Below are 72,089 nucleotides of genomic sequence, written 5' to 3'. Positions count from 1 at the left end.
TGGAATCCAAGCAGTTAGCAAGAAGCTGAAGCTTAGGGGAGCGACGTCCAACAGGCTCTTTACAAATTTAGGGAGCATTTATATGTAGCTTTTAATTGAAAAGATCTAACTCAATAGTTGTGGAAGTGGGCTTGGGAGCTCTAGGTTATGGGTTCAAGACCTACACCAGCGAGTAGCATGGTCTAACAATCTCTTCATGGGAGGCTAACTATTTAAATGTTGCTACTTTTGTAAGATGTGAGTTGGGAACCCCCTAACTTTATCTGCATGCGGTCTGGAAACATGGGTCATATCCCAACAGTAGGGTCCTGTGGAAAGTGTGCAAAGTGGTAGCTACTCTGCATTCTGTTGAACTTCATGATGGATATTGGTCTTTTATAAATAGCTGGGCTGTGCACTTTGAACACACAGGCACAGTTAACTGTTTGACATGCTGGGTCCATTCTGAGGTTTCCATTGCAATTCACAAGCTAGTTCCTGTCTGGTGGTTTGCATTTATTCCTCATATATTCTATGAAAGTGTTCATTGGTTGAGAAATGGCAGTTACATTTCTAACTTCATCCAAAACCTGGCAGAGCCATCTACCTTGGTGGGTGGGAATGTGCTACCTGGTATGACCTTATGTATGATATAAATACCTCTGTGTGCCACGTTATCTTACAAATTAACCACATTTATTCAATGTCACTCTTGTGTGGGGCCCTTTATTGCATAACAGGTTAAGTATGCTCACTCTTCCCATTGAGCGGTAGCCAAAGCTATACTTGATTCATCTCTAAGCAACACATTTCTGTCATTACATTTGCTTTATTCATGCTTCGCAAGAGTAAGGAGATTGCCATTTCAGAGAGAATGTGTGGTGAGTTTCACCTTAGGAGAGCCATTTGCTGTGAACGGCACAAGAAAGAAACTCAATAGGTATTATAGCATGGCTTGGGTACTAGTGTGCAGATTTCTTTTGAGGTGTTAGTCTTCTAAGTTCCACCTTCATTCAACCACCTATATAGGTGTTGCATTTGCATGTCTCTGTTAAGCAGTTAGATTTGGGGTTGTTTCTACTTGTGATTGTTTCTCGGTTTTGGCCAGCCTCTGCCCTCAATCACAAATTCCTAGAGATCACAAAGCACGGAGATTGCGAATCACGTAGCCATGGCAGCATTAATAGAGAAACATTTCCAAAAGCATCTGTTCACAAACGGTGTGCTTTTCCTTGCTGGAATTATAAATGCATCTTAAGTTCGATGTAAAGGGTATGGAAAAGTAGGTTCTATGATTCCAGCCTTTGGGTTAGTCTTTTGTTTTTTGCACACAAGGCCAACGTTGGTGTGTTGCATTTTGCATCCTCAGTTACCAATGGCCATGACGTGGAAGGGGATTGGAGGTTATAGGAGATTAAGGCATGGTTACAAGTTTGATTGTTGTGGTAAAAACATACAATATTCCTGAATACTGCATGTTTTACCACTCTGCTAAAGTGTGATCTTCATTCCCAATGCTCTTCAATGGTGCCTACTTTTGCACGAAGGACGTTTCGTCCACACAAAAGCAACACCTCATGTGATATTACCTGATGCAGCAACTCCACGTACAGTAACATGGCAGCTCCCCATAGAGTCTAATGAGACTGCACATTGTGGAATAAATGAAAGGTGTGCATGACTCAGAATCATAAGCACCATTCAACTTACTGAATGATGTCATGTTAATTCAGTTTCGTGGTATTAATAGAGGTATTACCCCAACATGTGTAATCACCCTATGAGTATGGAATATGGCACTGCTCCTAGTCCTCCTGACTTGTCGCAGTCCACATGGTCCTACCCAACCATCCTTACGTGCTCTTCATCAGCCCTCCTTTCTGGAGAGCGTACAAGATGTGTTTGGGGCTTGGAGGGATTTTATACCTCTTGGAGGAAAGGTTGCATGATAACATTGCTGTTTGGCAGGAATGGTAAACTGAACTATTGACTATCTCAGGAGGCATGACTCCTCACTTAGTAAGGGTTGTGCTGAGCACTGAAGACATGGAGTAAGGATGATTACCATATGCAATCACTCAGCAACTATTTTGGTTGGATGCCCTGCTATACTGTTAAAGAAGGGGAATTGTAATAAGAAGCTTAATTGGTAAAGCATACAAGTCAATGCCACACTGTGGATGTGTACCAGAACTGCACTGTGACATGCTAGGAAAGCCTAGAGGGGTGATACTAGTTTTATATTTATGGGGAAGAGTATTGGATTTTAGTCTGTTGTGGCAATAGAATGTAGTAATTATTGTTGGCACTATTTCTATTTTTCAGGCATTGCTGCAAACTAGATTAAGTCTGCCTCACAGTGATAGAATGTTGCAGAGGTTTCGGTTCTATGCAACTGAAAAGGGTAGTTGGTGAAAGGATTGTGTAGCAGATGGCAGCTTCAGGTTAATGTATGCGAAAGGGCTTTATCCTGATGAAATCCAAACGGAGAGGCATCCCTTTTAACTTACAACTGTGACATTATGTGCCAATACTTGCTTCCTGTATTGTTCTGAATGTATTTGGGATACAACATAAATAGTAACAAGGTTGGGAGCGAAACTCACACAAGCAAACACAATTGGCATGTTTTCCTTAAATCTGAACTTGAACCATAACAAAGATGTATTTTTAGCAAACAAAGGACAGGATTTTAAGAAGTGGCCATAGATTGGTTGCCTATATGTAGGGTTTGCGGCATAATCTATTGCAGGAAAAGATGATGTCATAGAGGACACACTGTCTTGTATTCCATTAGCAATGACAGAAGTGAAGGGACAAATCAGAAATATGTGTAAGCAGTCTCCTTTTGTAACAGGAGAGATTAATGGAGAGAGGCGGTTGAGCAAGTCATTGATTACAAGATTACAAGATGCTGGGTAGTCAAATGAGGTAATAGTACTTCAGCAAATGAAATATTTTGTAACCGATCATTGTCAGATGAATGCAGCATTGTCATGATAAGGGCCTGGAAGATTTGTCCCACTACCACTAGAAAGAATTGTTGGATTTAGCTCAATAACAACATCTAGGTATCACCAAAATGAATGGATTCTCCATAAAAATAATTTATGGTCCGGAATGGACATCAAGAATGTTGTGAAACCTTAGGAGGGATGTCGGCATATTAACAACTTCCTTAAGATTCTGATGAACTGTCATGTGTCCAGAAATGTCCAAATGGTCCATGGGAGCAGGTCTCAGCTAGCAACTGTCAGACTGGGCAAAGAAAAGATTTCCCCAGGATCTCCTGACCTCAACCTGGCCCCAGGAATCCCTGACTCAGCCACCCCTAGGTCTCCCGTACCTCCCCTGCCCAGAGGACAGCCTCTTCTCCTAGAACCCCTGACCATCCCTGCACCCAGGACCTCCAAACATCTGTTTCCCACCCAAGCCCTGTGATCCCTCTGCCATCAGGACTCCATCACATCTGTTACCCTCAGGACTCCCTGACTCCCTTTCCCTTAGGATTCATTGACATCTATTGCACCAGGACCCCCTGACCCCACAGCCCCCAGCCTTCCCTGACCTCCTCTACCTGCAAGTCTCCTACACTCCACATGCCCGGGGATACCCTGACGTCACCTGCCCCAAAGCACCCCTTATCCCTTGTCCCCAGGATGCCATGACCTGCCCTGTCCAGAGGAACAGAAACCCTATCTCCATGGCACCCTGACCTCCCCTGCCGAGAACCCTATGACATATGTTGCCCCAGGACACCCTGACCTACCTTCCCACTGGACCCGTAACATCTGTTGCCCTCATAAACCCATGACAGCCCCTACCCCAGGACCCACTGGCATCTAGTGCCCCAACACCACCTGACCCACTGTTTGCAGTACCCTCTGACTTCCCCTGACCCCGGTAACCCTGTCATCTGATCCTCCCCAAACTCACTGACCTCCCCATCCCCCAGCACTCCTACCCCAGGACCCCTAACACTCATGCACCAGGACCCCCTAACATCTGTTGCCCACAGTGCCCACTGACTCCCCTCCATTATGTCATGCATGACCTCTAACTTTTTCACCTTAAATGGCGGAAAGACGGAAGTTCTTTTTTTCCTGCTACTACTCTTCCGCCTCCTCTCCTCCTCCTTTAATTATCTTTCCCCCCTCAATCCTGATGATATCCCCTACTGCCTGTAATATTGGTCTCTATCTTGACACTAACCTCTCCTTTAGGCATCATATCTCACTTACCTCTCGCGTTTGTCGCTATCACCTCTTCAACATTCGTAAAATTCATCCCTTTCTCATTTTTCATGCCAGTAAGCTTTTAGTCTCTTCCGTAATTTTCTCTCGACTTTTCTACTGCTCTGTTCTACTCTTTGGTCTCCCTTGCTCTCGCTTAGCTCCACTCAAATCAATTTAGCATTCCTCCATCCGCTCACTCTGCCTATTATCCTATTGTGATTCCATCTCCTCTTCTCTTGACTCTCTTGGATGACTCTCCTTTCATTCTCAGCTGAAATTCTATTTTCTCTGTTTAGTATTCAAATCTTTACATGGCCTTGCCCCTGATTATCTTGCTTCCCTTATTTCATTTAACTTTACTTCTTGTCCTCACCGTTCTGCTGGACTTTTCTTACTTACTGTTCCACGTCCCCCTTGTGCACGATCTCGTTTTCGATCCTTTCAATTACTGGCCCCTCTCCACTGAAATGTTCTTCCACTTTCTCTCCGAACTATAACCTCTCACTCTCTGGTTCGCTCCTCCCTTAAAATTCACCTACTCCAGTCACCTGCTTGATTGCTATCTGCCGATACTGAATGCAATTGTTTTTGCTGATTTGAATGTACTGTTCACTGCTTCTTTGTGAAGCGCTTTGGTAAAAAGTGCTATATAAATCTCAATAAAATACAAATAAACATTATCCCAGGGCCACCTGATCCTTTTTGCCTCCAGGAACCCCTCACTCCACTGCCCCAGGGTCCCCTGACCTCCCCTACCCCCAGGATCCCCGACTTTCCCTGCCACCAGGACCACCTGGCCACTCCCACCCCAGTATCCCCTGACATATATTGCCCCTATCAGCCCCTGACCTCCCCTCACCCCAGGACTAACAGGAATCTTTTGCCACCAGTAAACCCTGATCTCCCTGTCCTCAGGGCCCACAGACCTCTCCACCAACCTCCCCAGACCACCCACTGGTCTTGGAAGGATAGCTCAGTGGCAACATGCTCACCTTGGAAGAAAGACGACACAGAGCAACACAGGTTCGATCCCCGGGTCTGTGCTTAGAAACCTCTGGGTATTAAGCACATTATAAATAACTTATCATATCATATCATATCCCCAGGATCCCTAACACTCATACCCCAGGACCCCATAACATCTATGCCCCCAGGGCCCACTGAACCCCCTCTATTATCTCAGGGCCCCCTGATCTTCATTGTCTCCAGGACCCCATGACCCCCAGGGCTCCGTGACCTCCTCTGCCCCCAGGACCCCTGACTTTCCCTGCCACCAGGATCACATGGCCATCCCTGCCCCGGTATCCCCTGATATCAGTTGTCCCTAGCAGCCCCTGACCACTTCTGCCCCAGTATCCCTTGATTAATGTTGCCACCAAGAACCCTCTGCCCCCCTACAGAGCCCCTGATGCCCCTTGCCACTAGGAAACCCTAATATCTGTTATTCACTCCATACAACACCACCTGCTCCCACACCATCACCCATACACTACCACCTATAATCTCTCTTGCTTGCACCAGAGTCGACACAATACAAAAGTTGTTATCCCACACACTTTAGTCCATCATCCATTTCCCTGCTCATGGGTCCACCACCACATGTTCGATCAGTGGGCCACCTTCCCAGCCCAACACCACCAGGACCACATGAGGACTATACCCCATCAACACTGCACCAAGATCACTAACCGCCTCGTGAGTCCTGCAAATCTGAAGATAGCACAATGCCAGTGCAACAAGGTGTGAAATGCCAGCAAGCAAAATGGCAATGCCATAGCAACCAAACTTACAATGTGGCCCAGATCTAGAAACGTGGGCAGGGCCTCAAGGGGCATGTCAGGAAGCTGATAGCAAAACACTGCAGCGAGAGCCTGCCGACAGGAGGAGGATCTTCACCACCACCTGTGGACCTGTAGCCACGGGAGGCACAAGCGGTGGCTGTCACAGACATAAGCATCCTTGAAAAACATGTAAAACTAAGGACAGGGCCTCCGGTCAGTCAAAAGTCAACTAAAACTAACATCCTTTGCTCAAAAAACACCATTGCTATTTATATATCGCTTATAAACCCTAAACAATCAAAGTCAATGTAATGAGTCCTGGCTCTTAAGTACTTTTTCAATGAGAGTGGCACCCAAACCCCTGCTTCACTCAAATCACTGCATTAACAATAAAAATAAACAAAAAAAATGTGTTGTTATGCTAATGGAACTTGTATAGCGTACGTTTACCCTAAGGCATCATGGCACTCAACAGCAGAACGGCCAGAGAACCAGGAGGGGGCATTCAGAACAAAAATATTTTTAAGGTAGGGTGAATGAGAAGATGCTCAGAAGTGGCATGATGGGAACAGGGAAGGGAGTTCCAAGCCCTCGCAGCCACCCATATGGGAGAGTCTGACACGGGAAACCTGGATCAAAACAGCAGATTGTGAGCGGAGTGGCCAAAGAGGAACATAAGGGAGAAATTGGTCTGCAAATATTCAGTGCCTTCTTTGTAGAAGGCTTGGTGTACAATGCAGAGCAACTTTAAAGGGACATACTTCTCTACAGAGAAGCAGAGGGGACATATGGACCCCAAACGGGGGGCGAAGGACAGACCTGGCTGCAGCATTCTGAAGGAGCTGGAGGTGATGCATAAAATAGGCAGGCTGACCAAGATAGAGTGCATTACAGTAATCAATGTTACTGAGAAGAAGAGCAGCCACGATGGGTGCCTGAAATTGGACTGGAATGAAAGGGAGGACTTTCCGTAGGATTTTAAGTTTAAAGTGGCAGATTCTACAGACTGTAGCAACCTGATTGCACATGGACAAGGAGGAGGACATTTATACACCCAGATTTTTGACTGAAGAGGTAGGCACTTACTATCAAAACCAAGACCATAGACCAGAACATAGATTGCAAGATGCTATTGAATGTTCAACTTTAACAAGATCACACATTTGTGAACTACTTACCAAAATTGTGAAGAACCACAGAAATGAATTCAGTCAGAAACTTCATTAATACAAGAACGAGGAACAAGTTTTTGTACTAAACCAATGTACTAGTGCCTTGAAACAGCCCAAGAAAGGGTGAAACAAACACACGTGCCTCCGAGCAGAGTTATGTTGGCACAAACTACTATAAACTGAGACACATTTGTTGTAAATCACGGATGGAAATACCCTGAAAAGGTTGTATTAAAACCAACGATCCTGTTATCTCTAACTAGTGTCCATCTGTAAATTATTGATGAAAAATGATATGCAATAAAATGTGCATACTTTTAATGCGCATGGGCTAACTTAGAAACACAAACAACTATTTTTAAATTGCTGACCGGTCTGTGAATACCGGTCCCTGTGCTGCCTTGCAGCCACTGACCTCCATTTAGTCTGGACTAGTTAGAAAGCCAATTAGCCAATAGAATTAGCCAATAGAAATTAACGAAAAGGGTTAGAGCGCACCAACTCATACTATTCACCACTCCAAAGAAAACATTATAAAATATACACATTCTTTTAGGCCTAAATAAACATGATTTTTAAAAAACGTAGCCTTTTTTTTCTTTCTCAGAGCTATCAAAACAGTGTTTCTCTTTAAAGCAAATCCATTTTTACGCTTTGTGTTACTAAAGAGATCTTGATTGTTTAAAATGTGTTAGCATCCCAAAAGAATGTCATCTCTGTTGGGCAGAGTTATAAATTATGTGTACTAGAGCTAAAATGCTTGAAATAGCAAAACCACTGTGACTCTCTTAAAACGCAGGCCACAGCTTAACCTAGGAAAACCTATTTCTTTTAAAACTAAAAATGAAATCGTTGTCTCTGTGCTCGACGCAAAGTGAAAATGAGACATCACAAAATATACATCTTCACATATCAAAACTGCAGCTCTGTTTCTATGGCAATTGTGACAAAAACTGCATTGATTTATTAAAAAGTGAAATAAGGATCCCTTGGCATATGCAAAAAAAGTGGTTTCCTTGAATTTCAACAAATAATGACACAAGAGAGATACCACATGCAATGAGTTAGTCTTCATGGACACACAATGAAATATATAACATAACAAGTATTCCAAAAACTGTTTTTCATTAAAAGAAAATTTCTCTATTCTCCATTTATATGCGGTAAAAATATCCGGTAAACTGAAATCCTGATTCATTCACCATATACACTTAACACCAAAGAAAATATCTTTACTATCACAGCTCAAAACCCAACAAAAATGTGTACTTTACGGCTGTCTTCTACCATTCTCTTATACTAGAGGTAACACATCTCAACTTTTGGAGTGTGACAACTCACTCTTCATCTTGGCTTTTGTCTCAGGTATCTCTAAAAATTACCAATTGAGTGTATTGTGTGCATTGTGCTCTCTTGAAACTCGAAACTGAGGCCCCCTTCTTTCTCTTCACCCAAATTATGTTACTTGTAAATGATATACAATGCAATCTTCCCTTCCCTTATCTCTGTTCCTTGCAAAACGTGTTTGTTACGTTACCCTAATAATTATGAATTTGGCTTCCTTACTGCTCTCCAGGGCACAGGGAGATGCTCTGAAACATGGCGTCAACTGCAGTGTATCATTACCCATCTGTCTCCTGCAAATTCCCTGTGCCTTTCAGTGTGGCATATCAGGGAAACATGGGCTCTTGCCGTCATTGAAGTTTTTAAGACAGTCCCTTCGATCGGTGACCAAATGTAAAGAAATTCATTCTCAGCCGTAATTCTCTGCATGTCTGGAAAAAATAATACACATTTGTGCAAGGAAGAGACATTTGGGCAGCCGGCTGCGAGTACATTTGTTTAATCACTGCTTCTTACAGCTGAAAAAGGAAATGTCTCAATGCTGTATTGCATACATCACAGTTGTGTACATGGCAACAGATTACACAATAATTGCATGCTAATATGAACCTTATATTTCAATAGGCTTTCATTGGCCATTTTATTTAAAGGTCAAACATAACTTGATTTTTATTGAACATACACACTTCCTGAAACACATGACTATGCTAATCAGTATGACTTGTTTTTCTCCATATTTTCTGAATCATTGGACGTATGTTTCAACCTCAAAACTGGACAGAACAGGTTCGAGAAATGACGCAAGTCTTCAGACCTCTTAGCACACTCTGTTCAAGACATAAATAAGCTGTCTGGTTTTTCATTGGCCAATTTTCCTGCCATATCTTTTTCTGACTGTTCCAGTCTCGTTTTATGAGTCACGCCATTGGAAATCACATATTCTGCTATGAAATGTTGCCAACTTGTCTGGACCTTTCTTCAGCTGCTCTAAGTCAACCTTGGCCTGGGCTCAACTATTTGTCAGTGATTTTCCCAACTCTGTGTTTCTGTGATTCTAAACACTTGTAAACTATCAGACTTAAGGCCCCTATTGATCTTCAGGCAAACTGCGGGGTCCATTTTAAGATAATGTACCTCTGCTGCAGGCCCATTTCTTTTGTCAGGCAACAATTGTATCTGCTTGTATTTGAGCACTATCAGTTTTCTGATATCTAATATCTATTAAGTGTGAGTAACATCCTTCATAACAAATCGACAGTGTGGCCTAATGTCTGTGTTATTCTGTAATAAATCCATTTGAACCTTGTCTCTTATGCAGCTATATAATGGCATAGGTGAAATGACATCACTTCTGCCATCCTTGGTTCACACCATGTTTATCCTCACTGTTTCTGTTAGGGTATGGATAATAGAGTTGTCTGAGTGCGCAATTTTTCTCATATTTGCACTATTGGACCAGGGGGCGGGACACTGCCCCTAAATGGCATAGTTACATGCTTGTCACCAGAGTGAGGGGGAGGATCTACTCCTCTACAACCCCATCCTGCATGCTACACTTAATCCAAAATATGTGGGAGCCGTGCAGCAATTCCATTGCAATACTTAACGGCATAATTCTCAATGTTGTCCTATGCAGCAGGGCAGAGATAACTGATACATGCAGCTGTGCATCAGACTATAACACGCATGTCAAGAGCAAATGCCTGTGACACCCACTCAACACCATTTTTCCAAATAAATGAACTGTTTGCTTTATGACATAGAGCCAGGAGGAGGTGGCCCATAATGTGGTGCACCCATGCTTGTGTTCACATACGGAAGAAAAGAAAAGAAAATAGATGAGTGACCACATCCCTCCTATGCACCCTTGATGTATCAGCTATGAAATAGAGGTTCCCCTCCATCTGATGTGAGTAGCAGCACCCCACCCTCTTTTCTCCTCATCATTCCTCAACCATGGGTGTATGGATTTGCAAGGAATGCCCATGTCATGGACACCTGCCAGACACATTGGGATGCTGCAGACATCAAATCCATACTTCCATTCATGTTGCACATGGCATGTGCATACTTGCTTCAACAAGTAACAACGACAGGGTATCATGGAGATATACGAGACTGTGCAGAGAAATGAATAACACCATAGAAGTGACCTGTATGCATGGAATTTCCGTCTTAGAATGACACAATGTGGCACGTCCACTAAATCACACAACAGTAACCTAAATGGCAACATCGAGTGGTTTATTGCAGCATGACAACAGTGGTGTGTAGGCTTCCATACAGTAGATCATAGGTTAAATATAGATAGTCATGTGACATCTTTCCAGGGCTAATCAGTCGATCCATGTGCAGAGTAATAATCTGTGGATCCATGTGCTGGAGAATTGTCATCAACAGGAATGATGAACACATTCACAGGTTACTGTACTTATAGTAGAATACTATGCAAAGCCCAGGTTCTAAACATGGATGTCATACCTACATATTCTGTGTGTCACCACACAGTGCCCAATATCACAAGTCAAATGTTGAACAGACACATCGTACTGTGCTGTCACATATGGCCAACACACATTCCTCCGGCAAAGAACCATCAGGTCAACTACATGCAGCACTCCTCACAATTTAGTTTGCATATTGGCTGTTTTTTGTATGTTTCTTATATTGGCAAATGTACCAGCAACATTGACATTGTCTTCCTATTCACGGAGAATCAACATGATACAGTAGAACAGGAGCGTGTGGATGACGACGACAGTGATGCTGATGACACGATGGAGTGGGCAAGTCAACTTGGCCAACATGATACCGAGGAGAGTAAGGCGCCACCGGGCACCTTGTCACCACCAGTGTGTACAATTGACGCCCAACCCCCACACTGGCCATGGTGACCAGGACACTGGCACGTCTGTCTGCACCATGGACACCATCACTATGGTCCCATGTGGAATTCCAATAGTGAGGCCTGGGGAAACCCTAGTGGTGGTGGTGGACATCACCACAACTCTTGTTGTTCCATCTCTCCCAAGGCAGGGTAGGGAATGTGCTGCACCTCTTCCAGGGACCATTGATCATCTTCCAAAGTCAGATCTTGCATCCAACATTTCCAGCCCACCTCTTGTACCCATTGTACCTGCGTCTGTGGCTGCCAGTCTCTTGGAAGACATTATTATTGACAAGGCATGAGTATAGGCCAATGGTAGGGCAATGCTGGAGACCTGCCTGGGACCTGCTTGTCACTTGAGCCAATTTAGGGGGGAATCCAACAGTCCCTGGAGGATGTACACCACGAATAAGTGGCATCCAACTAGGGGCATGGGCTCCAAGGCAAGAGGCCATATAGGATGCTTGATTTGCTCAAGAGCAGGCCTCTGGATCTGTAGCCGCTGCTGACGAAACCTGCACAGGGATCTGCTCAGACAATGGATGATTCTTTCCCTTTCATGGAGCGGGCAGTGGGCTGGCATCAGAAGCCTACTCTGGGGACAGGGAGGATGCTTGACTTGCCCAAGAGCAGGCCTCCACAGAGGCTGTGGCAACTGTAGAGACCTACACTGGGACCACGGAAGATGCCTGTGTGGCCCGAGAGCAGGCATGAGCTTCCACAGTGGCTGCTGAGGAGGCCTACCCTGGGACCACTGAAGATGCCCTATTGGCCCGGGACCAGGCCTCCATGCACAGGCAGGCTGCTTGCAATGCTGCTAGTGGTTCCTCAAAAGCTGTGGCAGCTACAGAACAAAGAAGGTCAGCCTGCAGCATAGCCAGTAACCGGTTGCCATCACTGACATGCTAAGCTGCCAGGAGCAGTCCATTATCCTCATTCACAAATGTGGGGATTGAGATTGGGATTCCATGACTTTCTCACCCATTCCCCACCCATTCCTACCTCTGCCCCTTCTCTGCCCTGCATAGTGGACACCTCTGAGGCCTACCTTAGCCTGGTGCATTCACTATCAGTTGATTCTCCCCCTATCACCACCAACCATGCAGGGCCTGATGGTGAAGGAGCCATGGCGGGGTATGTGATCCTTTCACCCATGCCTCCTCGCTTCTTTTACTTTCCCTTTCAAAATGTGTATTATTCCTGATGGCAATATTTTTTTATCCTGCTGGATTCTTCATGTGCACACCTAATTGCTAGGCTTCACCTGAAAGATTTGTTTTCACAGCATTTGGACTTATTTTGTAGTTGCGTAGGACTTTCAGTTCCCCCCTCTGTTTCTGCAACACACAGGATGATTCTCTTTCCCACCCCGCATTTAAAGTTAAATCAGTGATGTTGCAGACATGTATTTTGTGGCATGTCCTTGAGAGCTGCTCTGTTTGGAGGGGTGGGCTTGTGGGAGAATTGTATGTGTGGCCATTTGCAGGTATACACCCATCATTAACAGAAGGAGTTGGTCACAATCTTGTCATAATCTTGTCACAATTTTGTCATACAGCACAAGCACTTCAATGCTGTCCTGCTGCTGACCATGGAGCTGACCATGTGTAATTGGATGGTGCCTCTACTGGACAGAGTGTGCAACATGCAGCACATGTCAATTATTTGCCATGCCTTTACTGGGCAGTACATGAATGCTCTGCCAGATCGGAACAGAGTGTGGAAATGATTCTTCAGTGCATCAAAGCTCTTTCTACGATGCTCTGGGTGTGTGGTGGACATCATTATAGTGGTGCTCTGTGGTGGACATCATTATAGTGGTGCTCTGGCTAATTGGCTAAATTATGCGCTTATGCCATCAGCTAATTGCAAATGGGGTAGCAGGCATCATCAGTGGAAGACAATGGATGGGTTACACCGATGGGTTACAGTCTTGTGCCTTCTAGGGTATGCTGGGTGGTACAGGATTGGTCGGTGCCCATGAATTAGTAACAGACATGCAGGAATCTGGAAACAGTGGATTTTTTCCATGTGTAGGCCCATGGTGCATGCATGGTGTTCTTAATGTAAAATTGGGGTTTCATGTATTGCATGCCTAGTCACAGAAGCCATTGTCAGAGACAGTGGCAAGGGCAGGAATGGCATGCTGTGTTTCCGAACAAGTGGTGTCCTTGAGATGCAAGCCAGAAGTTGTGTATGATTTGGGTGTACAGCATTCCATGTCTGGTGAATGTGCCAGATAAAGTTTCTCACATGGATTCTGTAGTAGGGTGTGCCAAGGTGGTGGGGGAAACAGTGCAGTTAGTTGGTGGCACATAGGGCTTTCATGTACTCCTTGAGTGGGGAGTGGGCAAGTGTCACCAGGTAAAGTTAGTGGGCACCACATGGGCGTAAGTGTCAGAGGAGGAATGCTGTATGCTGTGATACTTGTACCGTTTATAGTGATGGACAGGCACTTGTTTGTGGGCGTGCTAGGAATAAAATGTATCATATCATATCATATAATCCACAGTGATCCCTCATAAATACCCTATGTGGACCTTCTTGTCAGGTCGGCATTGACAACATGCCTGCAGGTTGTGTTGTGTTCCTGACACACACAGTGGAAAGTGTGTTTCTATGCACTGGTGCGGTGGTGTGTTTTAATTTACATAGCCAGAAGTCATGTCTAACATTGCTGTATGTCCTCCATGATGTGTGGAAGGTTGCTCTGGGCCAGGATCATGGAGTCAGGAGAGGACCCTCAGAATCTGGCACACACATGTCTGAAGCATATGTCTGTATCGCTGACCATTTGCACATTGATTGTATGCTACATGTATCTGTTGATATACTATTCTGTTTCTGCCTTGGGGGGGGTACACATACTTGTGTGCAGTCCAGGGCCTTGACCACATTGGTGAACCCTGAAATGACACTGAATTTGGCCTTGATCTGGATGGGGACTGTAGAGTCTGTGGGGAAGGCAATGTGGTAGCACATGTGTCTCATGATGACAGATACTACTTTTGAGAGGATGTGTGAGAAGCAGTATTGAGTGATGCCATGTGCCATAAACAAACTTTGCTGGAACGTACCTGTGTTACAGATATTGAGCACTGTTAGGAGCTTAAATAGGGGGAATGGAGGTCACTGTGTCCCTGTCAGGATCTATGTAGCGCTCACATCCGTCCAGGAGACAATAGATGGAGCTGCATGCCTTGGTGGTAGGCAGTGAGGTCCTGTGGTCTGTGAGGTAGTGGTGGGGAATCATGGGCTGGGACATACTCTGTGGTTAGTGACATCTCCTGTGGGTAGTACCTTCAGGCTCTTCTACCGCTCCCCTTGTCCTGGTGCTTCTGTTAGGCTGAGTTGCAGGCTGATGAGCTGCCTGGACTGGGATCTATTGTGCAGGTTGATGTACTGTATTTGCTCAGGTGCAGGATGCTGGGCAGCCTAGGCTGGGGGCTGCGGTGAGGGATAATGGAGTGCCTGGGATTAAAGCTGGGAATCAGGCTGCCGCTGTACTACCTGGCCAAGGAAATAATTCTCCTTAGGTACCTAATTTGTAGTGGTAAGGGTTCTTCTGGATCCCTGATGCTTTCAAAAGTGAGCCTACTGCTTTCTGTTCTTTTTTGCAGTAAACACCCCATAATTGGTGCCTCTCTGCATGTGTGGCTTTTTGTGAGGGTCGCATGCCTTGCTGGGATGAATGGTGACAGCTGTGTGCATGTGCGGTTTTATTCAGGTATTTTGCAGCTGCTCTGAGCAGGTGCATTTTGGATTAAATGTTGGTGTAAAAACCCGTGCAATGTTGCAGTATCATCTCCACCTTCATTCATTTAAAGCATACATTTCATGCATCAAACAATGGCCTAATGTATGTTCTGTCAAATATGCATTTTTTTATGCTTTTCACGTACATTGGTATGCATTTGTTTACTGGTGTAAAGTGTGAGGAAAACGCGCCTGGGACCAGAATATAGTGGTGTGTAAATTCAAGGTTTAAACCATTTATTCCTTGAATTTACACTGGGGTTTTATTCTCTAGGGACTTCGAAAATGAGCTTATTTGTGTCTAGCAGGCATTTTCCTTCGAAATCCATTATCAAACAACACCTGCAAAACGTGTTTGCAGGCTGTGTTTTATTTCTCTCAAAGCAAGGAATCTCTCAAAGCAAGGAATACAACTGAAAAGGAAAGACATTTGTGCCTCCCTTTAATCTTCAGCGTTTACTGTTCACTCTGAGAGCGTTAGAACATGCAAACACTGGACCCCACATCATGTAAGTGAATACATAGGCAGTTATGTGCGTTACATTAATGATTTTATACTATTAGTCCCCCTCTGATCAGTTTGTTCCCCTCACACCATTCTTACCTCATTGTCTGTGCTCAATTCCTATTCTCAACTTTGGACATGAACACATGAAATGGTTGAGTACATGGTAAATTCTGCTTCAACTGTCTGTAACATGCATCACCATGCACATTACTAAGGCTTTAATGATACGAAACATTCAAAACACACACATTAACATTCTAGATTTTTCAAGTTGTCAACACTGAATGCCTATTTGTGCTGTTTGGGTCACCAGCATATCTCTTACAGTCAGGTTGAATTATGGTCAGTAAATTGTCCATCCATTTGTCCAGATATTTGCTGTGCATCACCAAACCATGCTGCTGAGCCAAGATGAAGGTTAGTTTAAGCAGACACAGGTCCCTCTGCAAAGGGTTTTGTGCTAAGTGGTACGTCTATGTGCTGGCAAGGCTGTTCTCATTAAGCCCTGATGTGCTGAATCTTTTGCTCTACCGCAAGCTACCCTTCTGCCTCCCAGAGGCAGAATATGTCTTAACTTCTTTGCAATTTGTAATGATATATATGGAGACCACACTCAACCTAGGAAGTTCCTTCACCCACAGTTAAAAGGGACCACAATACACCATTCATTTGGATTCAAATACACCCCAATTATGACTCATATGGAGCCCCATGGATCCCTTCCTCTGTGACAACAATGAGCCGAGAACCAGGCTGCTGTACAGACAGAATGTATATTTATTTAAAGTATGGGTACAATGAGGTTCTATTTGTGTTATACACACCACCTTCTTTGTGGCACAAAACAAAGCTTCACACACGATGAGGTTATTTTCCGTAATAAACATCCACATATGACTTAAGAAGATTTAGATTGCAAACAAGCACAGGTTTGATTTTGAAGCAAATTACACATTATACATTGCCATGCTGAAGACATGAGGTTTACCTTTTGCAAAGCACTTTTCTCACCAAGACCAAAAACCCAGGCCTTAGTGATATGCAGCACCCGTCTGTGTAAAGGCCAGGTCTAGAGAGTGGGGAGAGTTTGGGAATTTACTTTAAAGCCAAGTGCAACACTTTGTCTAAATACTATTTTTAAGGAGGGGTGACAATTGGGAAGATGATTGGGTGGCAAAAACAACTTTTTGTTTAAGTACAAAGTTTGGGAATGGAACAAACACCTTTTTGGTTTGGAAGGCAAGGTTTGGGAATTAAACAACTATTCATTTTGTTTTGGTGGCACGGACACCTCAATTATTTTAGGTGGCTATAACATTATTCCCTGTAGGAGAAAGGGTGAAGGTTTCACATTCTTCCAAGCTCCCCACTGTGTCAATCTATTTGGGAGTTAATTAAATTAATATACAGTCAAATATGCTAAGGGTCTACACAATGTTCCCCAGACCCACTAAAGGAATGGAACTCACTAATGACAGGGAATAGGTTCATTAACTACATCCCTACGTGGATATTTTGTTGGTCAATGAACTTACTATTGTACATCTCTGGGCTTGGCACTCATGGAGACCGGACAGGGCTTTGCTTTGGGGAAAACCAGGATTCTGGCCAGCACTTCAGTCAATGCGATCCCACAACAATCATCCCTCTATGGGCTCCAGGTAGGTATCACAGACTGTTTTCTGGTTTCCCCAGCAATGGGAATCTCTAGCCCTCATATTTCAACCAAAAGATCTTTCAGCAGATCTCCTAGGATGATTTTTAGGCAGCTGTCCCCCTTCCATGGTGCAAGGCGTTTTTTACTTACTAAGCCCCTCCCAGGCAAAATGAACATTAGGAGGTGCCAATTTATGATCTCGGAACTGGGATTGGACATTTACATGTATCCCCACCCTCCAAGACCAGCCCCTCTCTAAAGATTAGTTCAGGAGCCTAGAACAGAAATATTGCAACTCCCCTTTGAAATTCACATTTTTATCTATGTCCAGTTTTACCCGAAAAGTCCCAATTTTGTAATGTACCTATAAATGCCATGATATACATATATTAATATTTCCCTCCTCATGACCGATCGGGAGAGGTCACTCCCATTTCAGTAAGTGATTGCACAGGCGCGCTGCGGTTTTCTGCCCTTTATATGAAAACTAATATAGTTAGGAAGGTCAAACTTCATAACAGAGCTCTAATTTAATACGTTTTAGCTCCCCAAATTTCAGATTTCTACAATTTTCAGGGCAGCTAGAAACACCTTTTCACTTATAACTTGAGTCCCAAAAATGTATTGAGGTTGAAAGCCAGAGATGGATATGTTCGAGGGAGAAACAACTGAAGATTATTTTTCCAAAATAACCTTCGGTCTTCTCTCCCCTAAAAATGTCTGACTTGGCCCCTGGCTCGACCACACCCCACCCACACCCCCACATCCATACTTACCTTGCTGCCGACTCGCTGTTTCCTTCTAACGCCTATTCTCTTTCACTTCCGTGATCGGGAACTGGCGCTGCATGTTCCTTTCCTTTTTTTAAACTTTTTTTTCCGGGCTGGCTGCGGGGGACACAATATAGTGAGCAGGGGCACAGGGGACACTCCTGCAGCCCCCATCACCAAATGAGGGATTTGGTCAAACCTTTCGGATGTTCATTAATTTTGAATGCTGAAATTTGGCCAAATCTCCCATTCAGATTTGTAAACTCTGACTTTTTTGGCCTATTCCCCAAAAATCACATGTGGGTGAAATTTCTTGAAACATAATTGCCTTAAAATTACTTTTAAAATGACACCAATCCGTAACTTCTATGATCTCAAAGATATTGAATAAAAAGACATGTTTAATGAAAGTCAATGACCATACATTTATACATACAAACAACAGTTTGTATTCTATATGTTTGGTTCTTGGTCTCATTTCCCTGAAATCATGTGGTCCAGGCCTGTGCCTTAGGCTGTCGATTCGGACATGCAATAAAATGAGCAATCACTCTGGTGGGGCCCAAAAGCGGTACTAAGGGAGACAGCAAAGATTATATCTTTCTTTACAGCATGCCATCCCCCAGTGAAGTCAGGATATTTGTTCACAACATTTCTTCAATTTAGGGTATTTTTCTAAGTTCAGTTTCACTTTATTGCAGCCTCTGTTTATACAGTCCACAAATACATTCCTGTCATGCTCCGGCTACATCCTTCTGCTTGGGCTTGAAAAGTTCAAAGCAATTGTTTAACAACTGGGAAGCCCTTAGCAGAGCAAAGAGTGCAGGAAGTTTGTTTTGAATCTCAGTGTTGCAGTCAGCCCCACTGCCCATTAGACATGTCATTTTGGCTTCCCCAGATTCTTTCTTTTACTTTGCAAACAGCAATTTATATTACCGTTGCAACTTTAAGTGAACGGTTGCTGTTCATTTTGGTCACTCACAAATATATTAGTATTTATATGTTGTCTGTTTTATTGCGCTGAAAATTGTGTTGTAGTCACCTGAAAGGAAAGATATTCACATCACTTTTAGTTTTGTCTGCAAGGCCCACTTATTTAAATTCAGGGTACAAAGCATTTTGATGTTTGACAGTCTTAATTAAATTGCTGCATTTACCTCTCAGCCAACACGGTGCTTTTGATTTTTCAAATCTTGCGTATGTCATCTGCAGAAGTACATATCTTTGCATGTGCTAGGCATCTTTAGCAGGATTTCAGTTTTATGGTAGCCTTTTACACTGCTAGTGTATCCTTCCTTCAGGTGCATGCATTTCGCATAGAAGGCCTAACTTGGCCTTTCCTTTTCTCTGCTGTGGCTATCCTTACATTCCATACATCCCGTGGGCTCTTTTCCCTGATTACTCATGGGAAAGTGTAGTGGAGAGTTGGGCTTTCCTTAGAAGACCTTTTCCTTTGTTGGAGCATGTCCAGCTCATTTTCTTTCCTTAGGGATTGGGCGATCCGGCACCCACTTCCATCTTTATAGTTGTGGGTGTGGAATGTAACCCCCTTCCTTTTCCTTCCTGTTGTCCCTGGGGTGCTCCCCGGAGTCCCCTCCTGCCCCCTAGGTTGGAAGTGTAGGAATTTCGTTATCTAGAAATAGAAAAAAAGAGAGGTTGAGTCATTTTACCCAAAAAGTTTCCCCGTAAAATAGGACATAACATTCAAGCTACAAGATTTGAGAAACACATAGAACAACATTTCAGGACAAAACATGTATGGACAGCAGTTTCAATGATGGTTGTTAAACTCCATAATTTCCTTTTTCATGTGCATTAAATAAATAGCTTCCTGTTATATATCTTTTGGTCTCCATCACGGTTTTCCTCCTCACCCCTCATTCCTCAGATGGCTCCTCAGTTTGATTTTCATTGGATTCCTCAATCAGCCCTAAAGCTTTTATAGGATGACAGCTTTTCAACTGATTGATGTGGACCCATATTTCATCCATCTCTTTTCCGTTTGTGATGCAGATCTTGTAGGCAACAGGTGATATTGTATCTACAATTTCAAAGCCACCACACCAAGACAGAAGGAATTTAGGCTCCATGGTTTGATTCCTCTGAAAATTGTGTACCTAAACCTTGTCACCTTCCTCAAACTCTTTCTTTGTGGTCTTGAGATCATGATATGTTTTCATTCCTTTAGCCAACTTTTCTAAACTATTCTGAGAATAAGCAAAAGCATGCTGAGGTGCTTCCTTACATTTGCAATGTACTCATGAGTGCTGGACGCATTGATAAGTGTCTGCTCCTGAGTTCTGTAGAGAAGATTCTGAGCTAACACCATTTATCATCTGTTCATAAGCGTGAATGGAGACATTTTGGTTTCAGAAGATGGTCTAGACCTAATGGCAATCAGGACAAGTGGTAATCAAATGTCTCAACTGGGTCCAGAGTCTGCCACAAACTTCTTTAAGATGCTCACAATTGTCTTATTGAATCTCGCTACCCTCCACCCCTTGTTAGATGCAGGGTGCTAGGAAATATGGAGTGTTCTTTTTCCCCCTAGAATCTCCCACATCTACACCATAACTTCACTGGTAAAATGACTTCCTCAATCCAAATCATTCCTTTGCGGGAGGCCATAACAAAAGAAGATGTGATTTATCATTAGTGTTGCAGCTGTCTCTGCCTTACAATTCGGGGCTGGAAGACATTGTACCCAATTTGTGAACAAGCATGCCACAGTCAACATCTCCCATGTTTCCTCTAAAGAAGCAAATCACTGGCCTGATGAAATCGACTTGCTAATCTGACCAAGGCAGTGTCATTCCCCTTTGGGGCCATTAAGCAACCTTGCGCAAGATTTCCAATGTCATATCAAACCCCCTATGACTGGCCGTGGCCACGTCCTGGGCGTGGTTCAACATCAGGCTTCAGAATGTGGTAGATACCACCCACTGGTCACATCCAAATAGGACTCTCCATACCAACAATCCATCTTAGATCCGGAACAGTGCTGTAGACCTCATCAACAACCAGAGATCCTCATTACTGGCATAATCCAATTCTGTTACAGGGAAACTCAAAGGATCTTCAATGTGTCAATAGAACTTCCTGATAATTGGGTCGTCTTTCTGTGCAGTGATCAAATCTGTATCTCAGGTATCTTTACTCCATTGGGCAGTCGAGTGTTCACTGGTGTCACGTGTTTGTGACCTGGTGACAGCAGCAACTTTGATTTCACCCAGCAGGGATTCCGTTTCCATGAAATCCCCCTGCAGAGCTCTGGTTTTAGCCCTTGTTAGCTAGGTTATTCCCTGTCTTATCTGGCCCCTCTATTTTTGAATGACCTCTTATTTTCTTCCATCTCATTAGAGGTCACCAGATTATCAATTGATTTGATCAATTTGCTATGCTTTAAAGGTTTGTTGTGGGCACAAAGCATGCCTTGGTTCTGCCAGTTAATTAGTTGTACCACAAACCCATTCCTGACATTATCAAAGTCAGTGATTATGACCAGTTCTTGGAGTTGGTGGTGTAATGCAGTGCAGATGGCTTAATAAACAGCCATCAACTTGGCTACCTGACTACCTCAGGGTACTAGTTTGTAATACCTCTGGGTTATCGTTCACCCAGGCATTCCCAATGCCAGCCATTAGTTCTTTTTCCCCTGTTGTTATCAACATGGCAGGAGCACCCATCCACATAAACTGTGGGTATCCACTGGCATCTATCTTCTTAATACACCTTGTAGGGGGATATTAAGTATGCCTCCATGTTGTTGTTGACTTTTGTCTTCGAGACAGTTTACATGAGCTATCGATTGCGCTAGGGGATTCTTCTTGTTTTGGCTATATCTGACCTCCACAGGAAAGCCTTGCATAGGCAGAATCCAGGAAGTAATTCTGGAATTACTGACTTTCCCTGCATGAATTCTGTCTCTTTGCAAATATTGCAAGGGTTGGTGAGGAGCCTAGACATTGATGTGCTCCCCCTGGATAAATGGGCTGTAATTGTTCAATGCCCACACCGTTGCCAGGAGTGCCTTCTCACAGTCATTGAATTTTTCCCCCACAGAGGACAAAGTCTTGTACAAGCTGACTTACAGTTTTGTGCCTTAGATAGAACACTGCTGTTAGGCAAGTATCTGTGAACCCCGTCTGCAAGAAGAACTCCTTGTTCGTTATGGGGTAAGCCAAACAAGGAGCCTATGAAGGACTTATTTCAGTTGTTTAACTGCCTCAGCTTGTGCCGGACCCCACTCCCAGTTGACTCTGGCCTTTAATAGATGGACCAAGGATCCAGTGAAATATGCATAGTCTTCGATGAACCTTCTACTATAATTAGGGAGTCCAAGAAGGGTTCTTAATTCTTGCAGAGTAGTAGGATCTTTACATTTCCTTCAGGCTTCCACCTTCTCCTCCTGGGGATTAGGACCCTCATGGGCGATCTCGTTCCCCTAAGAAATTCACCCAGGTCCTACACCACTGTGCCTTCTGAAAGGACAGTTTTGCTCCAGGTTTCTGTAACTGGGTTAGAACATAGCAGAACATCATCTACATAGGCCAGGTTTACCCTTTCATCCAAATAGGGCAAGGCCTTTTTCATAAAGATGTTGAACTCATTGCCATGCTTTATGTATCCAAAGGGGTTTCGGTCCATGTGTATTGCTGCCCCGTGAAGGTAAAGGTAAGTTTGTATTGGTCTTCGCTACTCACGGGTACTGTCCAGTAGTCGTTGGTCAAGTCAATGGAGGTTTACATCTTTGACACCTAGATGTGCGCCAGCCCTTGATCGATGTAGGAAAGTGGTCTTCTTGACATGTGGACCCGGTCTTTCAACTCCCTAAGGTCTGCACATATTCTCCCATGGCCATTTGGTTTCATTATCCCCAGCACCGGGCTGTTGAAGGTACTGTGGATCACACAAATTATCCCACAGGATTCTAGATTCTTAATAATCTCCATGAGTGACTCCATGGATGTAAGAGGAATCGGGTACTGTTTCACAAATACTGGAGCCATCTCAGAGTCCATGTATATGGTGGTTGAATGAATGGCTGTGGGTCCACAATCATATGAGTCCACTGAAAAAATATTCTGGAATTCCATGAAGACCTGCTTCAGCTTGTGTCTTTGCTCCTCAGTCTCAAAGGCAACAGCAAGGTTGATCCATTCTTTGACAATCTGCATGAAACCTGGAAAGACCTCAGGCTTGGCAATTTCAACGTTATCCTCAAGTTGGGTCGAGAGAAATCTTTTGATGGTGTTGGCCTGGACAGGAGGTTCCAGGGATTCAATGTAGTGGTCCTTGACTCTGAGTACTACCTCATCCCTCCTGAGGTCACAGGTCACCTCTTCAACCCCATAAGAGTTGGAAGAGTACACGAGAAAATCCCCAATGTCTGGTAAATATCTTTTCAGGAGGAAAAGATATTTACCAGGCATTGGGGTGTCAAAACAGTTATTTGGGATTGGTCCAATGATTTCATCTAAATAAATAGAATAATGTTGGGCATCAACCAACATTCCAATTCCAATAAAAGTGTCTGCCCCCAAAGTGATACTTTGAGGGTCGCTGTTATCTACCAATATTGCACTGGTGCTGTGCTCTAGGTATACTGGAGGTGTCAGATTTAAAGACAAACCTTGTTGTTGTAGGTGAGAATTCAAATGTATTTAGGCATCCTGATGTTTGGGGTTCTGTACTCGCTTAATTTGGAGGGAATAGAACATTGTTGCACCTGTCTTGGGATGGTAACCTCTTCTCACACTTGAACTTCAGTGGCATTAGGCAGCAATCAAGCTGACTGGGATGTTTTTTCAGTGTTGTCAAATCCTATGGATTTATCCCCCAGTCGTAACCATGCTTTATTATTGATTAGGCCCACATTGATTGCAAATTGGTTGAGAATGTCACTGCCTAAATACAAGGCAGAAGGGACATCTCTCATGACCCAACAATTATGTCCTATACTTTTGGGCCAATGGCATCTTTTAGCATACACCTCCTAGGCAGGAGATGTTTGAAATTTGGGATTTCCAGGCCTACTTCCCATTTGTCAATCAATTTAAATGCAAGAATGGTCTGATCTTTCGGGAGCTTCCTGAATAATCCTTTGCTGATGAAGCTGCTTCCATTATTCAGGCATACTCTGGCGATCACAGGCTCCTCCCCCTCATTTATCTAAATAGGGAAAAATTACTGTTTGCCCTTTTTCTTAATGTCTATCAGACTTTGAGCTGGTTCTTCATTGCATTGTTTATCAGGACTCAGGCCTCATTACAAGGTAGGCGGTAGGGGATTACCGGCACCGGTAAGGGCACTGGTGCTGGTAATCCCCTACCGCCCTACTACGAGGTCCCTCAGCGGGTCCCGTCCTTAACGTGTGGTCTGCCCAGGCATTATGGACAGTTCCCTCTGAGGGACCTCAGAGCTAATAACGGTACCGCAAATTGCGGTACCGTTATTAGCTCCTTCCTCATTCCCATTGAGCCCTTTGGGGGCTCAAATGGGAATGGGAATGGTTCCCGGAATGGGGACTTACCAGTCCCCCTAAGGTCAGAATACACCCGTAAGTCCCTATTCCGGGAACCCAGACTCTGACGGCGGTAGGGGGTAGCCATGGCGCTAATAGTGCCATGGCTACCACCTACCGTGTAATGAGGCCCTCAATGTTTCTTGTGATTTGGACTTGTGTACAATTTCAAAGTGTTCCCTTCCAGTGTGGAATTCCACTTAAAACTGTGAGGAAGGCACATTTACAAGAACAGAGAAGTGTTCCCATCACCAGTTTCCTCTCTTACAAAGATGACAGTGATGTCTGGGACTTGCTTATTCTTGAAATGTAATTCTACTTTCTTGGAGCGTTGATCAATTAAATGGCAGGTACCATTCATGCTGACATAATTGTAACTCATTTTTTATTTTATCGTCCGGTTAGTCTTAGTCCAAAGGACTGTGTTCACACTGTCAATCAGAGGTGATAAAGTCCTCAGGAGATCGTTCCCCAGTAAACAAGGTGTGCCCTCTGGAGTCACGACTATCACCTGATGATTTAAACAATGACGTAAACATTTTATTTCCAGATCCGCAGCCCCATCGACGGAAATGTGATTCCCGTTGAAAATCTTAAGTTGTCCAGGAAGTGGAGTGAGGGGAATTTTGTGACCCATCCACCCGTTCTGAGTTTAGTTGGTCAAAGGCCTTTTTGGACTGACATTGGCTTGGGATCCAGTGTCCACCAGAGGTGATAATTCACACTGACCCTGCACCTTGACCAATGCTCAAAGTCTGCCTTCATTCTCCTTCAGCTTGCAAACAAAGTAGGAGTTATTTGCCAACCTGCCGGTCATTTTCTTCATATTGAACTCTGACACTGTGTGATCTCATGCAATTTTTTATGTCGGAGATCGGGAACCTGTAAGAACAATTTTACAATATACAATAGGTGTTTTGGGGAATCCTCTTTCTCACCCTATTCTTTGTTGTCCCCCTTCAGTTGGAGGCAGTTCTCAGAACCTGTCTGGGGGGAGGACACTTCAATTCCTTCCTTGTCTGGCTCACATTTTTGGGGTTGAATAGTTTCCTCGCCTGGGTCAGTCCCCATACTCACCCTGTGCAACTCACGGTCTTTTGGGACCCATTTATCTTTGTTAAGGATTCCCCTGTTCCTGAAAGAGAAGGGTTGCTTGCCTGAATCCTCCAGAGACTCTTCTCTTTCAAAGTGGATGATCCTGAGCTCCTCCGCAAAGCAGGTTCTTCTTTGGCCTCTTCTACTTACCTTTTGCTTTTTGAGTCCTAAGTTCCTGCGGGTAGGAGAGTCACTTTCAGACCAAGAGGATTCCAGGGGTTCTGTTTGGGTGAGAAAGGAAGCTTCCCCTAGGGCTTGGCATCTCGTCTCCACCCAGGCCCCCCCTCCTCAGGAACCTGTGGCATGTCTGACATTTCCTCCTGTCATTCTCCCTCCCCCGGGGGCATCAAACCTCAGTGTTGGAGAATTCTGGGAAGCAGGGTTGGGTTGAGGGTTGGACTGAGCCCTCATTATGTAACCCAAGTTGATGGTTAGTTGCTGGACCGATCGCTCCAGTTGCAAGACTTTTTCTGGGTTATATGGAGGTCTCGAGTCATGCCTCTGCTGCTCCTGAAAAGGGTAACTGTCCCTTTTCCCAGGGTAGCTTGGGTACTGGAAATTTCCCTCATAATTTTCCATTCTGAATCTCCCTTCTCCCGGGTTCAGGGATCTATTGTCCTGGAAGCAGGGAGAGAGGGGAGAATTATTTTGGAAGTTCTGGTTTGGGGGGTATCTGGGGAAAAGGTATATGCTTGTAGGTGAAGTGATACTTCTCCCCTTAGTGAGGTTTGAGGGGAAGTTTCCCGGGCAGCTGTTACCTGGTTGCCCTCCCACCTCCCGGGCCGGGGGAGTGTATGCATACTCAAGGATTGGCTTGGTACCGTTGTACCTAGGCTTTGAGGGATAATTGCTCTGGGCCCCAGTCTGACTACCATTCAATTGGGCCGGAGTGGGGGGGTCCCTTCTGCCTTCCATTTTGCTTGTTGACAGGAGTTTTTTTTTAGGCCCCCCCATCTTCAGGTCCAAAGGAGGGGTAGTTGATAGTTCTCATCTCTGCCACATTTGCAGAAGTAGATTTGTTAGATGGTCTTGGGGTTTTGCGGATGTTGTTACTTTCAGTTTGCTTCTGGACCTGATAGATCATGGTGGCTTGTTCAATTACCCAATACAGTTTCCTGTGCTCATGAAAATTCTGCACCAGCTGAGTTGTAATGTATTTGGGGAGTGCATGAAAATAAGTGGTCACAAACTTCGTACAATGGGTGTTCACCCACTGGGAAGTCTGCACATAGGCACCTTTTAACTACTGCACAATGTCCCTAGGTGCCTGATCCTCCCCACGTTGCAAATTATATGCAGGCTTATGAGCTTCATCTGGGTTTCTATGTATAGAGAAATGATAAAATGGCTGCCTTATATGTGGACCATTTATAAGGATCTTGGCCCTCCAGTCCAGCAAAGAAACTGGAGAACTCGGGTCAGAATATCCATTTTGGAAATGTGATGCAATTCACATAATTTATGATCTAGAATTATGTCATATTCTGCTCATACATTTCCAGGTGTTCCCATACCGAATACTTGTCATTCTTTTCGTATGGGGTCAGGAAGCTCTTTATGGCATTGCTTTGTTTTATTGGGTCTTTAACAAAACCCTTGCTCTGTCTTGCTGTCTTTTTCTTCCTTTGCACCTGAGTCGATTCATTTTCTGACTCAGAGCTGCCATTTGTACTCCATTCCCTGTCCTCTAGGCGTTCCCTATCTCCATAAGATCAGGATTATCTCCCAGACTCACAGGATCTGGTCTCCTGTCACCTCGACTGCAATAAACTCTCAGAGTCACTATCCCTGTAGTTAATTTTAGGTCCAGGAAAGAACACAGTTTCCCAAGGGATACTGGGGAATTCCTACCTCTCCTCAATGTATTGAGATTTTCAGAATGCCCTGCCTAGGCTGAAGCTCAGTCTTTTCTCTTCCAGCGAACCAGGCAAGGTGGTCTCTTGGAAATCTCATCTTCAGCCAGTCTAATTTCCTAACTTTCACATCATAGACGTTTTCATGGTCTGAAGTACTCACAGTGTTCTTTTTAGTAATCTCAGAACATGCTGATCCGGCCCTGTCCCCTTGTGTATGGCAGAGATGAAGACGCATCATGATCAGACAAGGACTGGCCTTCCGGATCAGTTTGGCTAAACCTGGGTAAGTTCAACTGCCTCATGTTCCCCTGTTCTTTATCAGTGGCATGCATGGGGTCAGTTCCCATTTGTTCCTCAGAGGTTGTAGATGACTGGCCTGAGGTCCCTAAGGGGTCAGGGTGCCTCAAAGCCTGTTTATTATACTAAATTTCCTTTGTGAGACTCTCACAACTGCTTATCTCTGTCCTTATTTCCTGGTGGTATTCAGAGAGCTTTTTATTCTGATACCAAAGACTGACTAGTCTTTAGCACCCTACTCTGAGCCACCAATCGACCATTCGTTTGCTGCAATCGCTTTTGAAATGCTTCATTTTCTGGGAGTCCTGTATTATGCCTGCTTATTCCTGGCACTTTTCTTTCAAAAGACTAATCTCTTTCTGCTGTGCGGCCCTACAATTTGCTCCCTCTGACAGCTCCACTTCTGCTGGCTTCACAAGCTCCACAAGTTCCAGGTTCTCTAGACTCATTCTGGTCATTTCCTGAAAATCTGACTAACCCTTCTCTGCATCCATTTCCAATGTTGATGTACCTTGGTATTTACTTAGTTGTAAATTCTGTTCAGAATATTTAAATCGTGAAGCATTTTGTCAAACTTCTATTCTGAGTACATCCTTTTGATGATGAACTGACTGTTTTACCTTTCTAATCCCATAATTTGTTGTTTGAGGGCCTTAATGTCATCTAACAACTCTCTATTATGAACAGTCTGGTCATTCAATTTCTCAATTTCTGCACTCTTTTTGTCATGTGTTCTTCAGTGCAGCAAACTCTATTTATTGCGCTGCGCTGGCCCGTGTGTGGGTTTTTATCTCATTTGGTAATTGTTCAATGAGGGTTTGTTGTTTTACTCCAAAAATCTGACTCTGGTGTGCTTTGTCTTCTACCTGTCTGATTTCTTTCTGAACCTGTTTATATTTCTCAGTCTGACTCGGCACACAAGCCTCACTCTTCTAACTCTTCTAACAATTGTACAAGAAAATATAAATGTGCTGTGAGTTGACCCATTTAAATCTTCTCATCACAAATATTGTGGATCATGTAAAATTCTATTAATGCTTCATCAAAACACCATGATCTAGCCAAATTTTATTTCCTACTGATGTGAGTTCTTGTACCATATTAGTCTGCCAGCTCCCGGTTTTGCCGTCACTTCATTCTCCTTGAATAAAACGCTTAGCCAAGAGATCTTTCCTGGCCTCACTCACTTCTACGGTAGTCATTTTAAAATGGCTTTTTGCACCTTTGTAACGTTTTCTTTGTGCAGGGGCAAACTCACCCTGTTCCTGCTTGATATACACACACACTGCCAAATTAAGATCACTTCTAATCAGTCTCCTTCTTCACCTTTACACCTCCCTAGAACTCAGGGGTCAGTACTTTGTGACACTTTAATAAAGCAAAATCCACCTTTCAATCCACCTCAATGCGATTACACCAGAATGAATAGTCTGTCACAATGCACTTGTCATGAGTCAAAAGACAGTAAGCAAAATAACAGAACAAGGCACCAATTTGTAACAATATATATATGGAGACCGCACTAAACCTAATGAGTTCACCCCCTAGTTAAACAGGACCACAATACATCATTCATTTGGATTAAAATACGCCCCACTCATGACTCATAAGGTGCCCTGTGGACCCCCCCCCTCCCCTGTGCAAACAATGATCCAAGAACTAGCCTGGTTTACAGACAGAATGTATATTTATTAAAAGTGAAGGTTCAATGAGGATCTGTGTATTTTACACACACCAACTTTTTTGTGGCATAAAATAAAACTTCACACACAATGGGCCTCATTACCAGTTTGGAAGTAGCGGGCATGGCTACACCCAAACTTGAGTCCGGGTCCTGCAAAAGGGGACTTACCGGGCCATTTCAACCTTGGAGGGTCCGGTAATTCCCTTTCGCGGGACGTGGACCCAGTACGTCGCCATTCCCATTGAGCCCCAATAGGGCTCAATGGGAATGGGGAGGATGGCAACAACGGCCCCGTTAATAATGGGGCTGTTGCTGCCACCCGGTAATGCTCGCGGGTGCCACTCGACACACCTGGTCTGACCATGTGTTCCAGAGCGGCACCCGTGAGCATACTCGGAATGTTGCAGCAAGGTAACCACAGCATTCGGAATGAGGCCCAATGTGATTGTTTTCTGTAATAAACAGACAAATATGACTTTAGATTTAGACTGCAAACACACACAGCTTTGATTTTGAAATAAATTACACATTGTACAATGCCATGGTCGAAATATGACGTTGCCCTTTTGCAAAGCACTTCTCTCCCCAGCACCAAAAACCCCGGCCTCTGTGATATGCAGCACCCCTCCGTTTAAAGGCCAGGTCTAGTGAGTGGGGACAGTTTGGAAGTTTCATTTGAGGCCAAGGCCAAAGTTTTGTCTAAATACAATGTTTAAGGAGGGGTGACAATTGGGAATTGTATTGGGTTGCAAAAACACCTTTTGATTGATTGATTTGTTTATTAGATATACATATAGCAACAAGAGTTTGTATAACACATGACTTACAATTCATATACAAAAAATGATTACACAGTGTACATAAAATATCCACAAACGCCTTTTTGTTTAAGTTCAAGGTTTGGAAATTAAACAAACACCTTTTTGTTTTAAAGGTAGGGTTTGGGAATGGAGCAACACCTTTTTGGTTTTAAAGGCAATGTTTGGGAATGGAACAATTATCAATTTCAGTTTGGTGGCACGGACAAACCAATTACTTTAGGTGGCTTTAACATTATTCCCGCTAAGAGAAAGGTTGAAAGTTTCAAATGATTCCAAGCTCCCACCATGCGTCAATCTATGTGCGAGTTAATTAAATCAATATACAGTTAAATAAGCTAATGGCCCCCCACCCACTAATGGAAGGATACCCACTAATGAAAGGTAATTGGTTAATTAAATAGATCCCCACTCTGAAGTCTTGTTGGACAAAGTACATATTTTTGGAAATTGCTGTGCTTGGCAATCATGGAGAGTGAGCAGGGATTCCCTTTTGGTGTAAAACAGGATTTTGGCAAGCACTTCAGTCAATGGGATCCCACAGCATTCATCCATTTATGGGCTCCATGTAAGCACAAAAACCTCTGTTTGTTGGTCCTCGCAGCACTGTGAATCTCAAGCCCTTTTCCAATATTTCCACCCAGAAGAATTTTCACCAGCTCTCCTTGGGTGATTTTTAGGCAGCTGTCCCCCTTCCATAGTGCAAGACCAGTTTAATCTTTAAGCCCCTCTCATGGAAAATGAACATTAGGAGGTGCTAACTTATGATCTTACAAACAGGATTGGACATTTATATTTCTCTACAGCACCCCCCTAAGTTCAGCCCCTCTGTAAGGATTGGTTCCGGAGTCTAGAACGGAAATATTGCAACACCCCATTGAAATTCACATTTTTTTGCATGTCCAGTTTTACCCAAAAAGTCTATACATGACAAAATTATGTAATTTACAAATAAATGCCATGATATATAGATATTGCTTGGGTGTGCTATGGTCTCTTGCCCTTTACTTGACAACTACCGTAGTTAGGAATGTGAAACTTCATAAACAGATCTCTAATTTAATAAGTCATTAGCTTCCCAAATTTCAGTTTTCTACAATTTTCGGGGTAGCTAGAAACACATTTTCACTTGAGTCACAAAAATCAAATGTGGATGACATTTGTAGCAACACAATCACTGTGAAATTACCTTTGAAATCGCACCAGCAACAAGTCTGTAACAATTATGATCTCACAATTATTGAATAGACATTTTCAATGAAAGTCAATGACCATATATTTAAACTTATAATCAACAGTTTCATGTTCGGTACTTGGTCTCATTTCATTAAACCATTTGGTCCAGGCCTGTGCATTATTTTTTTGATTCAGCCTGCAATACATTGATCAATCTCTCTGTTGGGGCCAAACAGCTGTACTAAGGGAGACAGCAAAGATTATATATTTCTTTATGGCATGCCATCCCCCAGTGAAGTCAGGATTTTTGTCCACAACGTTTCTCCAATTTAGGGTATTTTTGTAAGTTCAGCATCACTTAAATGCAGCCTCTTTTCATAAAGTCCACCAATTAATTCCTGTCACCCTCTGGCCACATCCTTCTGCTTGGCTTCGACGAAAAGTTCAAAACAATTGTTTAACAACTGGGAACACCTGAGCAGAGCCATGAGTGGGGCCAGTTTGTTTTGAATCTCTCTGTTGCAGTCAGCCCCACTGTCGATTAGAATTGTCTTTTTGGCTACTCCAGAGTGTTTCTTTTACTTTCCAACCAGAAAGGAAAGATCTTGATGTGGCTTTGTATTTCGCCTGCATGGTCCACTTATTTAAACTCAGGGCTTGACAGTTTCAATGACATTTCTGGGTGTATCTCTCAGCCAACACTGTGCTTTTGATTTTCAAATCTTTCTTATGTCATTTGCAGAAATACATATCTTTGGATTTGCTAGGCATCTTTACCAGGATTGCAGTTTTAAGGTTAGCTTTTCATTCTGCCAGTGTGTCGTTCTTTCAGGTGCATGCATTTCGCATAGTATGCCTGACTTGGCCTTTCCTTTTGTCTGCTGGGGCTATCATTACACCCCACAATTCATGCAGGGAATGGTTGTGCATGGTCTCGCTGATGCTTCTGACCTGCTGCAGGTACACCCTGGGAGTGCAGGAGACTGCAGGTTCTTCGTGTCCCAATCCTGTGACAGTGAGCACATGTTACTAAAGTGAGGCTTCCAGCTGTAGAGGGACCCCTTTCAATATAGTTACCCCGAGGCATGAATCCCCAGGGCATGATGATAGTTGCAGAATCAGCAGCTCTTCTGAGATTTTCAGATCACCTGGATCCCATAGAGAAGTGTGAACCTACTTCCCTTCTGTTCTTTACATTACTGTCTCCTTGATCCTATGGGAACCCTATGTTGGACCTGACACCCTTCCTAATGGGCAAAACTATGTCAGAGATGTTTGGAACTATGATGAAGTCCCCTGCCAGTATCTGGGGTGGTGGATGGGGTGGTCATGGGGCAAGCAACCGCACCATGACCTAGTGCATGGTGCAGATAAATGGGGCATCCCTAAGGCCATCCCGCTTCTTCAAGAACTGTGTCAGGTGTTTTTCATGATATAATTAAACAGTTCTGACTCTCTCTGTTTAGAATGACTTCCTGTCAATTTTGATAAACAAAGACCTGCCATTATCCATATGATTCCCAATAAAAGGAGATGCCAGACTTACGTGAACCACCTAATGTGGACAGGTCTGGTCGAGGCTTCAAGGCAGCACATTTGCAGCGAACACCCAGCAAAGGACTGATGCAAGAACAGCATCCACAGGCCAGTCGGTGAGTCACAGGTTTGATAATCAAGATGTCATATGAGCCTAAAGAAGCTTGATCATTGAATGTTTGCAGCGCAGCATCTCAAAGGTATCTACAGGTGAAAGTAGTCACCAATGCCTGCTGAAGCAGTCAGCCAACAGAACACATTACCATACACATATGGATGATGTCACATGGAGGGTAGACACAGTGTAGTGGATAAGGCCAAACAAAAAAACAGGTGTCTAGTTTGGGGGGTCAGAAATGCCAGGTGGGCAACTACTTGTGGTTTAGCTTTTTATTGAAGTCAAAAAGGTGCACATTAATCCTAACTAAACTGACTCTATCAAGAAGTATCAGGAACGTACTATATCAGGAAGTCCCCTACTTGGTCTAGAAACTAAGGGGTCACTCCTAGCATAAACAAGACTGGCCCTCACACTAAACAATAAACACATTCAACATAAATAAGTAAATATCAAACAACCAATAATTCAGATGACCTACACCTGTACTGGTGAATCCCATTCTCCGGGATTGTTCAGAGTCAATTTCTCCAAATGTTCGAAGGGACAACTAAAGTCTTGAACCAGTTCTTGTAAGTTCCAAATTAAACAAAAGTTCACCAAACAAAAATCCACCTAAAATTCTGCTAATTACAGGAAGCTATCTCAAGGTCAATGAAGATTGCAATGCTCAAAAAGACTTGCAATATTTCTAAAAAGGCATGCATGGGAGAAGGAACAAACAAATCAGGCCTCTCAGTGATCTCATATTTAAGTTTTGTAAATCAGTGTACATGACACACAAAGGGCTCAACAACCATATGTAACTCGGCCTCCTGAAAGCATCCCAAAAACAGAGGAGAATTCCAGGTAATCCTGTTCTGCCTGCAGTACAAAATTGCCATTAGCCATATGCCAATCAAAGCCATCTATTGTGGGCATGTCTATCAAATGTGTATGTGGAGAGTCAGGCACCCCCATTCGCTTCACGCCACCTCTAGTAGGGAATTGCAAAGCCCCTTAACCTGGGTGGCCAGTGGTATTTAAATGCCAGATGCTAATATCACCACAAAGCGTTGGCAAGTGCAGTGGTTTGGCCTTGTCCCACATGCAATGACCCTCAGCCTCATCTAGTTCAAACCCATCACTTCTTTGGTTGCAGTTTGTCCCCCTATGTGAGAGAGGGTATGCCCAAATGTGGGTCTCTTGCTCGCTGCGCCATAGGAAACCAAGCTGCACCTCAATGAGGAGGCCCAACAAGGCCAAAACATGTCTGGGGTTGCATTTGTTTCCATGCAGAGGCTGAGCTGCTACCTTTGGTGGCAGTACCTGACTGATTATCATATGGCTGGACTCCTTTTGCAATGGTGCAGACAGGCTAAAGAAAATGGTGGTGTGGAAGTTTGCCCCAGTGGTTCCGATTTATTCAAAACCTTCCACTCATCACTTTTTGGGTTTCAGTATTGTAACCAGTTGAGCAGGACTGTTGGTTGAGGAATCCTTTAGAGGATGGCAGGTTTATGTTTATGTGTTGAGGGTTTATCCTGCTGAAATTCAAATAATTAAATCTGAAGTTTTGAATAATTCTACACATTGTTCTCAATGCTCTCTGCTCACAAAGCTCTAAAGTTATCTTTGACAAAACTTTAAGCTACCTTCAAATACTGGTGTTTTAACAGTCACTGTTTCAGTACTACATTACATTTAAACTCTTCTATCCTTTGCTCCACTCTAAATATCATAAGCACGCTCATAGAAAAGACATCATGAATAATGATGGCCAGATTACTTACTAATAATATTCATTACTTCTACCTTTGAAGGCCATTATTCTGCTGACCTGGAATCCATTCATAAAACATATCCATTTATCCATAATATACTTTAATATATAAAAAGGGCTTGGGAGATCTACCTGCAAAGGATGGTGAGGTAGTTGCAAGTACTCGCATGATGAAGGATTCAGAGTAATGATGATTACCAGTAAGTAATGTGACAAATTCCCCTCACTAACTCTGGAGACACATAGTGGGTGATCAGGGAGAACTGGTGACTCCCCGAGCTAGTGGACGATGTGGCCTGGGTTGGTATAAGGAGAATCCCCCAGTCACCCTCACTTAGGCATTACCCTAACACAGAGCACCATCACACGAGGACATTTAAGGACACAGTTCCTACCCCTGGGAGCTAAAGTAATATGAAATCCGAAATGCAATGCTCTGAACATTCCCAAATGGAAATACTGTAGGTATTCTAAGAACAAAGACATTTAAAAACACTGTAGCCTTAAATTAACTGAACTCTGATAAAAATTAAACCATGTAGGGAGCACCCGCCCAGAAATCGGAAGTATATATTTTTTACTGCACTCGTGCAGCCAGTTTGTTCAAACATCCAACCCCATCTCATTTTCCTACAGCCCTTATCCTGCAAGTCTGGTCAGAGGCACAGCACACTTCCCTATCACAATCACACAGAGCATCTGCTTCAGACATAGACCCGGTATTTGTTTCCCTTTAGAATGAGCCCAGGGATATCACTAAAGAAATAGCACCACATTTGAAAATTATATTATTTTGCTCACCATCAGTTTACTCTCCCACTGAGACTGAACACAGGATGTTGGTCACTGGTAGACAAACAATACACTTCGAACAGCTTGGACCTGCAGCATACCCACAATTGGTGAAAGTTAAATCCAAGATAGTGGATCAACTCTTAAAGGGTTGCTTAATCTCCAAAGTTCCAAAGCAAACACAGGTGAATAAATTAATAATTTGTTTATTTTTGATTATTTAAATCTTAACCCCCAAAGTTCCAAGGCAAACACAGGTGAATTAATTAATAATTTGTTTATTTTTGATTTTTTAAATAGCACTTTAATCTAAAGCCATTAATTACAGGCAATCACAGCCCATCACTCATACACACCCTAAGGTGCAGAAACTCACAAGAGGTTCAACACCATGCAAGGGGTCACTGGTCTGTAAAGGCTCACAATCCCAGTCAGGCAATGAAAATGTTTGGAGTAAGAGCTTGTAACAGTAGTGAGCTGGAGAGCTGAGAAAGAGTTTGGATGGAGAGGAGAGAAGAGGAGGTGTCAGAAGTGAAAGGAGGAAGTTGGTTTGAGACAGCTGGGGGAAGTTGCCTTAAGACATTGGAAGCAAGTTGCATGGAGACATGAGGAGGAACTGGGTGGAGACACCATTAGGAGGTCAGTTGGAGACATCAGGAGGAGATTGGATTGAAATACCAGAATGAAGTTGGTCTGAAGCAAGTAGGATCCAGGACCCTAAGGGAGGGAGCTGATAAAGAGCCCCCTAAAACCTACCTTTTGGGAAAAAAGGAAACAAATCCCTGTTACCTCAGATTGGATATTACAACCCCACTTGGCACATAGACCACTGTTTATTGCAAAACTAAGAGATGCAAGCATTTATTTCTCTGAGAACAATGAACTTTTTAAGGAAGTTCATCTTTTGTGGTACGGAATGTAATATTAGTGGATGACAAACACTCAATGACACATCCTTTGCAATTCTCTAAGCACCAGTGGGAGATGCCAAGAAGGGACCACCGATCTAACTGCACATCTTGTAATGGATCAGCCTTTTTATCACCTGTTGATAAGGGTTTCTCCCTCTTCTCTACCTGAAGTCTTCTCCGACATCATGATGGCAGCCCACTTGAGGCTGCAGGGAAACATAAGACAACCTTAACTGGAATCAATCTTGTAATATCTGTGCAACTTCTGGAATCTGACATTGTAATGGGAGAATATTGATCTTGTGGCACCATGTCGCAAAGGACACCAGCACCTGCTATAGCATTTCAGAGTGGATGGCCTTTGGCAACCCTGGCTAGACAAAGCTACATCTCTGAACAAGCCCTGGCTTTGGAGACTCTCATGTTCAAAAGCTATCCTGCCAATGTCCAGTTGTTGGATTTCTAGGGAACACACGGTTCCTGGACCGGGGAAGGATTTAGGGGAGTACATGGAAGGCTGAGGCCATCTGATTTAAAAGAGGATGTCCTTGCCAATTTGCAAGCAACCAGGAATACACAGGTTGTGCAGTCCCTTATTTGCACCAGTGTCAAAGGAATAAGAGGGACAGCAAAGAAATGCATATACAGTCAAGCTATTGTATGAATGTATGTGTACCAGGTCTCTAGGTGTGGATCCCCCATGCAGAAGAGAGAGCGGAGGTTGTTCACTGTTTAGGAAACCATGGGCCTCATTACAAATCAGGCGGTCCGGAAATAATGGTGGCGTTAAACCCGCCTCCACCGTTGTTTCCGGACCGCTTGATCCCGACTCCTGCAGGCGGGGGGTGATGTTCCCGCCAGGTTTGAACTGGCGGGTTTAACACCGCCCGCCTGCAGGCAGACGAGGAAACACCGGCAGCATTACGAGATGCTGCCGGTGTTTCCATGATCCCCATTCCCATTGAGTCCCATAGGACTCAATGGGAATGGGGATTAACACCATTCCACCTCCATGATTCCCGGAAAACCGGGGTTGTAATGCCCCAGTAATACCGGGAATCACGGAGGCGGAATGGTAATACGAGTCCGGCGGTAACTAGGCGGTTTTACCGCCTCGGTTACCGCCGGACTCGTAATGAGGCCCCATGTCTATTAACGGCATGCTTAAATGATTGGTCAAGTGGAGAACAGCTTCTGTGAGTAGGGCCACTTGTTGAAAGGCTGCACAGATTCAGCTAAAGGTATTCACTTGGACTTTGTTGTGTTTTGAAAACAGGGAAAGTGGTTGTTTCTTTGCTCATAGCTAGAGAGAAAAATACAATACGTGCAGTGGTTGTGATCTTTTGTCCATATGTCTGTTCGTGCAAACCTTAACTGTAGTGTTGCCTGTCTGGATCTGAATTAACTTCATCTCTCTCCAGTTCAAATACTTTTTCAACTTCAAAACTGATCATAGTCTTTGAGTAGCTATGTACTGCATCAGTGCTCCCCTTCCCAGGATGCATGCTTTCATCAGTTGTGACCAGAGTTAGGACTGGAGGGCTGATGAAGAACCGCTAAGCTGGGTTTTTTGTAACCATCTCAAGGACCACCATCTGTGAAGATGTGGCATCAATTACATTCGTTGAAGCCTGAACCCAAGCATGAGGAATGCACAGGAGGCAATCAATCCTGTACTTACCGCCAATGGCGATCCAATACTTCTTGCTGACCATGTGACCTGGACAGTTTCAGTTTGATTCATGGGGCCCTGAACACTGGTTCTCTGTGAGGAAATTGCCTCTGAAGAATAACAGGTCCTACGTGGGTAACAGGTGTGGCTGGAGGTGCTTAACAAGAACCCATGTCTCAGTAATAATGTGCATGTTGCTGACACATTATATTCTATGGAATGTCATGCTGTGTACTGGAAATACCAATCATTGAGGTTTTTGAATAATGCTATGCACTTCCTTTATACCAGGCCACCAAAGGGGCTAGAGTCTTCTGGGATATGTTTCGGGCAGATCTAAGGCTAAAGGAATGAGCACTACATTGGCCATTCATACCCCCTATGACAAATCAAAGGAATGTACAGTCTGATCTCCCAAATGAAATGTATAATCATGCATGCATGAAATGAGTCACACTAGTTAGTACCTTTTTGTAATGTGTCCATCCAAATGTCTCCATCTTCAACCTGTGTAATGTGGCGAATTCTGTACATCCTTTTGGGCCCATGCCAAGAGAAAACCCCTATGACATTTTTGGAACAAGGAAGTGGATGGAGTAGCGCACTGTTCCCCTCTGATCTGGCGAACCCTGGGCTATGATGCCTTTTTCCAGAAGTTATTTGTTGTCATCAAACAGTGCATATCTCTTGGAAAGTTCTGAGGTCAATGGGTAGCCATTGTTTCCTCATTTCTCTGCTCTGGGGAAGTGTGGGATTTTTTAACCCACTTTTGCCCTGCTCTGCGGCATCACTGTGTTATGATAGTACCAGAAACATCAAAATGGCCGCAAAACCTTTGTGCCCGCCAAAACCTCTGAAAATCGCACTTTGCAACACACAAAAAGATGGTTGCCCAATCTGCCACGCATGTTGTCAGTGGTGGAAAAGAGATCTCACTCCTGGAATATGTCACTGGGCTCCACAACATGTGAAAATGGCGTACAGAAGGAAAAAGCAGTGTTTTGCTAAATGAAACCCCAAAATCTTGCTTTAAATCCCTTGTTCTTTGTCACTGAAACTGCAGAATGCCGGTACAAAACACCCTCAAACATCCAAAATTCTTGCTGGATGTTACAATTCACTTAGTTTAAGAAATCATTGTGAACTTGCAAGGCCCTGAAAAGCTGAAAGCATAAAGGGATTTCCACAGCAAAAGTGGTCTGTCCGTGGATGTCAAATTCTCTGCGCAGCCGAGGGCTGCAGGGATGAAAGCTGTCAGGAGACTGCCTGATTAAACTTTAAACATGTATAAACTGAAATCAAATGTTTGCAATCTAAGAGGCCTGTTACTGAGAGTAACCTATGTTGTAATTGTTTTGATTCCATGGTTTAAAATATTGAATGAGAATTCTAGCTGTTATTTTGAAATCACAAGTTTGTTTTAAGCTAAGGAAAAATGCAACAGAATGAACAATTAAAATAAATTGCCAACAAATTGTGGGATCGCTATTAGGTCATGTGCGCTATTTACCACCAAAAAACTTTAAATTTTGGGTCGGCAGCAAGTTATATCTTACCCTCAAACTTCCCACAAAGTTTGTAACAAAAATACAAGTTGAAAAACTGGTTCGGGAAGATATCTCGCGCTCACACCCGTGCTTTAACAAAATTCCTCAACACTTTTAGTCTAAACAACATCAATTAAAGTCCATCAATGCAATGATTCCTAACAAAAAATGTTTTTTTAATTTGTCAACGAAAAAACAGCCGACACGTGTTTCGACCTTAAATCGTTTTCAAGGCTATGTGAAGTTATACAGTCAAATAATATATAGCAATTAAGAAAAATTAATAAATGAAAAACCATACCATATAGTTCCACATTTCAGGTCAGGATGAGATAGGTTTTTTGCCATAGTCAAATATTTGAAATGATATGAAAGAAAATCATAGAAAAAATCAAAAGCCATAAATTAGTTCATATATCCAAAAAATCTCTAATCAGGAGACATTACCCCCATAAAAACCATTCTTTATAACAACTAACCAAAATTAAATTCAATTTCAAAGAAATAATATATAGTATTTCAATATGCTTATTACATGCATAGTTAGTTTTTAAACACAAAATCCTATTTTTTATTTTTTATTTTCTATTTTTTATTATTTTTTCTTATTTTCTCTTATTTTTTCACCTTGTGAGACCACTCTAGCTAGACCAAAATATAAATTATCGTGAATTTGTACATTTGACTATGTTCCCCTGTTAGTACTTGATCAATCATGCAATATTGCTGTAACTAGGGCTTACCCCATATGTAAGTCACTAGAATTCCCCTGTTTGAAGTGTAACGAATCAATCAGTTTACTCGGTCTTGAATTATCAATTCAATTTTGAGATCTGTGTAAGAAAATCCTTTTTTAATTTGATTCATTAATTATAGTTACTAAACTGACTAGTATAATGTAATAGAATAATAATACATAAATGTGTAATAAAATGCTCACCAGCTTTTAACGATTAAGTTTCCCGAACAATTTTTTTATATAGCTGAATGCTATCACTTTCCATACTGTTTAACACATAAATGTGTATCTGGAAACAAAGTTCACCTATAGAAATAATGATAATAGACTCATTTAGTATGTGTCACTATGTTACAATCTCCTTCAATAACCATTAATCTTAAATTTTCTTAAAACTCACCAATCAAAGGGTTAGATCCCACGTCTGTTATTTTCTAGAGGGATCCTGCACCCATCACAGGATCTTATATGCATTTTACCCGCGAAAACGCGGGCCGTGTTTGCAGTGACGTCACGCGCACACGGACGCGACGACGTCATGCGTTAAATACCGTGATGACGTCACGCGTACGAGCGCGCGATGTCGTGCTCGAGTGCTTTTAACAACAACGGACGTATGACTTGTGATTTGCGTTGCTCGCATCAAATGACTAATCTTTAAAGAAATACGGGTTCTCACAAAATAACTCAGTAACCCTCACATGGACTTCAAAATTTAGCAATCAATTTAAACTATAAAATTGAAATAAAATAATAAAAATATATGAAAAATATAAATAAGAGTTACCTTATGGAATATACCAATTGGGTTTAAATGCGCATTGTTAGTTTTGGTGTATGATAGAGTGGCCTTACAAATGATGAATATATCATAAGATATTCATGAAAGGGATATTGCCAATTTATAAAAACACATGCATCTCATGATCATGATTGAGACCATTTACAGTACTCCTAAAGTAGCAAATTAACTTACATTCTTCTTGCCTTAATTTGAGCCTAAGATTACCACCTCGTTTCCCCATTTTAATCTGTGTTAGTCCAATATATCTAATATTTTCTTGATTATCTAACTGATGACATTGCTGCCAGTGAATTGCTAGAGGTGACTTCGGATCGATACTTCTTAGACTAGCCAAATGTTCCCTTATTCGAAATCTCAATTGCCGAATGGTGCTACCAATATATAATTTTCCACATGTACAGATGATAGCATAAATAACGTAACTGGTCTTACAATTAATGAATTCCTTAATCTTAATTGTCATTCCATTGATATCAGAAAAAACATCACAATTTACATGTGCATACTTGCACTGATTGCAATTACCACATTTGAAAAAACCCTTCTTTCCTTTTAACCAAGTCTCCTTAATATTTTCATCTTTGATGTTCAAAAAAGACGGACTCAATTTCTGTTTTATAGTATGTGCTCTCTTAAAAGTGAACTTAGGTTTTTCCGTCAGGAAAGGTAGCAGATCCTTATCAAGTTTCAAGATGTCCCAATGTTTGGACACCATTTTGTAGAGATATGATGAATCTTGAGAAAATTGTGTTATTATAGAGATATGTTCACTTGATTGTTTCTTTACTTGTTCACATAAAAGTTCCGCTTGACCACATTCTTTGTACTTTTCAACGGCTTTCTTTATACATCTCAAATTATAACCCCTATCTCTAAATCTGTTCACAAGCAATTTGGTTTCTTCATGGTAATCAATGTCCCTACTACAGTTTCTCCTGGCTCGATAAAATTCCCCCACTGGGATATTCTCTATCGTAGATCTTTGGTGACTACTCTGTGCACAAAGTACAGAGTTTACCTCTGTTGGTTTGCGATATGTTTTGGTCCCAAAATGCCCATTGTCAACAAAAATATGTAAGTCCAAAAAATCAATGTTTTCCGAGCTAGCTGAACCGGTAAAATTAATAACAAATTTGTTGTTATTGGTATGTGCCACAAAAGTTTCAAATGACTGAGGTGATCCTTTCCATACAATTAATACATCATCTATAAATCTCTTCCATACTATTAGATTGGTTCTAAACGTTTCTTGTACATAGATGTGTGTTTCCTCATATTGGGCCATAAACAGGTTGGCCAGAGACGGTGCAAATTTTGCACCCATGGCCACCCCTTTGGTCTGTACATAGTATTGCTCGTTAAAGATAAATACATTATTATCTAATGTGAATCTCAAAAAACTCTTGAGCATGTCTATATGTTGTATATAAGAGGCAGACGAATTTCCAAAGGTGTAGTCAATTGTCTGAATTGCCAAATCATGATCTATACTAGTATAGAGTGCTGAGACATCTAACGTAGCTAAAAGATAATCTGGTTCCCATTGCAAATTTTTAAGAGATTGCAATACATGTCCACTATCTCTAATATAGGATTTCATTTTCAGGACATAAGGTTTTAGGGCTTCATCCAAATACTGTGACATGCCTTCTGTTAACCACCCTATACCACTCATAATAGGTCTAACTGATGGTAAGGTTTCATAGATCTTGTGAATCTTGGGCAAAAAATATAGGGTGGGCATAGTCGGCTCCATATTGGTCAAAAAAGCCTTTTCACCATCTGATAAAAAGCCCTTGTCATACCATAACTGTATTAATTTTAAATGTTCAGTTACAATTTTCTTTGTAGGGTTAGATTTCAAAGGGGTGTAACATTGTGAGGTATCCAAATGTAACATAGCCATTGTAATATAGTCATTCGTATTCATCACTACAATGTTGCCCCCTTTGTCCGCTTCTTTGATAGTTATCGTTTTGTCATTCATTAAAGCCACTAAGGCTTCCGTTTCCTCTTTCATTAAATTGGATCTGCATCCTTTTCTCTTATAGGTTCCACTATCCATATGTCTATGGATATCTTTAATGATTGCTTTATGGAAAGTTTCAATTACATTCTCTGTACCCAATTGTGGAGTAAATTTCGATTTTGGCTTTAATTCTTTTAAATTAAGATGTCTGGTGTTGACACCCAATGTTTGACAAATTGACTCTGTATCCACTATAGTATCTTGATTTAAGTTTGTCAGGGTAGTAATGTTATAAATGTCAGAGATAGTATACAAACTCAGCGGGTTCAAGGTGGTCTTAGGCTGAAACACTTCTACCTGAGTTGCAAAGAATTTCTTTAATTTCAATTTTCTGATAAATTTGAAAATGTCTATCTGAAAATTCACAAAATCTGTTTTTGCACTTGGTGCAAAGGAAAAACCTTTATTCAAAACAGCAATTTCCACCTCTGATAGGCGTTTATCCGACAAATTAATAACCAAATCACATTTCATTGGTTCCCCTGTCGTTTCTTGGTACTGGACCTGGTCAAAATTCCAGGACGACCCTGATCTTCGTCGGAGCTTCCACTCCCGCTTGCCCCCTCTCCTGCCCCTTGTGTGGAGCCTGGTGTTGGTATAAATGCAACTGGAGGTGTTGTGAATCTGACTTGTTTTTGATTTGTAAATCTGATATTTCCCTTTTTGTGTCTCCGTATCTGTTCTAAAAAACTTTTTCCTCCACTAGATGCAGCATCACTAACTTCTTTAGTATTATCAGAAAGTTCAATATTGTCTATAACATCTTTCTCTGAATCTGGATCTGAGCTGGCAGGCATAGAGTTAAATGACCTTACCCTCGATGGTGATGTTATGTTATCATATTTAGATTGAAAAGTATAAACCCGTTGTAATCTATAGTCCTTGTCATCTCTGAAAAACTTTCTAAATTTTCTTAATTTAATGTCATCTTGATATTCTCGCATGATTTCATTCATTTTCTCATAATTCTTCTCTTTTGTACTTACAGCATTTGGCATACCTTTGATTTCTTCTTTAACTTTATTGATTTGTTCTATAACCCTCTTGTGTTCTCTTGTAGCATGTGTTATTAATAGTTCTAACATTGTTCTAGAACTTTGATTAAGATTCTTTTCCCAATTTTCTGCCAGATCAGCATCTTCATCCTTATCGAAGTTTGGGAATATCAATATTCTCAGACCTCGGGGAATGATATTATTTTCTAAATAATTTACTAAGGATGCATTTTCCCAATACTTGTTAATTTCCTTTTTCGACAATCTCTCCAATTTGACAAATTTCTGTCTAAGTGTTTCTGTTGCAGTGTAACTACTCCTAAAGGGGTTGGTTGTGCTTCCCCTAGGTGCAAATAATGCAGCTCTGTCCTCATCCCTGTTGTTCATATAACTCGCCATCTCTGGTGGTGGATTTCAGCAGGCACAAAAAGCGAAAATAACAAATTGCCAACAAATTGTGGGATCGCTATTAGGTCATGTGCGCTATTTACCACCAAAAAACTTTAAATTTTGGGTCGGCAGCAAGTTATATCTTACCCTCAAACTTCCCACAAAGTTTGTAACAAAAATACAAGTTGAAAAACTGGTTCGGGAAGATATCTCGCGCTCACACCCGTGCTTTAACAAAATTCCTCAACACTTTTAGTCTAAACAACATCAATTAAAGTCCATCAATGCAATGATTCCTAACAAAAAATGTTTTTTTAATTTGTCAACGAAAAAACAGCCGACACGTGTTTCGACCTTAGGTCGTTTTCAAGGCTATGTGAAGTTATACAGTCAAATAATATATAGCAATTAAGAAAAATTAATAAATGAAAAACCATACCATATAGTTCCACATTTCAGGTCAGGATGAGATAGGTTTTTTGCCATAGTCAAATATTTGAAATGATATGAAAGAAAATCATAGAAAAAATCAAAAGCCATAAATTAGTTCATATATCCAAAAAATCTCTAATCAGGAGACATTACCCCCATAAAAACCATTCTTTATAACAACTAACCAAAATTAAATTCAATTTTAAAGAAATAATATATAGTATTTCAATATGCTTATTACATGCATAGTTAGTTTTTAAACACAAAATCCTATTTTTTATTTTTTATTTTCTATTTTTTATTATTTTTTCTTATTTTCTCTTATTTTTTCACCTTGTGAGACCACTCTAGCTAGACCAAAATATAAATTATCGTGAATTTGTACATTTGACTATGTTCCCCTGTTAGTACTTGATCAATCATGCAATATTGCTGTAACTAGGGCTTACCCCATATGTAAGTCACTAGAATTCCCCTGTTTGAAGTGTAACGAATCAATCAGTTTACTCGGTCTTGAATTATCAATTCAATTTTGAGATCTGTGTAAGAAAATCCTTTTTTAATTTGATTCATTAATTATAGTTACTAAACTGACTAGTATAATGTAATAGAATAATAATACATAAATGTGTAATAAAATGCTCACCAGCTTTTAACGATTAAGTTTCCCGAACAATTTTTTTATATAGCTGAATGCTATCACTTTCCATACTGTTTAACACATAAATGTGTATCTGGAAACAAAGTTCACCTATAGAAATAATGATAATAGACTCATTTAGTATGTGTCACTATGTTACAATCTCCTTCAATAACCATTAATCTTAAATTTTCTTAAAACTCACCAATCAAAGGGTTAGATCCCACGTCTGTTATTTTCTAGAGGGATCCTGCACCCATCACAGGATCTTATATGCATTTTACCCGCGAAAACGCGGGCCGTGTTTGCAGTGACGTCACGCGCACACGGACGCGACGACGTCATGCGTTAAATACCGTGATGACGTCACGCGTACGAGCGCGCGATGTCGTGCTCGAGTGCTTTTAACAACAACGGACGTATGACTTGTGATTTGCGTTGCTCGCATCAAATGACTAATCTTTAAAGAAATACGGGTTCTCACAAAATAACTCAGTAACCCTCACATGGACTTCAAAATTTAGCAATCAATTTAAACTATAAAATTGAAATAAAATAATAAAAATATATGAAAAATATAAATAAGAGTTACCTTATGGAATATACCAATTGGGTTTAAATGCGCATTGTTAGTTTTGGTGTATGATAGAGTGGCCTTACAAATGATGAATATATCATAAGATATTCATGAAAGAGATATTGCCAATTTATAAAAACACATGCATCTCATGATCATGATTGAGACCATTTACAGTACTCCTAAAGTAGCAAATTAACTTACATTCTTCTTGCCTTAATTTGAGCCTAAGATTACCACCTCGTTTCCCCATTTTAATCTGTGTTAGTCCAATATATCTAATATTTTCTTGATTATCTAACTGATGACATTGCTGCCAGTGAATTGCTAGAGGTGACTTCGGATCGATACTTCTTAGACTAGCCAAATGTTCCCTTATTCGAAATCTCAATTGCCGAATGGTGCTACCAATATATAATTTTCCACATGTACAGATGATAGCATAAATAACGTAACTGGTCTTACAATTAATGAATTCCTTAATCTTAATTGTCATTCCATTGATATCAGAAAAAACATCACAATTTACATGTGCATACTTGCACTGATTGCAATTACCACATTTGAAAAAACCCTTCTTTCCTTTTAACCAAGTCTCCTTAATATTTTCATCTTTGATGTTCAAAAAAGACGGACTCAATTTCTGTTTTATAGTATGTGCTCTCTTAAAAGTGAACTTAGGTTTTTCCGTCAGGAAAGGTAGCAGATCCTTATCAAGTTTCAAGATGTCCCAATGTTTGGACACCATTTTGTAGAGATATGATGAATCTTGAGAAAATTGTGTTATTATAGAGATATGTTCACTTGATTGTTTCTTTACTTGTTCACATAAAAGTTCCGCTTGACCACATTCTTTGTACTTTTCAACCGCTTTCTTTATACATCTCAAATTATAACCCCTATCTCTAAATCTGTTCACAAGCAATTTGGTTTCTTCATGGTAATCAATGTCCCTACTACAGTTTCTCCTGGCTCGATAAAATTCCCCCACTGGGATATTCTCTATCGTAGATCTTTGGTGACTACTCTGTGCACAAAGTACAGAGTTTACCTCTGTTGGTTTGCGATATGTTTTGGTCCCAAAATGCCCATTGTCAACAAAAATATGTAAGTCCAAAAAATCAATGTTTTCCGAGCTAGCTGTCTATATGTTGTATATAAGAGGCAGACGAATTTCCAAAGGTGTAGTCAATTGTCTGAATTGCCAAATCATGATCTATACTAGTATAGAGTGCTGAGACATCTAACGTAGCTAAAAGATAATCTGGTTCCCATTGCAAAATTTTTAAGAGATTGCAATACATGTCCACTATCTCTAATATAGGATTTCATTTTCAGGACATAAGGTTTTAGGGCCTCTTATATACAACATATAGACATGCTCAAGAGTTTTTTGAGATTCACATTAGATAATAATGTATTTATCTTTAACGAGCAATACTATGTACAGACCAAAGGAGTGGCCATGGGTGCAAAATTTGCACCGTCTCTGGCCAACCTGTTTATGGCCCAATATGAGGAAACACACATCTATGTACAAGAAACGTTTAGAACCAATCTAATAGTATGGAAGAGATTTATAGATGATGTATTAATTGTATGGAAAGGATCACCTCAGTCATTTGAAACTTTTGTGGCACATACCAATAACAACAAATTTGGTATTAATTTTACCGGTTCAGCTAGCTCGGAAAACATTGATTTTTTGGACTTACATATTTTTGTTGACAATGGGCATTTTGGGACCAAAACATATCGCAAACCAACAGAGGTAAACTCTGTACTTTGTGCACAGAGTAGTCACCAAAGATCTACGATAGAGAATATCCCAGTGGGGGAATTTTATCGAGCCAGGAGAAACTGTAGTAGGGACATTGATTACCATGAAGAAACCAAATTGCTTGTGAACAGATTTAGAGATAGGGGTTATAATTTGAGATGTATAAAGAAAGCGGTTGAAAAGTACAAAGAATGTGGTCAAGCGGAACTTTTATGTGAACAAGTAAAGAAACAATCAAGTGAACATATCTCTATAATAACACAATTTTCTCAAGATTCATCATATCTCTACAAAATGGTGTCCAAACATTGGGACATCTTGAAACTTGATAAGGATCTGCTACCTTTCCTGACGGAAAAACCTAAGTTCACTTTTAAGAGAGCACATACTATAAAACAGAAATTGAGTCCGTCTTTTTTGAACATCAAAGATGAAAATATTAAGGAGACTTGGTTAAAAGGAAAGAAGGGTTTTTTCAAATGTGGTAATTGCAATCAGTGCAAGTATGCACATGTAAATTGTGATGTTTTTTCTGATATCAATGGAATGACAATTAAGATTAAGGAATTCATTAATTGTAAGACCAGTTACGTTATTTATGCTATCATCTGTTCATGTGGAAAATTATATATTGGTAGCACCATTCGGCAATTGAGATTTCGAATAAGGGAACATTTGGCTAGTCTAAGAAGTATCGATCCGAAGTCACCTCTAGCAATTCACTGACAGCAATGTCATCAGTTAGATAATCAAGAAAATATTAGATATATTGGACTAACACAGATTAAAATGGGGAAACGAGGTGGTAATCTTAGGCTCAAATTAAGGCAAGAAGAATGTAAGTTAATTTGCTACTTTAGGAGTACTGTAAATGGTCTCAATCATGATCATGAGATGCATGTGTTTTTATAAATTGGCAATATCTCTTTCATGAATATCTTATGATATATTCATCATTTGTAAGGCCACTCTATCATACACCAAAACTAACAATGCGCATTTAAACCCAATTGGTATATTCCATAAGGTAACTCTTATTTATATTTTTCATATATTTTTATTATTTTATTTCAATTTTATAGTTTAAATTGATTGCTAAATTTTGAAGTCCATGTGAGGGTTACTGAGTTATTTTGTGAGAACCCGTATTTCTTTAAAGATTAGTCATTTGATGCGAGCAACGCAAATCACAAGTCATACGTCCGTTGTTGTTAAAAGCACTCGAGCACGACATCGCGCACTCGTACGCGTGACGTCATCACGGTATTTAACGCATGACGTTGTCGCGTCCGTGTGCGCGTGACGTCACTGCAAACACGGCCCGCGTTTTCGCGGGTAAAATGCATATAAGATCCTGTGATGGGTGCAGGATCCCTCTAGAAAATAACAGACGTGGGATCTAACCCTTTGATTGGTGAGTTTTAAGAAAATTTAAGATTAATGGTTATTGAAGGAGATTGTAACATAGTGACACATACTAAATGAGTCTATTATCATTATTTCTATAGGTGAACTTTGTTTCCAGATACACATTTATGTGTTAAACAGTATGGAAAGTGATAGCATTCAGCTATATAAAAAAATTGTTCGGGAAACTTAATCGTTAAAAGCTGGTGAGCATTTTATTACACATTTATGTATTATTATTCTATTACATTATACTAGTCAGTTTAGTAACTATAATTAATGAATCAAATTAAAAAAGGATTTTCTTACACAGATCTCAAAATTGAATTGATAATTCAAGACCGAGTAAACTGATTGATTCGTTACACTTCAAACAGGGGAATTCTAGTGACTTACATATGGGGTAAGCCCTAGTTACAGCAATATTGCATGATTGATCAAGTACTAACAGGGGAACATAGTCAAATGTACAAATTCACGATAATTTATATTTTGGTCTAGCTAGAGTGGTCTCACAAGGTGAAAAAATAAGAGAAAATAAGAAAAAATAATAAAAAATAGAAAATAAAAAATAAAAAATAGGATTTTGTGTTTAAAAACTAACTATGCATGTAATAAGCATATTGAAATACTATATATTATTTCTTTAAAATTGAATTTAATTTTGGTTAGTTGTTATAAAGAATGGTTTTTATGGGGGTAATGTCTCCTGATTAGAGATTTTTTGGATATATGAACTAATTTATGGCTTTTGATTTTTTCTATGACTTTCTTTCATATCATTTCAAATATTTGACTATGGCAAAAAACCTATCTCATCCTGACCTGAAATGTGGAACTATATGGTATGGTTTTTCATTTATTAATTTTTCTTAATTGCTATATATTATTTGACTGTATAACTTCACATAGCCTTGAAAACGACCTAAGGTCGAAACACGTGTCGGCTGTTTTTTCGTTGACAAATTAAAAAAACATTTTTTGTTAGGAATCATTGCATTGATGGACTTTAATTGATGTTGTTTAGACTAAAAGTGTTGAGGAATTTTGTTAAAGCACGGGTGTGAGCGCGAGATATCTTCCCGAACCAGTTTTTCAACAATTAAAATAAGCTTGGCTAAAGCTACAAAACCGGAATATCAGGTTTCCCCACAGAAGGAAGGCCTTTCCTTCCAGCAGGAAATCACACCAAAGCAGTAATTATAGAGTTTGGAAAAAACTTGGTCTACAGATGTAAAAGGGAACAATGGACTACTGCTACTGAGGAAATGCAAGGTGTGAGGACAGTCGTAAATGGCCTCTGCCAAGAGAAAACAGGGAGGAGACTGCTTCTGGACTGCAGGGAGACAACAGGAGGCGGACCATAACAGCCATCTGTGGCTGAACATTAACAAAGAACATTTTGTTGAAAGACTCATAATTTGCGAGAAAATTGGGAAAAATATAGAAGTAACAGATTTGTGAATCTAAAATTTGGCTGCACGTTTCAAGAGACTGCAAAATCGTGCGACATGTTTTGGAAAGAAACGGCAGAAAATGTGATTTTACACAAAATGTATGCTGCTAGAAGTATGAAACTTTATACACGTATGCCCATCTTAAGCGCGCACACTTGTAGAAATTTGCTTATAAATAGGACATTGTGTTCCTGATGAAAAGGGCAAAATTCTGTGAAAAACCGAGACAAGATACCAAAGCTACAGGGTTTTGAGGGATAGCTGCTATATAAAATATGTAATCTGTATATGTGATTCTTATAGAAGTTGCACATGTATAAATATGGATTGTGCCAAAAGTAGATTTTGTGTTCAAGGGGCTAGGGGTGGATTCTCAGCCTCATAAAACCATACCATCAAGGTGACACATTGTTTCTCTCCTCCTATCAAGGCAGAGAGGAGACTCGGACCCAATCGCCTGTCAAAGGGGCGAGTTTAGGATTAACCAGCACACACACCCCTTTATCATAGCATAAATAGAGACAGCTCACCACTCAAAAGGACAGACAGATTCACTCACTATCCTGATCCTGGCGGAGCACCCTGTTGCAGAACTCACCATCTTCCTTGCTCCAGACTCCAGAAGCTTGGCAAAGCAGAAACCCATTGCATAGCTGAACCATTTTCAACTAGGCCTCGAATTCCAGAGCCGCACAAACCCAAGGGGAAGCATCCAAATACAGCCAGGCTGCGCTGTACTGCTGTGCTGCTTGCCTGCTGAAATAATTATCATCAGAACCAAGAAGGGCAGATCCAATCCACTCCTGTGCCGTGCTGTGATCAAAGCGCCTTGCTGATTGCAGATCCAATCCGATGTGCCCAGCTGTCTGTCCGAAAACCAGATCCCATTCCCTGACCAGAATCTTGATGGACTAGAATCCTGACAGTTCCATTTAAAAACATATCTAGTGAGTATCTATAAATAGAACTGTGACACTAGCATATGTACCTTGCTTAGTTACTCCCTATCTTAAACCCATCCTATCTTGTATTCAGAACCGCATTGTTAGGAGTACTTTTGAATCGTCTGAACTCTCTATCCTATCCCTTCTATCTTCCTCCTGTACTAATATTGCTAAAACTATCTTTGTGCTGATCTTTTCTCATCTGAAGAATGCGAGTCCTTGGCAGGCAGTCATTCTGATCAAGTGGCTGTGTTCCTGTGGGGTATTCGTTGTATTCATAGTCATCCTCTAGTGTAAGAAATCCTTTTGTCATTTTAAAAGTGCATCCCTGTTTTGCATTCTTGCGCATATCTTGAAAAAATTACCTACTCTAAAACGTCCGTAACTTCCTCAGTTATTGTGCTAGAAACAAAATTTCAACTTCTGCTTGTAGCTAACATCCACAGCTGTAATTCACATGTAGAACGCATCCCAAATCCATACGATTCCCTCGTTATCGTGATTATCTCGCAGTAAAATGTTTGCCACGAATTTCGTTTTGGGGAAATTATGACACGTGTAAAACAGCTTTTGATTGCTCCCGCCTTGAATTTTAAGATTTCAAACTGTTTCTTGGTATTAAATCATTACTTGTGTCTATATGCAACTATACAAAGTGGCTCCCATAAGAATTGATAGTAATTTCAGCAATGTTGACCATATTTAGTGGTGTTACCCAGTCCATTCTAACATAACTTTAAAAGCCATTCTGACAGCTTGACAGTCAATTCCGTTTTTCTCTTGTGTTTGCTGGGGGAAATTGGGATTGATATTTTGTTTGAATTCTGCCATTCTTGAATGCCTGTTCTCTCCTCCTATCTCTTTACATTGTCTATTGGGGGGTTGAGGGATGTGCAGGGGGAATCTTTAACCACAGTGCTATCCTATCTGAACACACACCCAAAAGTATTATTTCTGTGCTGAATTGTTTTTCTCACTATTACTCTTTGTAGATTAAAGAGATTATTCAGTATTACATCACCCCAGTGGTGATTATTGTGTACCCATTAAAACATAGTGTGATTGAATTGGAAATACATAAATAAATATTTTAATTTTGCAAACCAGCCTGATTCCTGGTTCAGTGTGACCGGGGGGGTTCCATGAGAGGGGTGTGATATGAGTGGTATATCGTTCAGAATAAAGAACTGTTAGACAAAAATAAATAAGGATTTCAGTTGTGCATTACACGCTAGACATTGACTTGGGTGTGTGCCGGATTGAAATCAGTTACAGCTTGGGGGCTCGTCCGGGATCCAGAATTAGACATACCACTTGTGACAGTCTAACACAGCGTGCTAACTGACGGGGTACATATACCTTGTTGGGCTACCATACTGTGCTACACTGTAAAAAAAAACCTTCAAAAGAAATACTCAAAGGAGTTGGGCCTGTTTTCAAAGGTAAAAATAACCCTGAGTAAGTCAGAAGGAAATTAATATTTCTGGAATGGCGACCCTAGTGGATATCAATATGACAAAAGAACACCACTGCACACACTGTTTGTCAGGGTGGATGGGTAGAGCAGGATGAAAAAGTCTGGCTGCACGAAATCAAACAACAAATCACTGCCATAGAATTAGATACATGGCAGGACCAGGGTCCATTACACCAGGCACTTAGTGAATTGTATATGGCCCAAAAGTAAAAGAAGAGCAATGTAAAATTGCCAAAATAGCAGGTTACCTATACCTCCACATTGGAGTAATACAGGAAACATATTTCGAAAACCTAGCTCTGGCAAAGAGGCAAGTACAATCCCTAGAGAAAACTCAAACTGATCTGGACTCTGCAGAGCAAAGAGAGAGAAACAAGACAATACCTGACAAAAGGAAGATCTGGATCTCCTGCAGCAAGAGAAGGTAGAGCAAGATACCAAATTACTGAAACTGCAAAAAGAGTGCCAAGAAAGGTTGGATTCTGAACTACAGAGACAACAAAAGCTGGAGCAGCAATTAAGCTATAATAGAGTCTGTGCAGGGCAGATAGTTGCCCTAGAAAATCAGATTGATCAAATAAAGGAGGAAAATAATAAATTAATAGTAAAGGATCTCCTCACTCAAACAGATTTTGATGAGGAGCGCCAGAAATGATGTGCCATTAGAAAACAAAGGGACGACCGGGCTGCACAGAGGGGTACTCTAATTCAGGAAAGGGACACCTTAGGCCAGGAAGTCAGCCATTTAGAAACCAAGGTGGAAGAAAATCACCTGGCCCTTCAGGGACTGGGTGAACTCAAAATGGACTACAAAAAGCTGTTAGAGCACACCAGGGGGTGTTATATGCTCTGGCAAAGAATAATCAGGCTAGTGAGGATCAGACTCAGGAGGTGAGCCTCCTGCAGCAAAAATTGGCCAAATACTCCCAAATCAGACAGGAAGCACAGAGAGACAATGAGGCTCTCTGTGAAAAAAATGACAGGCTCCATAGAAAGATAGCCATGCAGGAACAACTGAAAGAGACCAGCAAGGCCTTAATAGAAGAACAAAAGGGTCAGATTTGTGCATGCCATCTGGGAGTAGGGGCTGAGAGAGATGAGGTCAGATGGGAGAGGGAAACCCCTGAGCATAACCTCAGGAACCCTGGCACCAGAGACTTGAATCCCTTCAATTCCATGTACTCTGCCACCCCCATGTCCACTGGCTAACATAAACCAAGGGCCACCAGGATGGTAGACTTCAACCCAATGGGAAATATGGGGCTAATAGGTCAGCGCCTCCCAGAAGTGGATCAGCGGGCATCTATGTACAGGTTCCCAAGTGCTAGGGCCATCTCCTCGATCAGGGAGACTCCAATGAGGGGAGAATCAGAGAAATGGATCCTCAGAAATATAGTTTACCAAGAGATCAGGCGGTAAAATTTGGTGGGGAATTCCATGAGACTAGGCCCACTAAGAGCATACTAAAAACCTCTTCCCAGCTAGGACAGTGGGTGGGGGTACTCAACCAATCCTGGGAGCAAGGAAGAGTCAGAAGACTCTTCTGAGCAACACAGGTCCCAAGAGACTAGGCCCCCACATTCTGCCAGCCATTCACAGGCTCATAGAATCCGGGAGTGTCAAGAAGACCAGACAGCCACCTCTGGTAGCAGTGCCTCTGAGTCAGAGGATGAGTGGACCAGGGTGACAAGAACTAAAAAGGCTAACAAAGTTAAGAGGGCTTTACTCAAGGATCCCCTGAGGCAAATAAAAGCTATTAGGAGCGTCATCACGCCCTACCACAAAAATGCCAAATATTCGGTGTGGGAGCACCTTGAATTATTTGAGCAGATGATGGAGACTTTCCATCTGAAGGACAGCCAAAGCTGTATTCAATATGTAAAGTGGATGTTTTCTCCTGAGTACTCCAGCTTCTTTTCAGGGCTGAAGGATCAAAACCATTCCAGATGGTCCACCTATAGGGCAGCCATCTTGAAACATTTTTCCATTCATAGGAACCCACAAGAGGTGCACAAGGCAGCTTACAAGTTACAAAGAGGGGAAGACCAGGCCCCACAAGAGTTGAAACGCGTCTTTGCGCAGACCACTAGAAGGGTGCGCACTGACAGTAAGGAATTTGTGAACACCTACTTACATGCCCTACCTAAGTACATCATGACCCAGCTAGTAATGAGAAAAGATCACTAGACTGGGTCATTGAACAAGCAACATGCATCTATGAAGTACAGAAGACATGGGAAAATAAAAATAGTAGCAAAAGCCCCAAAACAACAAACACCCCTGTTGGTGCTAAGGTGGCGGAGGTGAAGGTTGCACCCAATTTAGATCTGGAAATGGGGGGCCTAAAAACCTTCCCACGCAGAACCCGACCAACCCCAAACCCAAAAGGCCCTTGGGCCAATCCCAAATAGGGAGCAAAGTAGGTAACCCCACAAATGGGACCCCTAACTCCCCTGACTACATCAGCCTACACTACAAGGGAAATAGACTCAACCTGGGCTATGTGTGGACTCCTCCAGCCCACGGGGGCGGGGATACAACCAGACAGCTGAAAACTCAGTAAACTTCCCTCCTCACTTTCCCCAGGAGGGCAGTAATCCCCCAAATGACGGACGAAATTTCTTTCCAAGGAACCTGCCAAACTTCAACCCCCAAAACAACCCTTCTTTCTCTCCCCACTTTCCTGAGCCCACACAGCCCAATTCGGGAGAGGGGAGGCCAAGGGTGGAGGGTAACCAAACTTTCCTAACCAGGGGTATTTTGCGAGAAGGGATAGTTACCCTTCCCGGGACCAACCCAGGGTAGACCTGGGGCCCCGTACCAGCCAGAGCGGGAATCTCAACTAAAGCACCAGGTCCAGAACATGGCACAGGATCTGGGTTGCATGCTGAGGGCTCAGCAGAACCCTCAGATGAGCATGGCGGCTCAGAATTCCTCAAATCCAGGGTCTGGTGCTCCAGAACAATGATGGGGGAAGAACCCTGACAACCCACCAGTTCCCAGGGAGGAGGCACAATGGGAAGGGGGTGTAAAGCCTTGGAGGAAGCTCACTTCCCCATTTGTGAAAATCCCCTGGAAACCCAGGAACCGGAACCAAAATCTCCTGCCCCCGAAAGTCTGCAACCCAAGGTGCAGAGGGTGGGTAGGATAAACAAAGAGCCTAAAAAGGCCCATTTTGTGGAGGAGGTGCAAATCTTCCAGTTTGAAGGAGACGGGCCCTCAGAGGATCCTGGGAAAAGTATCTTCTCCTTCAGGGATGGGGGAACTCTTCCCAAAGAAAAATGGGTCCCAAAGGATCCAAATCCAGACTGGGTAGATGTGGGGACCGAGTTAAAACCGCCCATCATCAAACCCCAGAATGACCAGCACGAAATCTCCTTGTTCAAACCCATTCTTGTGACTGCCTCCAAAAAGGGGGGGGCAGCCCAGAATCAGAACCAGGGGAACCCAAAACCTCCCCCATATCTAGCTGTCACCTTTTTCTTACAGATTCCCAAGATCCCAAAGAGAATCCTGCCCAAATCACCTCTCTGTCATTATCCAAAGCAAGGAAATTAACCCACCAGTTGGCCAAAAATGTGCATTATCTTTGCCCCCTTGAGGAAAAGGAGGGAAGATTTTATGCCCCAGTCCAAATACAGGGGCAATGTACAATTTTGGCACTGGTGGACACTGGATCCCAAGCCACCCTTCTGTCAAAAAGGGCCTTTGATCAAATGAATTTGGGTAGAGGGGAGAATTACCAAATTCCTCTCACCCCTCTTCCTGGTCATCTTCAGAACTTCAATGGGAAGGAAATTCCTGTCGAGGGGACTGCGGATTTGGGCATTAAAATTGAGTGACACAAGGTGAAGCATCCGGTCATAGCTGTGACTCCAGAGTGCACACCTTGTTTACTAGGGAATGACATCCTGCGTAGGTTGTCTCCCCTTTTACATTGTATAGACAAGGTCCTCTGGACCCAGACTAGCCGACCATTAAAATTGAAACATAGTGTCAACCATGTTAGTTTAAATGTCACATGCCACATGGTTGAACAAAAACTTGACCAAATAGAATTTCACTTACAGAATAATCAAATCCCAGACGTGACAGTAATTACAGTCGGACAACAAACTGGTGATGGGGAGTCCTCTATATTACTGAGAATCAACCTTCCTTCCAGTTTAAGATGGCATTCCACACTGGAAGGAAACACTCTGAAATTCTATTCAAATTCACAATCAGAAAACCCCATTTCTATTGTCCAGAAAGTTGAGAAATCAGCTCAAAGCTTGGCATTATCGCTTTGCCATTAGTTTGGACCTAATAAACTTCAAAGCTTGGTCCTGATTAGCGAGTAATCCCATGGACTTTGATGACCCAGAGAAAGTGTTTCGGTCAGCTCAACTGCTGCCATATGCAGTTGAAATTCAGATTGGAGAGGAAGTCACAATCCCAGAATGGACCCGCAATACTCACTGGAAGTAAAAATTCAAAGAGGAGAGAAACTGAAAAATCCTGACACCTATGTCCATCTTAATGCTCATTTTCAACAGCAAGGGTTGGGGGTAAAACAAACACCAAAAGTCAACATAGAACACAACACCATTCCAATAGAGGTGGATAACAGCTACCTAAAGAGTATCACTCTGGGCGCAGGCACCATTATTGGAATGGCGGTTGATGACTGACATTTTTCCATAGATTTAGGTAATGAACTGTTAGGACCAATCCCCAAGTACTGTTTTGATGGTGATAGTGACGATGAGACAACACCAGATAGGATCTTCACCCAGCATGGGGGGAACTTCCTGGTGTATTCTTCCTGCCCTTATGGTAAGGAAGATGTGACCTGTGACTTCAGGAGGGATGAGGTGATCTTCCAAGTCCACAAGGACTGCCGCCCTCACCTGAAGCTATCAGTCAAAGTCAGTACTCTGACCAGGGACTTCTCCACCCAGCTGGAGGAGGCCGCTGAGATAGTCAAACCGGAAGTCTTTCCAGGCTTCAGACAGATGGTTGAAGAGAGAGTCAACCTAGTTGATGCCTGTGAGACTCTGGAGCAAAAGCAAAAATTGAAACAAGTTTTCTTAGATTTTCAAGATCCCTTTGCGGTGGACTCATATGACTGTGGTCGCACCGACATCCACACAACAACAATTCCCACGGACCCTGGCATGACTCCAGTGTTTGTGAAGCAATATCGCTTGCCTCTCTCATCAATGGAGTCCCTTACTGAAATAATTAAGAACCTTGAGTCCCGTAGGATAATTTGTCCAGTCCACAGCACCTTCAGTAATCCGGTGCTGGGGATTTTGAAACCAAACGGCCAGTGGAGACTCTCTGCTGACCTAAGGGAGCTCAACAAACGGGTACATTATTCCCGTTGGCCTCTTCCCTACATTGACCAAGGGCTGGCCCAGATCCAAGGGTCACAGGTATTCACTGCAATTGACCTGACCAATGGGTACTGGACTGTACCTGTTAGTAGGGAGGACCAATACAAGCTGGCCTTTACCTTCGGGGGGCAGCAGTAAACTTGGACCCGGACTCCCTTCGGATACATTAACTCCGGCAATGAATTTTACATCGTTCTACATAAGGCCATGCCCGACCTGGGTGAAAGGGGTAACCTGGCCTATGTAGATGATGTTCAAATCAAAAGCTCAACTGTTGAGGAACACATAGCAGATATCCGTTATGTCCTGACACAATTGAGGGCTGCCGGAGCAAAACTCTCCTTTCAAAAGGCACAGTGGTGCAGAACCTGTGTCAATTTCTTGGGGCATGAGATAACTCCTCAGGGTCTCTGTCCCCAGGGAAAGGAAGTGGAAGCACTCCAGAAAATAAAAGCACCCACAACTCTGCAGGAACTAAGGAGCCTGCTTGGACTAACTAATTACAGCAGAAAGTTCATTGAGGATTACGCAGAGATCACAAGACCCCTGATCCATCTGTTGAAGGGGGGACAAGTGGGAGGGGAGTCCAGAACAAGCTGAGGCAGTAAGACAACTCAAAAGAAGCCTCTCACAAGCACCTTTCCTAGCTTACCCTGTCAAAAACAAGGAGTTCTTCTTGGAGACAGGGTTCTCAAATACATGCTTTACTGCAGTATTATATCAAAGGCATGACAAGGTCAATAAAGTAATCCCCTATGCGAGTAAGACTTTATCCTCTGTGGAGGAAAAATTCAACGATTGTGAGAAGACACTCCTGGCAACGGTGTGGGCATTGAAGAATTATCCCCCGTTTATCCAGGGGGAACACATCATAGTGAAGACTCCACGCCAACCTTTGCAATATGTTAAAAGTGGCAAAAGCCGGCCCGAAAATGTGAGTAATTCCCGAATTACTTCCTGGATTCTGCCAATGCAAGGCTTTCCTGTGGAGGCCAGATATGGCCAAAACAAGAAGAGTCCCCTCGTGCAAGGCCTGGCTGACTTGCATAATTCTGCCAGAGAAAACTGTCTCAAGGACGAAAGTCTTAAAATCAAGGACAACATGGAGGCCTACATGAATTCCCCACACAAAGTTTATGAAGAAGACCAGTGTGAGTGAAGGCCCACATCTATGTGGATGGGTGCTCCTACCATGTTGACAACAATGGGGAAAAGGAACTTGTGGCTGGCCTAGGGAATGCATGGGTGAATGATGCCCCAGAACCCTTGTCTGGGCATAAAATCAGTCCCCGAAGTAGTCAAGTGGCAGAGCTGATGGCTGTGCATCAAGCCATCCTCACTGCTGTCCAACACCAACTCCACAAACTGGTCATAATCACTGATTCAGAATATGTACGGAACGGGTTCGTGGAGAACCTGGTTAATTGGAAAACCAGAGGCATGCTATGTGCTAATAACAAACCATTGAAACATGGAAAATTAATACAAAATATTGATGATCTGGTCACCTCGAATGGGATGACCATCTACTGGAAAAAGATCAAGGGTAATTCTAAGGTAGAGTGACCAGACAAAACTGGAAATGATCTAGCTGATCAGCTGGCCAAAACCGGAGCCATCCAAGGGGATCTACTTGAGATCGAGTCCCAGTTGGGGGAAATCCAGGTCACTGCTATCACTAGGTCCCAGACAAATGCTCACAATGAACTATCAACTGCACAATGGAGTAAGGAGACCCCAGATGCTGATTTGATTATGGCTCAAAAAGGGAATCCAATAGTTGGTAAGTTTTATCAACACATTGAGGACCCCGAGAACTTTCCCCTAACGAATACCGATTACATTGGGAAGGATGATCTCTGACTGTTGATGAAATGTCCAAAAATGTTCCGAATCCAAGACGGTTTGTTGGTGAGAAGATCTGTACTTGGCCATGACCAGCGGGTGGTCCCCACCTCATTCCGAAGCCTGATGCTAAATCACACCCATGATGCGGCCACAGCCTGTCATCAGGGGTTTCATACAACATTAGAAATCTTGCAAGAGGTTGCATACTGGCCACACATGGGGCAGGACCTCGACCAGTACTTGAAGGGGTGTCTTGTGTGTGTACAATTTCAGCCAGCATCACTCACACACCGTGACCCCCTCCAAAAGAGAGGGATGACATGGCCTTGGTCACATTTACAAGTTGATTTTATCAGACCCGTGATTCGCTCCTCTAGGAGGAACAAGTACATATTGACCGTAACATGCTTGTTCACTAAATGGGTGGAATGTCTCCCGGCCCAAAATTGCAAGGCAGAAACAGCAGCTGTCCTAATGATCAATCACACCTTCTTGCGTTTTGGACTACCCCAAAGGATTGAGTCAGACCGAGGTAGCCACTTCACTAGCGAAGTGATGACAAAGATGAGGGAGATACTTGGGGTCAAAAAGAAACTACACATTGCCTACTGGCAAGCCTCTAGTGGTGGAGTTGAGAGATAAAACAAGACTATTGTGAGCATATTAAGAAAGTTTGTGGCATATTCTGGGCCCAATTGGGACATTCGATTACCTCTTGTCCTGATGGCCATCAGATCTACCCCTTCTTCTGCAACAGAAATGTCTCCATTTAAGCTGATGACTGGGCGAAGGAAGGTGCTACCCCAGCATCTGCTCTACAGAACACAAGAGCAGACCTTGATAAATGCCTCCACAACTCATGAGTATGTTGAGAATCTGAAAAAACACCTTCAACATGCTTTGCCTATGCTCAGCGGCATCTAGAAAGATCTGCAGACAGTATGAAGACCCACTATGATCTTAAGACAACTAAAAAAGAATACAAAGTAGGAGACCAGGTCTACTTGTACAATTTCCAAAGGAACCAAGCCAAACAGTGCAAATTCCTCCCAACTTGGCGGGGGTCCTTTTGAAATTGTAGACAGAATCTCACCAGTCCCCTACAAAATCCACATCCCCAAGGGCAGTTTGGCAGAAGGGGAAGACAAGTGGGTTCACATAAACCAGCTGAAGAGTTGCCATCCCAGGCATACTCTGCGGCAAATAGAGGAGCCAACTGGAAACCCAGAGGGGGACATTCCGGATACCTAGAAGAATCCAACTGTTAAAACCATTAGTAAATGCAGGTGGGGAATATGGTAAATTGTATTTAATGTATGCATCTGCCCCACTACTTGAGTGGTAGGAGAGACATTTCCATAACCATGCTCTGTTCTGTCTCATAGCATTGGAACCAAAGGTTTCTAGTTACCGAGGAGGACCACTCGGGGACTGGGAGGAAAGACCAGGAGTATCACTCCATAATCCCATCCAGAATCGGTAAGGAGAGAATGTCGATCCAGCATTGATGGGAGAAGCAGACGACTTTCTCCGCCTGGACCAAAGAAAGAAAGAACATCCCAATCTCCCGACTTCCCCTTGACGGGCGGTCAAACTCAAGTCGTGAGGGGGGCTCTGGGGGTGTTTTAACCCACTTTTGCTCTGCTATGTGGCATCACTGTGTTATGATAGTGCCAGAAACATCAAAATGGCCGCAAAACCCTTGTGCGCGCCAAAACCTCTGAAAATCGTGCTTTGCAACACACAAAAAGATGGTTGCCCAATCTGCCACACATGTTGTCAGTGGTGGAACAGAGACCTCACTCCTGGAATATGTCACCGGGCTCCACAACATGTGAAAAGGGAGTACAGAAGGAAAAAACAGTGTTTTGCTAAATGAAACCACAAAATCTTGCTTTAAATCCCTTTTTCTTTGTCGCTGAAACTGCAGAATGCCGGTACAAAACACCCTCAAACATCCCAAATTCTTGCTAGGTGCTACAATTCACTTAGTTTAAGAAATCATTGTGAACTTGCAAGGTCTTGAAAAGCTGAAAGCATAAAGGGATTTCCACAGCGCAGCAGAGGGCTGCAGGGATGACAGCTGTTGGAGACTGCCTGATTAAACTTTGAACATGTATAAACTGAAATCAAATGTGTGCAATCTGAGAGGCCTGTTACTGAGAGTAACCTATGTTGTAATTGTTTTGTTTTGATTCCATGGTTTAAAATATTGAATGAGAATTCTAGCTGCTATTTTGAAATCACAAGTTTGTTTTAAGCTAAGGAAAAATGCACCAGAATTAACTATTAAAATAAGCTTGGCTAAAGCTACGAAACCGGAATATCAGGTTTCCTCACAGAAGGAAGGCCTTTCCTTCCAGCAGGAAATCATACCAAAGCGGTAATTATAGAGTTTGGAAATAACTTGGTCTACAGAGGCAAAAGGGAACGATGAACAGCTGCTACTGAGGAAATGCAAGGTGTGAGGACAGTCATAAATGGCATCTGCCAAGAGAAAACAGGAAGGAGACTGCTTCTGGACTGCAGGGAGACAACAGGAGGTGGACCCAAACAGCCATCTGTGGCTGAACAATAACAAAGAACATTTTGTTGAAAGACTTATAATTGCTAGAAAATTTGGAAAAATATAGAAGTAACAGATATTTGAATCTAAAATTTGGCTGCACGTTTCAAGAGGCGGCAAAATTGCGTGACATGTTCTGGAAAGAAACGGCAGAAAATGTGATTTTACACAAAATGTATTGCTGCTAGAAGTATGAAACTTTATACACGTATGCCCATGTTAAACGCGCACACTTGTAGAAATTTTCTTGTAAATAGGACATTGTGTTCCTGATTAAAAGGTCAACATTCTATGAAAAACCGAGACAAGATACCACAGCTACAAGGTTTTGAGGGATAGCTGCTATATAAAATATATAATCTGTATATGTAATTCTTATAGAGGTTGCACATGTGTAAATATGGATTGTGCCAAAAGTAGATTTTGTGTTCAAGGGGCTAGGGGTGGATTCTCAGCCTCATAAATCCATACCATTAAGGTGACACATTGTTTCTCTCTTCCTATCAAGGCAGAGAGGAGACTCGGACCCAATCGCCTGTCAAAGGGGCGAGCTTAGGATAAACCATCACACACACACCTTTATCATAGCATAAATAGAGACAGCTCATCAATCAAAAGGACAGACAGATTCGCTCACTATCCTGATCCTGGTGGAGCACCCTGTTGCAGAACTCTCCTTCTTCCTTGCTCCAGACTCCAGAATCTTGGAAAAGCAGAAACCCATTGCATAGCTGAACCATTTTCAGCTAGGCCTCGAATTCCAGAACCAGAACGCCAGAATCCTAAGGGGAAGCATCCAAAAACAGCCAGGCTGCGCTGTACTGCTTGCCTGCTGAAATAATTGTCATCAGAACCAAGAAGGGCAGATCTAATCCAGTCATGTGCCGTGCTGTGACCAGAGCCATTGCAGATCCAGTCCAAGCATGTGCCGTGTTGTGACCAGAGCGCCTTGCTGATTGCAGATCCAATCCGATGTGCCCAGCTGTCTGTCTGAAAACCAGATCCCATTCCCTGACCAGAAACCTGACGGTTTCGTTTAAAAACATATCTAGTGAGTACCTATAGATAGAACTGTGTCACTAGCATATGTACCTTGCTTAGTTTATCCCTATCTTAAACCCATCCTATCTTGTATTCAGAACTGCATCGTTAGGAGTACTTTTGAATTGTCTGAACTCTCTATCCTATCCCTCCTATCTTCCTCCTGTACTAGTATTGCTAAAACTATCTTTGTGCTGATCTTTTCTCATCTGAAGAAGGCGAATCCTTGGCAGGCAGTCATTCTGATCAAGTGGCTGTGTTCCTGTGGGTTATTCATTGTATTCAGAGTCATCCTCTAGTGTAAGAAATCCTTTTGTCATTTTAAAAGTGCATCCCTGTTTTCCATTCTTGCGCATATCTTGAATAAAAAACCTCCACTAAAACGTCCATAACTTCTGGATTTTTAGTGCTAGAAACAAAATGTCAACTTCTGCTTGTAGCTAACATTTCAACTTCTGCTGGTAGCTAACCTCCACAGCTTTAAACCGCATCTAAAACCACATCCCAAATCCATATCATTCCCTCGTTATCGCGATTATCGCGCAGTGAAAAGTTTGCAGCGAATTTCGTTTTTGGGAAATTCTGACACGTGTAAAACAGCTTTTGGTTGCTCCCGACTTGAATGTTAAAATTTCAAATTGTTTCTTGGTATTAAATAATTACTTGTGTCTATATGCAACTATCCAAAGCGGCTCCCATACGAATTGGTAGTAATGTCAGCAATTTTGAACATATTTAGTGTTGTTACCGAGTCCATTCTAAGATAACTTTAAAAGCCATTCTGACAGCTTTGACGGTCAATTCCGTTTTTCTCTTGTGTTTGCTGGGGGAAAGTGGGATTGATATTTTGTTTGAATTCTACCATTTCTGAATACCTTCTGTCTCCTCCTATCTCTTTACATTGTCTATTGGGGGGTTGAGGGGTGTGCAGGGGGAACCTTTAACCACAGTGCTATCCGATCTGAACACACACACAAAAGTATTATTTCTGTGCTGAATTGTTTTGCTCACTATTACCCCTTATGTATTAAAGAGATTATTCAGTGTTACATCACCCCAGTGGTGATTATTGTGTACCCATTAAAACATAGTGTGATTGAATTGGAAATACATAAATAAATATTTTAACTTTGCACACCAGCCTGATTCCTGGTTCAGTGTGGCAGGGGGGGTTCCAGGAGAGGGGCGTGATATGTGTGGTATATCGTTCAGAATAAAGAACTTTTAGACAAAAATAAATAAGTTGTGCATTACATGCTAGGCATTGGCTTGGGTGTGTGCCGGATTGAAATCACTTACAGAAGAGAGGAACAGTAGCCTTCCTAATTGACTTTCAATCAATCAATCAATTGCTTTATTCTGTGTTATGCAATCGAAGATTCAAACAAATATGTAACCTACAATAAATCGCAATACATTTCATTTCACAGCATTTCATATAAAACACCATGCAGATATCCAGTTTGACATTACGTTTCATCATGTAACCGATCCAAGTCCTGACGCCAACAGCTATTTATTTTAGCTTTTTGCTCCAGAGCCAGGCTTTATGAATACAACCTGCAAATGAAAACATACCGGCAAACTCAGTTGATTTGCATTGAGATTTAGTAGAGTTCAAAGACCTAACCATATGTGTCAAACAAGATATACAATTTCAGAATCGCACATTTTTAAAATACGGCACATGAACGAAAAATGGTTTAGTGACTCCTGAACTATAATGCAAAAACACAGCAAATACTAACGCATGGGTTCCAGCTGTTCTCGACCACTTCCATGGGTAATATTCCTATGCACATCTTCAGACACAAATTTAGTTACTTTACGTGTTCCATTTCATTGAGATGTGCTTCAAAATCGAAATAGGATTAAGATGACATGTGCTGCCCAGTATGAGGGCTATCAAATGCATGCGGCAAGAGCCATCAACGTGCTTCTTCTTAAACTGCTATTCTATCATCAGGATTGAATTGCATTGCGGTATGTACGGTCCAAAGGTCAGGTAACTTGATATATTCAGCAAACCTCTTCACATGCATACCCTGTAGGAATGACCTAACCCGCTGTGATTCAAGCACACCCCTCAAGTCCTCCTAAATATTGCATAATCTAGGAGAAGTCCACGACTGCACCCAATATAGTGATGATTGCAGGCTTATTATATGTGCCAACCCTTCCCAATTCCAGGTGTAATGGAAGGTACAGCGAAATGTGTGGGACTCCTGTAAGATTTTCAAAAAGTTAATCTCGGTGTGTCCCACAGTAGGGGCGCTTCAGAAACCCCAAATTTCAGCCCCATATGTGGCTGACAAGCACCCCCTTTTTCGCCCTATATAGACCTGCAGGGCTGAGGAACTCAATCTATTGCCAATCGAATAAGCAGACTTAGATGGAGCTAAACTTGATTTCGTCAGTGCAAATCATGTTTTCTCTGTTTGGTGAGCCCATTTACCATCATTTGAGATGCATATCCCAAGCTCTGCAATGAAGGCAACATTAATAAGTAAATAGATTTTACCTATAGGAGGACTATGGTTTAAGATGAAGTACAAAACATAAGTGTGTTGTTTATGTATATACTTGGCGAATGTAGGATCAGCAGGAACTAAAGGGATTCATTTTTCAATTATATGGATATTGTAGTTTGTGAATGTATGTCAATTTAGCATTTTATGTTTGATTTTCAATTTTGTGTTGGGACAGGAGATTTAATTTACCTAGACACAGGCCAATGGGCAAAACGTTAGTACGTGCTCTGAGGAGTTCATGTTGGTACGTGACTTATCGTTCATTGTTATTAGTACATGCATGTAATTCGGAGAAATTAACACAATATGTCAATTGACTATGAATTTGTACCATGTGGTGCAATTAAATGTAATAAATATCCAAATAAATAAGGATTACCACATAATTTTACACACTGCACACCTTCAGTCTGGCATTTGTTAATAATATATAATGATACTTGTCTACCCACTCTTCGAGCCTATGAGGTAGACCTTTCTTGTAACTTGTGCCCACACTGTAAATCAGAGATATTGGGTATTAGTTGCGTGGATCCATTGTTCCACATTTTATTTTTAAATACATGGGTACAAACACGGCCTTGTGGAAGGAATTAGAGACTAAATTTAGTTTTTATTATATAAAAAATAGTGCCAGTACAGCACCCAGATAAGATTGGATCTTTAAAAAAATCTGCAAGCATATTACCTGAAGCTTTCCTCAATGTTTTAGCCTTAATTGGTGTTTTGAGCACTGACATAATATACAAATGATGAGTTATATTTGCAGAATCAGCAGAGTACCACAGCCTGTATGTCTGTTCTGTTCAGACGTGGGATCTCTCTTCTCTGTATAGATTACCGTACTGTATGAACCAGTTGCTTTCAGAGATGCGCGGCCTCCACATTTTGGGTCATTGATTTTGAAGAAGAAGATTCCACCGTCCAGAATTTCTTGGTTCTTGGTAGATGCTGCACTTTTTAATTCCAACCATTTTTTCTCTTCATTTAACTATTTTTTTTAACGCAAGGAGCCCTCTATATTTCAAGCGGAGAGTAATAATCAAGGTACACTTTTATGCTCCTTAAGTTTTGAATAGATAAAGATGCTTAGCTTCAACTAGCCACCCCAATACTTGGAGAACAGTCCTAAAATTATTTTTTTATCGCCCAAAAGGTTTTTCAAATCATGGGCTTCATTATTGTTGAAATGTTGGAAAAGGAATCGAGATCATCCAGAGGCACTAGATAGGGTGTCCACAAGAATGAACTCTAATGCAGGTAAAATGGCTCTGATTGATTGATGGTTTATTTTGACATAGATTATAAAACCATGTTATACACATTAATTGTAAATACAATACACATATTAAAGTCCATATGGCATAAATCATTAATCCTATGTAACTTGATATGGAAATATTTCGTCTTGGTGCTTATCGGTGTATTCCTCAGATGCCATGCTATTTGCAAGGACCTTGATACTGAGAATGTCATGGTTTGTAAAACAAACATGCTGGGCATTTTCTACTGGCTAATATTTATTTTTATTAATTGATTTTGTAGATGCAAGCATCTAAGATGGAATAGTGCCACCGACTGTCGTAAAGGGACAACTTTTCTATCACTGCAGCTCCCTGTGAGATTCTTCCACAATCACAACCTCTGCTGTTTCAAGGCAACCTAGATTGGTTGAGCTGGTTGGTTTTCTTCTCTCTGAATGTATAACTCTACAGAAGATTGTGTTGCTTGAAGAAAAATAAACTCAGAAAAACCACACCCGATGAACGCATGCGCCCCTCTGCTTTACTTTAGACACCTTCTCACAGATTGCACCAGAAGAAGAGTTTTATATGTGCCTCAATCATCTCATCTGAAGGAAACTGGGTTTCAATGTTTCTGAATGTGAGGGGCTGAATCTATTGCTTGGCCTGGTCGTTCTGTGACAGGTACCAAAATGTTTGTCTTTCTTGATGACCCTGTACTCTATCTAATCGCAGATCTGTCTGTTGATGCCTCATTTCTAGAAGAGTTCATGCACTCTGCACTTTCTCCAACCCTTGCAATTGAAGTCCTGTGTGTTGATCAGGAGAAAGTAGGCTGCATAGAGCACATAGATACTTGTCCACAAAGAAAGAATGGCGCCCGAATAAGTTTTTCTTTCACTGCAGTCAACTTTCCTGTCCACCATTTCTCTGAGGGCTGCCTCCTCTGCAGCCATTGAGAGGGGACTTGTGGGATTGGGCAAAAGGGAGCCCACTTACAGGGAGAGGGGGAGGGCCAAATCGTTCTCTATGGGATGGCATAACTTTCCAATGAAAATTGACAATACAAATTCCTGGTCAGAAAGTGGTTCTCCTTCAAAATTAAGAAATGGGGTGATGAATAGGAATGTGGTTGTATTGAGGTGTTTTTGAGGATGTGACTGATTGTTGGTGCAGAGGTATTATGGTGCCCGTCTATCAGAGTAATAGTGGCCACATGACCTAAAACCATTAGCACATTGTGAAACCGATTCCAGGAAAGTTACTTGTGGATACCATGGCACTGCTTCCTGCTTCTCTGATACTGACCACAACTCGCACTACGGTGAAGATGATCTGCTATTCAATGGTACAAGTGCATGCCCAACACAACCACAAGAGCTATTCCAATCCATGCAAACATTTTCACACGATGTAATGTGACTTTTTCACATTGTGCATATGGTGCTAACATTTCAAAAGCCAGCAATGTTGTACTGTACTCGATGTACAAACACATATGCCATTTGCACATCGAGTCCAAGATCTATTTTCGTTTGAGCTGTGGCATAGTGAGTTTGTTTGCACTAGGCACAACACTGTATACATGTTCTATTGTCATTCACTTACCTCTAGCTTTTGGACGCTACCCTAAAGCAGTTCCCATGGTTTCCATTTAAAGCATATTTTTGCTATCAACTATCTTGATTTCCTGCTTCCGAGGATCGCTTCGTCATGCCGGACAAGCAGCTTTTCTTCCCATCAATCGTGCATGCACCAGTGGTCTAACAATCATGAAGGAAGTTATCAGTTTTATCAAAATGTGCAGGCTACAGTGCCATTACTGAGATTTAGCAGGAAAGACGCAGAGGGCCTCATTACAAGTTTGCCAGTGCGGGAACTACGGTACCGGTAAGCTTGCCTGCACCGTACTTCCTAGACCGGCAAACTACGAGTTGTGCTTGTGGGTGCCTATATGCCCGCCAGGCCTGACCTGGCGGGCAGAGCGGCACCCACAAGCACAGCATGTTGGATGCATCGGCACCATCCAAATGGTGCCAGTGCATCGAACCACTCTATTCCCCTCAAATGGGAATGGGGAGCATTTTTTTCCAGCGCCCGCGAATGGGCAAATACCGAGTCCGGCGGGGCCGGAATGCCCAGGTAATTGCCCATTCGAGGGTGCCGGAAAAAATCACAAGTTTCGCGGCAGCCTGTCGGTTTTACCGGCAAGGCTACCACCAAACTTGTAATGAGGCCCGAAAATGATGTGCAATAAACCGAAACAACAACACATTTAGAGGGTAATTCAAAGAATTCGGCGCACAAGTGGCGCACGTGGCTGGCACACAGTGTCCGCGTACAGCAGTGTGCACCAAAACCCATTTCAGCGCGAAGTGTATTCATGGATTTCAACATCCAGGACAGGCCGTGGCGCAGAGTGGCACAGCGACCCTGCAGCAGCGCCAGTTATACCCCCAACCCTGCCCCATGCACCATGAACAGCGCACAAATCCCGTACATGGCACACAGGCCAGTGGACCAGCATACAGCCCCCCAACCACGAAAACACGTGTAAAATTCCCTGCGCACCACACAGAATACACGTACCTCTCTCGCGCTAGGGAAATTGCATGTAAAACTCCCTGCGCACCGCTCAGAATACACGTACCCCTCTCGCGCTAGCGAATTCGCATGTAAAACTCCCCGCGCACCCCTCAGAATACACGTACCCCTTTCGTGCTAGCGAATTCGCATGTAAAACTCCCCGCGCACCCCACAGAACACATGTACCCCTCTCGCGCTAGCGAAATCCCGTGTAAAAGTCCCTGCGCACCCCAGAATACAGGTACCCCTCTCGCGTTAGCGAAATCGCGTGTAAAACTCCCCCCGCACCCCACAGAATACACGTAACCCTCTCGCGCTAGCGAAATCGCGTGTAAAACTCCCTGCGCACCCCTCAGAATACACGTACTCCTCGCGCACTAGCGAAATCGTGTGTAAAACTCCCACGCACACCTCAGAATACACGTACCCATCTCGCGCTAGCGAATTCGCGTGTAAAACTCCCTGCGCACCCCAGAATCATGAAAGCAGAATCCAAATAAATCCAAATGAAAATGGGTTCAAAGTGTCCGTCCAGAAAACCAAATCCAAAGAAAAAAAATAAGAATAATCCATTGCTCCATGGTGAACCAAAAAAAAGAATGATGAGAAATGCAGTCTTCAACTATATACAAAGATCAAATCCAGGGTCCATAAACCCATCTATTGAAAGAAAACCTACAAAAAACCCTACCTAATTAAGAACTATCTATAAAAAGGTGGGGCATAGTCCAAACACCCCAAATGAAAGAAAAACATAAATGAAACCTAACACTAACTAACTATAAACAACAGCGGCGGGCAAGTCCTACGGCTCACTAGTTGATTTCCCGGGCCAGGGCATCATCGAACTCCTGTTCAACGTCCTGGAGGTGGGCCTGTTCCCTGGCCCCGGGGTCTCGCAGGGATAACGCCATGTCCACCTCCAACTCCCTGCAAATTCCCCTGTGCATGGAGTTCTCCGCCCTGACCATAGAGAGCTGTGCCTCCTCTGCCAGCCGCCGCTCCGCATATATCCACTGGCCCCACCGCTGCCACACGGAAGACACTCCCATTCCAGGGTCCTCCTGCCCTGTGGCCGATGCCTGCCTCTCTGATGTTGATGGCCCCGAGCCATGATGCCTCCCAGTTTGAGCCTGCCGCTGCCTCAAATGCAACTGCCTCTGCAAGCACAACGGCATCCAGGCAGATGGAATCCACCGGTGCCATCATGCACGTGCCCTGCCCGATGATGCCGGCACATCCTCCATCTGCTGAGGTCCAGTTGCTGGGGTGTCCACCCCTGCTAGACCTTTGACTCCAGACTGTGGCAGGGATGGGATCTCCACCAAGGTGGCTGCATTGGTC

The sequence above is a fragment of the Ambystoma mexicanum genome, chromosome 4q, assembly GCF_040938575.1.
Source record: "Ambystoma mexicanum isolate Mex_15411 chromosome 4q, UKY_AmexF1_1, whole genome shotgun sequence".
In the NCBI taxonomy this organism is placed as follows: domain Eukaryota; kingdom Metazoa; phylum Chordata; class Amphibia; order Caudata; family Ambystomatidae; genus Ambystoma; species Ambystoma mexicanum.
The sequence above is the reverse complement of the archived record's forward strand: the minus strand, read 5'-3'. Positions refer to the sequence as shown.